The following is a 72,089-nucleotide window of genomic DNA, read 5'->3' as shown; positions in this document are numbered from 1 at the left end:
TATATTGCATAATCAATAAAAAAATAGAGGCCTATTAAAATACCTATTTTTACGTCATATTTGTTACTGCCTAAAAAATAACTGATTTCAAATATATACAAGGACCTTGAGCATTCTCTCTAGTGGCATACTGGGGCGGCAGGTAGCTTAGTGGTTAAGAGCATTGTGCCAGTAACCGAAAGGTTGCTGGTTCTAATCCCTGAGCCGACTAGGTGAAAGATCTGTCGATGTGCCCTTGAGCAAGGCACTTAACCCTAATTGCTCATGTAAGTCGCTCTGGATAAGAGCGTCTGCTAAATGACTAAAAATAAATAAATAAATAAATAATACTGTTATCGGGGGAGGGGTCTAAATTCAAGAAAATTATTTGCTAATCACACCCTTTTATTATTTCATAAATGTTTTAATTCCATTCTTTATTTTGTGTGTCTAAATCCAAAATTTCACTTGATGTTAGTCAAATTAACTGAAGGGAAATAACATTGTGAGCAAAACGATTAATCATATCACTTCAGAAAATTATTTATAAACTATTGATTAACTTAGATTTGAGCATGTGTGACCTCCATTTAAGAAAATCCTCTATAATCTAAAATGTCTCATTGGTGTTACCATCATGCGTGTTACAATTCCTATTGGTGGCACAATGTTACCATAATGGTAAAAAATACGTAATGTCATTAAGCTACCAAGCCTTTAAAACATTAAGTTAAATTTTTTTCAAAATTGAAGAACAAATCAAATACTTAATTGTAAACGTTGAAAAACCCTGAAGAAGGCAAAAAGCCGAAATACATTGTTTCTACTTTTTACAATAATGAAGCTTTTTTTTATTTGTTTCAATTCTCCTCCAAGTTGTTGAATCTGCTCTCTACTTCACTTTCCTCCTTACCTCCTAATCAGTTGTTTTTACTTAGATATTATATTCATTCTTTTTTTATAGTATTATCCATGGTTATGAACAATCAAACAATATATCCAAACATATAAATAAACATATTGTATCTGTATTGAGAGGGCTATCTTGTCCTCCGTTGAATCCCTCGCTCCTCTCCTCTGTCTCAGTGTGCGTGATGCATCTTCTTCTCCCTCTCTTATTATTCTCTGTCTGGACAAGATGCAAACCTGGGACATTGGGGCACACAACAGAAACAAATCAGCAACTTTTTGCAACGGAAAACAAAAATGAGGGTTTGTTATTGGATAAGATCAGGTAGTCCCTCACTCCCTACTTCAATCTGTTTTCGTCCATTTGGTGCCGTCTAAACACAACCCTGTATTAGCCAAACATGGTTAGCTTAAGGTGAGATGTATTTGGTTAGCAGTGTTCCGTAGCCCACCACCCTGTGTGTGTGTGTGTGTGTGTGTGTGTGTGTGTGTGTGTGTGTGTGTGTGTGTGTGTGTGTGTGTGTGTGTGTGTGTGTGTGTGTGTGTGTGTGTGTGTGTGTATGAGGTGCTGCTTCCTAGGTGTATTTGATTATCAGTCATCCATAGAACCTTAACCCCTCCCTGAGGTGAAATAAGTCAACAGTGGTTTATCTAATAACAGCACTTTAACATTGAATGTTTCTTTAGAAGAAAAAAAAACAATTAAATTGAGGCTCAGATATACTGTAGTATTAAAAGTGGGGATGTCTTTATTTCATGCAGATGAAATTCGGTCAAATGCAGAATTTAGACTAACTGTAAAAGATAAAACATAGTGTGAAAATTGACTGTTGGGCACCAAACATTGCAGGTTAAAAACATGTTCAGATTGTCAACATATGAAGTGTAAAACATATTTTTGTATTTGAATAATTAATAAATGCTCTACAAATGTCCTATGGATGAAATTGAAATGCCTTGTGTCTCTATATCACCTACAATACAGTCCTCAAATGTTAATTTTAATCTGGAAACAATTATAAAAAGGATGTATTCCAATCTGCTTTAATTTGCATGCTGAGAAATGCAAATACCACATTTTCTAAATATTCTTGAAATGTTCTGAGGACCTCCAAGACAAGGTAAAAGTTCCTCCAGAAAGTATTCACACCCCTTGACTTTTTCCACATTTTGTTTTGGTACAGCCTGAATTTAAAATGTAAATTGAGAATTTTTGTCACTGGCCTAAACACAATACCTCATAATGTCAAAGTGGAATTATGTTTTCAGAAGTGTTTGCAAATTAATTCAAAATGAGAGCTGAAATATCTTGAATCAATAAGTATTCAATCCCTTGAATTGATTATAACATGTATTGACTCAGGGGGTTGACTACTCATCTAATGAAGATATATTAGTGTTTTATATTTTATAATGTTTTTACAAATGTTAGAATTTTTCTTCCACTTTGACATTACAGAGTATTCTGTGTAGATCATTGACAAAAAAAGTACAATTAAATCCATGTGAATCCCACTTTGTAACACAACAAAATGTGGAAAAAGTGAAGGGGTGTGAATACTTTCTGAAGGCTGTATGTGTTCAAGAGTAGAGAGCATTCCAGAGTAGAGAGACCCACGTTAGCATCTGTAATTGAGTACTCACAGTGTCTGCTGTGGCAGGTGGGAAAGTGTAAGTTCCCTGAAAAATATCTAATCTCTCCATGTTCTAATCTCTCCATGTTAAACAATTATTAGTAGGTTGATTGGTAAACTTAATGTGGCTCATTTCACTGTGTTTTCAGAGTCCTGCAATATGAGCTACGATGCTAATATTTGTTTAAACTCTTCACAGTTGTGTTCTGTGGTTGTCACTGAGTAGACTGATACCCCATTTCATTGATCCACAATCCATAGGTGATGCTGTACAGTGAAATATGAGCATGCCTCAATGCAATTCTGAAGTCTAATCCATTCACAGTGAGATTTGATGTGATTTGATCATATGATGAAAAACACAGCATCATATGATGCAAAATGCATCATAGGGGGATGATTTCTGTATTTTGAAAGTTAAATATCTTGAAAACTTGAGTGCTCAATTCGCAAGCAGAGGAGCGCAGACAGCAGTGTACTTAAGGGTTTCCACGGTCTTCATCTTATTGCGTTTCTACTGCAAAGGAATACGGGTTAGGGAAAGAGGGTCAAAAGGTTAGAGAGATATTTTACTTGTTGATGTGGGCTCTGAGGAGAGATTATGTTCATGGGACAGTTATACTGTAAGAGTTTGTGAGAGAGTGAGTTGAGAATTTATTTGAATTGTGGACACTGTTCCATCCATACCTTGTTATTGGCTTGTGGAGAATTCAGTTGTTCAACAGTGTGCGATGACTCTGGACCTGCGAGGAAGAGAAAGAGGAAACCAAGTAAATTATACTGAACAAAAATATCAACTCAACATGCAACAATTTCAACGATTTTACTGAGTTACAGTTCATATTAGGAAATCAGTCAATTGTAATTAATTCATTAGGCCCTAATCTATGTATTTCAAATGATTTGGGTGGGCATTGGAGGGCATCTTCTTGTGTTTCCAGTAACTTGTAGTGAAACACAACCTCACAAATCACGTTACAATCCTGCAGAGGATACACAGATGATAGGGGTACACACTCGATGGGCCTCGGTGTTTCCAGATGTACAGTCGTGGTCAAAAGTTTTGAGAATGACACAAGTATTGGTCTTCACAAAGATCGCTGCTTCAGTGTTATGAGATATTTTTGTCAGATGTTACTATGGTATACTGAAGTATAATTACAAGCATTCCATAAGTGTCAAAGGCTTTTATTGACAATTACATTAAGTTTATGCAAAGGTCAATATTTGCAGTGTTGAACCTTCTTTTTCAAGACCTCTGCAATCCGCCCTGGCATGCTGTCAATTAACTTCTTGGCCACATCCTGACTGATGGCAGCCCATTCTTGCATAATCAATGCTTGGAGTTTGTCAGAATTTGTGGGTATTTGTTTGTCCACCCGCCTCTTGAGGATCGACCACAAGTTCTCAATGGGATTAAGGTCTGGGGAGTTTCCTGGCCATGGACCCAAAATGTCGATGTTTTGTTCCCCGAGCCACTTAGTTATCACTTTTGCCTTATGGCAAGGTGCTCCATCATGCTGGAAAAGGCATTGGTCGTCACCAAACAGTTCTTGGATGGTTGGGAGAAGTTGCTCTCGGAGGATGTGTTGGTACCATTCTTTATTCATGGCTGTGTTCTTAGGCAAAATTGTGAGTGAGCCCACTCCCTTGGCTGAGAAGCAAACCCACACATGAATGGTCTCAGGATGCTTTACTGTTGGCATGACACAGGACTGATGGTAGCGCTCACCTTGTCTTCTCCGGACAAAGTGTTTTCTGGATGCCCCAAACAATCGGAAAGGGGATGTCCCTGATGTTTTTCCTGGAGAGAAGTGGCTTCTTTGCTGCCCTTCTTGACACCAGGCCATCCTCCAAAAGTCTTCGCCTCACTCTGCGTGCAGATGCACTCACACCTGCCTGCTGCCATTCCTGAGCAAGCTCTGCACTGGTGGTGCCCCGATCCCGCAGCTGAATCAACTTTAGGAGACGGTCCTGGCGCTTGCTGGACTTTCTTGGGCACCCTGACGCCTTCTTCACAACAATTGAACCTCTCTCCTTGAAGTTCTTGATGATCCGATAAATGGTTGATTTAGGTGCAATCTTACTAGCAGCAATATCCTTGCCTGTGAAGCCCTTTTTGTGCAAATCAATGATGACGGTACGTGTTTCCTTGCAGGTAACCATGCTTAACAGAGGAAGAACAATGATTTCAAGCACCACCCTCCTTTTAAAGCTTCCAGTCTGTTATTCTAACTCAATCAGCATGACAGAGTGATCTCCAGACTTGTCCTCGTCAATACTCTCCCGTGTGTTAACGAGAATCACTGACATGATGGCAGCTGGTCCTTTTGTGGCAGGGCTGAAAAGCAGTGGAAATGTTTTTGTTGGGATTAAGTTAATTTTCATGGCAAAGACGGACTTTGCAATTAATTGCAATTCATCTGATTACTCTTCATGACATTCTGGAGTATATGCAAATTGCCATTATCAAAACTGAGGCAGCAGACATTGTGAAAACTAATATTTGTGTCATTCTCAAAACTTTTGACCACGACTGTAGAGATGTAAAGTAAACATGTTTAGTAACCCAGGCAGCCACTGTTCCACTATTACAACATTACAGAGAGAACGAGGCATGTCCCCAGTCCCGGAGCAGGACCTATACCTGGGGTTAAGTACTGAAGGGTCTGTGAAGAAATTGTGTCTATGGTGTGGCGTGATGGACAGAATTAATCTTTACCTGACATTGAAGTCGGCATATCCCTCTCTGGCCAGTAGCTGTGGTAACAAGCTACTAAGCTATATGGAATTGGTTTAAGAAGGTCATACCAAGGATCATTTAGCTATTTGATTTTGAACTTTAAGACCCCATAAAGTATCCCCAAAATATCTACAAAAGATTATTTGATTGAAAATAATGTATGGCCTTACTGCTATTAGCCCATATAAATGCATTGAATAATTGATTCACTACATGGAACAACAGATAATCCCCCCGAAATATCAAAAGGAATTTTATTCTGAAGGGTCTCCTATATCTGAGCCATATAAGAATGATCCGATTTTACATGTATTTAACACCATATTTTTGTCATTAAAATTAGGGACAGACATAAATTAATCGCTTATCACATAAAATAAATTATAATCTTCAGAAAAAACTTGTCAAAGATACAAAATAACTAGGGCTTTACAATGATGGTGAAAACTTGGAGAAATCTTGGGGTTAAATGAGTTAAAATCTTCCTAGAAGTCACAGAGGGACATATCAAAATGCAGAATTTTTGCACTTTAGCAAGTCTTTATTCATATAACAAAACTGGTTTTATTGAAATTTCCATGTGGTTTATATTAAAGGGCACTTCATTTAATATAACAGGCTTTAAAATGTAATATTGGTGCACAATTTCTACTAACAATATCATAGGGAAGCAAAATGCACTCTTTTCATGGACGACCCATAAATTAGGTTACTATATTATAACATATTTGTTAGCTGAACAACATTTGTGAAAATATTCTAGACTTTATTCATATGTTTTTGGGTTGCTTAAACAACAACAGTACTTGTGTGATGTCTGTGTTCCAAACAAAAAACTACAAGTGTGCTTGCTTTAGTTCCTCAACGGCACAGCTAGGAGAGCTCAAACAAGAACCTAATAGTTGAAGGCTCTTTCCTTGAGTCATAAAAGTTTATTGAAATGACTTAGGGACTGTGCACACATATGAGAGGTGTGTGGCCACTAGGAGACACAAGTTATACCTCTCACTCTAACCCTTACATTTCTTTGCTCTTATGTTGCGCCTACTTCAGATTATGCATTAATATTCTTAACATGTTACAGAATGTATCCAGAGTATGTCCAGATTTCATTATCAACAAATGCATCGAAAAGTACAGTAAATGTAAAATGCACAAAGTCAAAAGTGTAAAGTTTGGATTCAGGCTTGTGTCCGGTGATCTGTTGTGTCCTCACTTTTGTTCTGATAATTTCCCCATAATCCCCAAAGCGTTCCCTTTCAGTTGCTACCATGGTGATGCATACAGGACGTCCTGTGGTGGACAATTTGTTAGATCTGTTGATGAGTCATTGATAATAATCTGAACATTATATTTTATTAAAATAAGATATAAAAGGGGAACATAGCTACATTCAATATATTTCACAAGTTGATTTCACACTTTAAACCCTTTCTCATGGTTGCTGTCTTGACAGTTTTGTAAAGAATCGTATAGTTAGACACAGAACTGTGCGCATCGGTCAGATACAGTGGGGAAAAAAAGTATTTAGTCAGCCACCAATTGTGCAAGTTCTCCCACTTAAAAAGATGAGAGAGGCCTGTAATTTTCATCATAGGTACACGTCAACTATGACAGACAAATTGAGAGAAAAAAAATCCTGAAAATCACATTGTAGGATTTTTAATAATTTTTTTTGCAAATTTTTGTGGAAAATAAGTATTTGGTCACCCACAAACAAGCAATATTTCTGGCTCTCACAGACCTGTAACTTCTTCTATAAGAGGCTCCTCTGTCCTCCACTCGTTACCTGTATTAATGGCACCTGTTTGAACTTGTTATCAGTATAAAAGACACCTGTCCACAACCTCAAACAGTCACACTCCAAACTCCACTATGGCCAAGACCAAAGAGCTGTCAAAGGACACCAGAAACAAAATTGTAGACCTGCACCAGGCTGGGAAGACTGAATCTGCAATAGGTAAGCAGCTTGGTTTCAAGAAATCAACTGTGGGAGCAATTATTAGGAAATGGAAGACATACAAGACCAATGATAATCTCCCTTGATCTGGGGCTCCACGCAAGATCTCACCCCGTGGGGTCAAAATGATCACAAGAACGGTGAGCAAAAATCCCAGAACCACACGGGGGGACCTAGTGAATGACCTGCAGAGAGCTGGGACCAAAGTAACAAAGCCTACCATCAGTAACACACTACGCCGCCAGGGACTCAAATCCTGCAGTGCCAGACGTGTCCCCCTGCTTAAGCCAGTACATGTCCAGGCCCGTCTGAAGTTTGCTAGAGTGCATTTGGATGATCCAGAAGAGGATTGGGAGAATGTCATATGGTCAGATGAAACCAAAATAAAACTCAACTCGTCGTGTTTGGAGGACAAAGAATGCTGAGTTGCATCCAAAGAACACCATACCTACTGTGAAGCATGGGGGTGGAAACATCATGCTTTGGGGCTGTTTTTCTGCAAAGGGACCAGGACGACTGATCCGTGTAAAGGAAACAATGAATGGGGCCATGTATCGTGAGATTTTGAGTGAAAACCTCCTTCTATCAGCAAGGGCATTGAAGATGAAACGTGGCTGGGTCTTTCAGCATGACAATAATCCCAAACACACCGCCCGGGCAACGAAGGAGTGGCTTCGTAAGAAGCATTTCAAGGTCCTGGAGTGGCCTAGCCAGTCTCCAGATCTCAACCCCATAGAAAATCTTTGGAGGGAGTTGAAAGTCTGTGTTGCCCAGCGACATCCCCAAAACATCACTGCTATAGAGGAGATCTGCATGGAGGAATGGGCCAAAATACCAGCAACAGTGTGTGAAAACCTTGTGAAGACTTACAGAAAACGTTTGACCTGTGTCATTGCCAACAAAGGGTATATAACAAAGTATTGAGAAAATTTTGTTATTGACCAAATACTTATTTTCCACCATAATTTGCAAATAAATTCATTAAAAATCCTACAATGTGATTTTCTGGATTTTTTTTTCTCATTTTGTCTGTCATAGTTGACGTGTACCTATGGTGAAAATTACAGGCCTCTCTCATCTTTTTAAGTGGGAGAACTAGCACAATTGGTGGCTGACTAAATACTTTTTTTCCCCACTGTAGATACCTGTTTTTCTTCCATGCCAGTTTTGTGTAGTGTGTAGATTCAGGAGTGTGATAAAAGTGAATGCGGATAGATACTGCAGAGAAGAGCAGGATTGCATTTTTTTATTACGCTATCCAGCTATTCAAGTACCCATTAGTAATCTATGCTGAAATGTCTGATTGATATCATATACATTTATAATGAAAATTAAGAGTTTGTTATACTGGTCCCCCGTGGGAAACACTTTAGGCTAGAAACAAGCTGTAAATGAGAAAGATGGGATTTTGATGCATATCATTTTAACATGAAATTGATGAGGCAATCCTTCGATGCACTTTTTTATTTATTTTTATTTCACCTTCATTTAACCAGGTAAGCCAGTTGAGAACAGGTTCTCATTTACAACTGCGACCTGGCCAAGATAAAGCAAAGCAGTGCAATAAAAACAACACAGAGTTACATATGGGGTAAAAAACATAAAGTCAAAAATACAACAGAAAATATATATACAGTGTGTGCAAATGTAGCAAGTTATGGAGGTAAGGCAATAAATAGGCTATAGTGCAGAATAATTACAATAGTATTAACACTGGAATGCTAGATGTGCAAGAGATTATGTGCAAATAGAGATAATGGGGTGCAAAAGAGCAAAATAAATAACAATATAGGGATGAGGTAGTTGGGTGGGCTAATTTCAGATGGGCTGTGTACAGGTGCAGTGATCGGTAAGGTGCTCTGACAACTGATGCTTAAAGTTATTGAGGGAGATAAGAGTCTCCAGCTTCAGAGATTTTTGCAATTCGTTCCAGTCATTGGCAGCAGAGAACTGGAAGGAATGGCGGCCAAATGAGGTGTTGGCTTTGGGATTGACCAGTGAGATATACCTGCTGGAGCGCAGACTACGGGTGGGTGCTGCTATGGTGACCAATGAGCTAAGATAAGGCGGGGATTTGCCTAGCAGTGATTTATAGATGGCCTGGAGCCAGTGTGTTTGACGACGAACATGTAGTGAGGACCAGCCAACAAGAGCGTACAGGTCACAGTGGTGGGTAGTGTATGGGGCTTTGGAGACAAAACGGATGGCACTGTGATAGACTACATCCAATTTGCTGAGTAGAGTGTTGGAGGCTATTTTGTAAATGACATCGCCGAAGTCAAGGATCGGTAGGATAGTCAGTTTTACGAGGGCATGTTTGGCAGCATGAGTGAAGGAGGCTTTGTTGCGAAATAGGAAGCCGATTCTAGATTTAACTTTGGATTGGAGATTCTTTATGTGAGTCTGGAAGTTGAGTTTACAGTGTAACCAGACACCTAGGTATTTGTAGTTGTCCACATACTCTAGGTCAGACCCGTCGAGAGTGGTGATTCTAGTCGGGTGGGCGGGTGCCAGCAGCGTTCGATTGAAAAGCATGCATTTAGTTTTACTAGTGTTTAAGAGCAGTTGGAGGCTACTGAAGGATTGTTGTATGGCATTGAAGCTCGTTTGGAGGTTTGTTAACACAGTGTCCAATGAAGGGCCAGATGTATACAAAATGGTGTCGTCTGCGTAGAGGTGGATCTGAGAGTCACCAGCAGCAAGAGCGACATCATTGATATACACGGAGAAAAGTGTCGGCCCAAGAATTGAACCCTGTGGCACCCCCATAGAGACTGCCATAGGTCCAGACAACAGGCCCTCCGATTTGACACACTGAACTCTATCTGAGAAGTAGTTGGTGAACCAGGCGAGGCAGTCATTTGAGAAACCAAGGCTATTTAGTCTGCCAATAAGAATGCGGTGGTTGACAGAGTCGAAAGCCTTGGCCAGGTCGATGAAGACGGCTGCACAGTACTGTCTATTATCAATCGCGGTTATAATATCGTTTAGGACCTTGAGCGTGGCTGAAGTGCACCCGTGACCAGCTCGGAAACCGGATTGCATAGCGGAGAAGGTACGGTGGTATTCGAAATGGTCGGTGATCTGTTTGTTAACTTGGCTTTCAAATACTTTCGAAAGGCAGGGCAGGATGGATATAGGTCTGTAGCAGTTTGGATCTAGAGTGTCACCCCCTTTGAAGAGGGGGATGACCGCGGCAGCTTTCCAATCTCTGGGGATCTCAGACGTTATGAAAGAGAGGTTGAACAGACTAGTAATAGGGGTTGCGACAATTTCGGCGGCTAGTTTTAGAAAGAAAGGGTCCAGATTGTCTAGCCCAGCTGATTTGTAGGGGTCCAGATTTTGCAGCGCTTTCAAAACATCAGCTGTCTGAATTTGTGTGAAGGAGAAGCGGGGGGGGGGATGGGCAAGTTGCAGCAGAGGGTGCAGAGTTGGTGGCCGGGTTAGTGGTAGCCAGATGGAAAGCATGGCCAGCTGTAGCAAAATGCTTGTTGAAATTCTCGATTATTGTAGATTTATCGGTGGTGATAGTGTTTCCTAGCCTCAGTGCAGTGGGCAGCTGGGAGGAAGTGCTCTTATTCTCCATGGACTTTACAGTGTCCCAAAACTTTTTGGAGTTAGTGCTACAGGATGCAAATTTCTGTTTGAAAAAGTTAGCCTTTGCTTTCCTGACTGCTTGTGTATATTGGTTCCTAACTTCCCTGAAAAGTTGCATATCGCGGGGGCTATTTGATGCTAATGCTGTACGCCACAGGATGTTTTTGTGCTGGTCAAGGGCAGTCAAGTCTGAGGAGAACCAGGGGCTATATCGGTTCTTATTTCTGTATTTTTTGAATGGGGCATGTTTATTTAAGATTGAGAGGAAATTACTTTTAAGGAACAACCAGGCATCCTCTACTGACGGAATGAGATCTATATCCATCCAGGATACCTGGGCCAGGTCAATTAGGAAGGCCTGCTCGCTAAAGTGTTTTAGGGAGCGTTTGACAGTGATGAGGGGTGGTCGTTTGACCGCGGACCCGTTACGGACGCAGGCAATAAGGCAGTGATCGCTGAGATCCTGGTTGAAGACAGCTGAGGTGTATTTAGAGGGTATGTTAGTCAGGATGATATCTATGAGGGTACCCATGTTTACGGATTTAGGGTTGTACCTGGTAGGTTCGTTGATAATTTGCGTGAGGTTGAGGGCATCTAGCTTGGATTGTAGGATGGCTGGGTTATTAAGCATATCTCAATTTAGGTCACCAAGCAGTACAAACTCTGAGGATAAATGGGGGGCAATCAATTCACATATGGTGTCCAGGGCACAGCTGGGGGCTGAGGGGGGTCTGTAGCAAGCGGCAACAGTGAGAGACTTATTTCTGGAAAGGTGGATTTTTAGAAGTAGAAGCTCAAACTGTTTGGGCACAGACCTGGATAGTATGATAGAGCTCTGCAGGCTATCTCTACAGTAGATTGCAACTCCACCCCCTTTGGCAGTTCTATCTAGACGGAAAATGTTATAGTTGGGGATGGAAATTTCAGAATTTTTGGTGGCCTTCCTGAGCCAGGATTCAGACACTGCTAGAACATCAGGGTTGGCAGAGTGTGCTAACGCAGTGAATAACTCAAACTTAGGAAGTAGACTTCTGATATTTATGTGCAAGAAACCAAGACTTTTGCGATTACAGAAGTCATCAAATGATAGCGCCTGGGGAGTAGGAGTGATACTGAGGGCTGCAGGGCCTGGGTTAGCCTCTACATCACCAGAGGAACAGAGGAGGACTAGAATAAGGATACGGCTAAAGGCTTTAAGAACTGGTCTTCTAGTGCGTTGGGTACATAGAATAAAGGGGGCAGATTTCCGGGTGTTATAGAAAAGATTCAGGGCATTATGTACAGACAAGGATATGGAAGGATATGAGTAAAGTGGAGGTAAACCTAAGCGTTGGGTAACAATGAAAGAGATAGCATCGCTGGAGGCATCAATTGAGTCGGTCTCCGCGTGTATAGGGGGAGGGGCAAAGGAGATATCTAAGGCAGGTTTAGCTAGGCTGGGGGGTCTACAGTGATATAGTACAATTAGAAATAACCGAAACAACAATAAACTAACCATGTTTGGGCTGAGGCTAAACATAAACAGGATGTAGTACCGTAAAAAGGAACAGTCCAGCAGACATCAGCTGTATAGCTGAGTTATCATAAGGTCCGGTGGTAAAGCACTAGTGAGTAAGAGGCCACGGCTAGCGTGTACTAGCGGGCCGGGGCTAGCAGATGGATGGAATCTTCGTGGTTAACGTCGTAACCACATCAGACGATTTCGTCGGCAGACCAGTCGTGTAGGATCGGCGGGGCTCCGTGTCAACACTAGGTGGTCCCGTCCGGTTGACAGAGAGGTAGATAGCCGGGAGATGGGCCTAGCTCAGGATGATTAGCCAGACCACAGCGTCCGTTTTGTTGTAGCTAGCTGGTAGCGATGAATCCGGAGTTAAAGGTCCAGTGATTCAGTGATTCCGGCGGAAAAACTGATATGTTCTGGGTCGACAAAGCGCTGTGCAGACTGGCCGAATATCCGGTGATTAATGTCCAGTGATTAAAATTAATCCCGCAGAAAAAAAATCCAATGTTCTGGGTGAAATACCGCTAGCTGTGGCTAATAGCAAGTAGCTAGTTAGCTGGCTAGCTAGTTTCAACTGGAGATTCTAGATTCTAGATAAAGGTAAGTCAATAATATAATCCGTTCCACATTGAGTGAGGCAGGTTGCAGGAAAGTATATTTTGTAGAAGGATGAAAAGTCTGATAGGGAAATATGTACGAAAAATACAGAAAAATAGGGTATTTTCAGGCTATTTACAGACATACAACAAAAACACAACTGCACTACTACGCCATCTTGGAACACCTACCGCTATCTATAATTTAGTTTGTTCAGAAGAATGCAGAAGCTGGTCCCTTCGGGACCAATTACTACTTAGGAAATTATGCCTTTCTTAAGCACTTCTCAGTAGTTGATATTCAGACTTACCTTATGTGGGTGCATAATGGGCTTTGCAGGTGTGGTTCCCTTAAAGGTGCTGATTAAATGTAATTCAACCACTGAAAACGCTACCACTTGCTGGCCAACAGATTCTCTCATGGAGTTTTCATTCAATAGGGTTTTCAGTACATTTATCTTAAGCCATCCCTTTAAATACGGTGTGATTTTAATTAGAACTTTGTCGACAGACTACGATGCATTGAGAGAACGGGTTTGATGAAACCAAGATTGAACTCTTTGGCCTGAATGACAAGCGTCACGTCTGGAGGAAACCTGGCACCATCCCTACAGTGAAGCATGGTGGTGGCAGCATCATGCTGTGGGGATGTTTTTCAGCGGCAGGGACTGGGAGACTAGTCAGAATCGATGAACAGTGCAAAGTACAGAGAGATCCTTGATGAAAACCTGCTCCAGAGTGCTCAGGACCTCAGACTGGGACGAAGTTTCACCTTCCAACTGGACAACGACCCTAAGCACACAGCCAAGACAACGCAGGAGTGGCTTCAGGACAAGTCTCTGAATATCCTTGAGTAGCCCAGCCAGAGCCCAGACTTGAATCCAATTGAGCATCTCTGGAGAGACTAGAAAATAGCTGTGTAGCAATGCTCCCCATCCAACCTGACTGAGCTTGAGAGGATCTGCAGAGAAGAATGGGAGAAACTCCCCAAATACAGGTGTGCCAAGCCTGTAGCGTCATACCCAAGAAGACTTGAGGCTGTGATCGCTTCCAAAGGTGCTTCAACAAAGTACAGAGTAAAGGGTCTAAATACTTCCGTAAATGTGATATTTCCATTTTTTGTTTTTAATACATTTACATTCGCAAACATAAAAAAAAAAAAGTTTTTGCTTTGTCATTATGGGTATTGTTTGTAGATTGATGAGGAGGAAAAACAACGTAATCCATTTTAGAATAAGGCTGTAACGTAACAAAATGTGGAAAAAGTCAAGCGGTCTGAATACCGGACACCCCTTCAAATGAGTGGATTTGGTTATTTCAGCCACACCCATTGCTGACAGGTGTATAAAATCGAGCACAAAGCCGTGCAATCTCCATAGACAAACATTGGCGGTAGAATGGCCTTACTGAAGAGCTCAGTGACTTTCAACGTGGCACCGTCATAGGATGCCACCTTTCCAAAAAGTCAGTTTGTCAAATTTCTGCCGTCCTAGCGCTTCCCCGGTCAACATAAAGTGATGTTATTGTGAAGTGGAAGCATATAGGAGCAACAACGGCTCAACCGCGAAGTGGTAGGCCACACAAGCTCACAGAACGGAAAGCGAGGTCCATACAGAAATGGTTTGTCGAGATTGGTGTGGAAGAACTTGACTGGCCTGCACAGAGCCCTGACCTCAACCCCATTGAACACCTTTGGGAAATTTGGAACGCCGACTGCAAGCCAGGCCAAATCGCCCAACATCATTACCCGACCTCACTAATGCTCTTGTGGCTGAATGGAAGCAAGTCCCCACAGCAATGTTCCAACATCTAGTGGAAAGCCTTCCCAGAAGAGTGGAGGCTGTTATGGCAGCAAAGGGGGGGCCCAACTCCATATTAATGCCCATGATTTTGGAATGAGATGTTCGACGAGCAGTCGAAGTAGTACTTTTGGTCATGTAGTGTATATCTTATTGAAGGTAACTGAGGTTTTTATCTGTATTGGATGCTTGAAATTCTAGCCGATCAATCAAAACAACTGATACGTTAGCAAATATATATTTACATTTTAGTCATTCAGCAGACACTCTTATCCAGAGCGACTTACAGTGAGTGTATACATTTTTTGTACTTTATGCTTTTTTCCAACCCACAAGCTTGTCGTTGCAAGCACCATGCTCTACCAACTGAGCCACACGGGATAGAATTTATATTTATTTTAGCACAATGACAGAATTGCATCATTTCAGTTTAGTCTAATTTAAATCAGGACAAAAGCCACATCTGTAAGTAGGTATTTATTTCAATACATATTCTAATACCTGTGTTGTGAAAATGATGTCACAAATCATTCATTACTGTAAAACGTTTCATTAGGCGGGTACATAAAGCTTTACAAAGTCATATCTTCATATATTTATTTACATCACCAGTATTCCTTACCCTCACTGACTTGTCATTCATAAAATAGCAGAAATGAAATAATGTAATTGTTCTTTGCATCATCGTTTCATTATATATTTTTCTATTGTCATAAAATATTTCCTTTATATATTTTCTTGTCTGTAAATGATCCAGAGCATCTAGGTGACATGGTTGAACATTTATCTTTTCAGAGGAAATTCAATTCCAAACCAACTATCAAATAGTATATATTTGGCAAAGCCTCCAGGCTAAAACATTGGGTTGCTGTTCTGCTGGCTACTAATATTTACATGTGGAAAAATAAGAATGATAAAATAATGATGCTATACTCCTCTTATATTGTGTTTCCTTGTAAACACAACGTTTTAAAACCAACTGTAACTGCCATCATTTATGCCCCTTTCCCCTAAAATGAGCTTAAAATGCCCCCCATTCACCAGTCCAGCTCCTCATTCACCCTCCAGGTCTTTGATTAGCAGTGGCTCCAGCTCCTTCAGGATCTCATAGAAAATATGTTTCGCTCTGCTGCCGCTTGCCCTCAGAGGTCCCATGTAGAGCTCCCTTATCTGGTCCTGGGTGGTTGTTTTGGCCAATATTGTACTGTTGCCCTCGTCAGTGATGACTCTCTTGGCCAGGAGTTTATCCAAGATGGGCTTCACCTGGCTCACTCTCTGGATCAGGTCTGTCCGGTGGAGGTCAACAAAGTGCTGGTCTGAGGTAAAGATTGGTTGCAGGACAATTGCATTTAAACGTGATGAAATTCACATTTGTAATACACAAAAAACGAAATAAAAAACATTGTCTGCAGTCTAAACATGTTATTTTTACCCCCTCAGCCCTTGCGCTAGCCACTTTCCCTCAGGGGAATCTCAGTCGAAACCAGATGCAGTTTGATTGCCATCTTAAGTGGAGGTCCAATTCACTCACTTCAGCCCTCGATTTATCTTGAGGGAGCGAGTGAACAACTTTGGTCACTTGCGGGTTTTATATGACCCACAATGCAAACTATAGTCACATGTCAAACTCTGGTGGCCGCGAAGTGTCCAATTTAATCAACAAGGCTGCATTTTTGGCATGTCAGAAAAAATATGAAGCTAGCCTGCTAAAAAATATAAATAGCCATTGATTTTAGCGTTGGCAAATTGGCTTAGTCTCATAGTGAGGAGCCTATAAAACGTAACTAGATTCATAAACATTTTTGGAATTCTGAAATGTATTGGAATAAGTTACCAAACTATAAAACTAGCTAGCCAGCTATGGGTAACTGTAGCTAGCTACCTGACAGGGGTGCTAGCTAGATACGTTAGCTTACTAGACACATTAATAGCTTTAAGTTGGTTGTTTTTAAGCTCAACTTCAAAATTTCCACCAAGGACGTTGCCTCTCCGATCATCACCCTCCCATGATTGGGTAAGGGACATTTAAGGTATACTAGGATGTGACGATGTAAAACATCATTCAAGGGCTGAGGGTTTAGGGCCGAGGGCTGTCTACTTTGAGTTTTAAACGCAGCCATGATAAATTGTGCTGAAGCTTGGATGCTACGGAAGAGTATTAGAACCAAGTGAAGAGAAAAAAAAGAAACAGCAACAGGTGGTGTTACTTGGATAATTTTTTTTGCATGATGGTACTTAAAAAATGTGGCAATATTTTGAGAATAATGTGGCAATATTTAGAGAATAATGTAGCAATATTTTGAGAATAATGTGACAATATTTCGAGAATAATATGGCAATATTTCGAGAATAATATGGCATATTTTGAGAATAATGTGGCAATATTTTGAGAATACTGTGGCAATATTTCGAGAATAATATGGTAATATTCGGCCATAAATCGAATGATCTAATACGCTCGTTCAAACAGGCGTCACTGCACACTCACACTTATAAATCTAATGATCTAATAAATCACCAAGTGTGTCCAAATATTGCCATTTTATTTTGGAAATATTGCCTTTTTATTCTCTAAATATTACCACTTTATTCACAAAATGTAATTTTGATTATATTCTCTAAATACTGCCACTATATTCTCTAAATATAGCCACTTCTTTTTAAAGTACTATCATGTAAAAAATAATAATCCAAGTAACACCAATCATTGTTTATTTTTTTAATCCATAGGACGGAGATGGGATCCAAGCCGAATGAAAAATCATTTAGTTTTGGATCTTCTAATGTTTACAGGAATATTACAACACTTACTTTGTGAATTCTGAGTGGTTTCGTGTCTGTAGTCAGCTGGGGGAAAAACACACCAAATTGAATTATTATTATTATTATTATTATTATTATTATTATTATCTTTGACTTTAACTGACATGGTGCCTGTTGAGACACTGATATTTTTCGCATAATCTTTTTCTGACCTTTTCGTATTGTATGATCCCAGACGATTACCCCCTCCACGTCACTGATAAGCTTCATCCCAAAGTCAACATCTGCATCTTCTATGAACACCTCAAAGAAGTTTGGTGTAGTGTTGTCATACCTCAGCTTCATTTTCTGTGGAGACAGTAGATGAGAGGGTGTTTCTTTTGGTAGTTTTTTTATAGGATATTAAAATTGCTATTGCTTTTTGGACTAGATTGATATTATGTGGGAGCTCAACCCATACAGGAGGTTTAACTTCAGCAGAGGGAGATGATGTTGTGAGGCTGAACCAATCCTTCATCCGAAGGGACTTCACTGGTTGCGGCTTTCTGATACTCCTGTATCCATAAGACTGCTCCTTTTTCTTCATAGCCTGAAGAAGCATAAGCCAACATTTCCTTATCAAAACCATTCACACATTACATTTTGTTGGATTTTGTGGTGTGACACTGTCAATTAATGAATATATAATATATTCTAAACCGAAAAACCGGCAACCCCAAGAAAAACTGCAGCGAGATGTTTCGACACAGCAAAACCATATCTGACTCTAATTTTATGTGTACTTTTTTACGGCACATCCACTCAGGGGGACAAAAATAAACGTTGTTTTTACAGCTTTTTCTTTAGTTTACATGTACATTTTACATATATGGCCCTTTTTTTATATACAAGTAATAAAAAGTATTTAATCAGCCACCAATTGTGCAAGTTCTCCCACTTAAAAATATGAGAGAGGCCTGTAATTTTCATCATAGGTACACATCAACTATGACAGACAAATTGAGGAAAAAAAATCCAGAAAATCACATTGTAGGATTTTTAATGAATTTATTTGCAAATTATGGTGGAAAATAAGTATTTGGTCACCTATAAACAAGCAAGATTTCTGGCTCTCACAGACCTGTAACTTCTTCTTTAAGAGGCTCCTCTGTCCTCCACTCGTTACCTGTATTAATGGCACCTGTATGAACTTGTTATCAGTATAAAAGACACCTGTCCACAACCTCAAACAGTCACACTCCAAACTCCACTATGGCCAAGACCAAAGAGCTGTCAAAGGACACCAGAAACAAAATTGTAGACCTGCACCAGGCTGGGAAGACTGAATCTGCAATAGGTAAGCAGCTTGGTTTGACGAAATCAACTGTGGGAGCAATTATTAGGAAATGGAAGACATACAAGACCACTGATAATCTCCCTCGATCTGGGGCTCCACGCAAGATCTCACCCCGTGGGGTCAAAATGATCACAAGAACGGTGAGCAAAAATCCCAGAACCACACGGGGGGACCTAGTGAATGACCTGCAGAGAGCTGGGACCAAAGTAACAAAGCCTACCATCAGTAACACACTACGCCGCCAGGGACTCAAATCCTGCAGTGCAGACGTGTCCCCCTGCTTAAGCCAGTACATGTCCAGGCTCGTCTGAAGTTTGCTAGAGTGCATTTGGATGATCCAGAAGAGGATTGGGAGAATGTCATATGGTCAGATGAAACCAAAAATATATATTTTTGGTAAAAACTCAACTCGTCGTGTTTGGAGGACAAAGAATGCTGAGTTGCGTCCAAAGAACACCATACCTACTGTGAAGCATGGGGGTGGAAACATCATGCTTTGGGGGTGTTTTTCTGCAAAGGGACCAGGACGACTGATCCGTGTAAAGGAAAGAATGAATGGGGCCATGTATCGTGAGATTTTGAGTGAAAACCTCCTTCCATCAGCAAGGGCATTGAAGATGAAACGTGGCTGGGTCTTTCAGCATGACAATGATCCCAAACACACCGCCCGGGCAACGAAGGAGTGGCTTCGTAAGAAGCATTTCAAGGTCCTGGAGTGGCCTAGCCAGTCTCCAGATCTCAACCCCATAGAAAATCGTTGGAGGGAGTTGAAAGTCTGTGTTGCCCAGCGACAGCCCCAAAACATCACTGCTCTAGAGGAGAACTGCATGGAGGAATGGGCCAAAATACCAGCAACAGTGTGTGAAAACCTTGTGAAGACTTACAGAAAACGTTTGACCTGTGTCATTGCCAACAAAGGGTATATAACAAAGTATTGAGAAACTTTTTTTATTGACCAAATACTTATTTTCCACCATCATTTGCAAATATATTCATTAAAAATCCTACAATGTGATTTTCTGGAAAAAATATTCTCATTTTGTCTGTCATAGTTGACGTGTACCTATGATGAAAATTACAGGTCTCTCTCATCTTTTTAAGTGGGAGAACTTGCACAATTGGTGGCTGACTAAATACTTTTTTCCCCCACTGTATATAGTACTTATACATGTCAGTTAGTATTTGAATTCAACCATATTATTTGTTGTAATATTTGTTCTGTCTTTTCTGGAGGGTGAAACTGGAATTGCAACCAGCTTTTTGCATGGCTTGTTTTAGAAAGGACGATATTTTGATAAATGTTACATTTTCAATTAACTGAAAGTGAGAGGTTGTAATCTGGATAAAGGGGAAAAAGCCATTTTTTAACAAGGGATGAGCCATTCTTAGTAATCTACTGGAGAACCAGTTCGGGTTTAAGTATAACTTTTGTATGACTGATTATTTTAGTGAGAGGTTTAATGCTTTAATATTTAATCATTTTAGCCCCCGAACTCATATTCATTATATAAATGAGCATGTTTTATTTTGTCTGGCTTGCCATTCCAAATAAAGTGAAATATATTTTGCTAAAATAAGTTGCATTTAAAAAAAAATCCAATATACCTAATATGGTTCACTTATAATAGTTTGGTTGTAATCGAGAGAGGTTAGAAACATTATCCAGATTGCGGATTTAAGAGGAACTTTGAGTCGTCAGAGTACAATGACACCTTTGTTTTTAATCCCCTCTATATTATTGTTAGATCTAATTTGAATAGCAAAAAACTCTGGAGCTCTGTCAGAGTGACCATCGGGTTCTTGGTCACCTTCCTGACAAAGGCCCTTCTCCCTCGATTGCTCAGTTTGGCCGGGAGGCCAGCTCCAGGAAGAGTCTTGGTGGTTCCAAACTTCTTCCATTTAAGAACGATGGAGGCCACTGTATTCTTGAGGACCTTCAATGCTGCAGAAATTATTTGGTACCCTTCCCCAGATCTGTGCCTCAACACAATCCTGTCTTGGAGCTCTACGGACAATTCCTTTGACCTCAAGGCTTGGTTTTTGCTCTGACATGCACTGTCAACTGTGGGGCCTTATATAGACAGGTGTGTGACTTTCCAAATCATGTCCAATCAATTGATCTTAAAACAGGTGGACTCCAATGAAGTTGTAGAAACATCTCAAGGATGATCAATGGAAACAGGATGCACCCGAGCTCAATTTCGAGTCTCATAGCAAAGGGTCTGAATACTTATGTAAATAAGGTATTTCTGTTTTTATTTGTAATAGATTTGGTAAAATTTCTTAAAGTACTTTGCTTCCTCTTTCAGAATATAATTTGGTGAATCATGGATGACTCCGTCATTTGTAACAAGTTTTCTGTAAATTGTTATTGGTAGCATTTCTATGTTGAAGATTGAAAAATAATTTTGAGCATTTTTTACAACTTTCCATCCAATTCGCTTGACTTCTATAATACATTATACTTGATCATTCCCGAATAAGTTCCTCCATTTATTTAATTTTTTCCTCTAAATTATTCTGTGACTCTATGGTACCGTTTTTATTGCTATCCATCTGTACTGTTATTTCTTATATTTCCTTTGTTAATGTGAACTCTTTTGAATGAAATTGTTTTTGTTTTAAAGATGAGAATGGAATTGCATGACCTCTGAAGGCACATTTAAAAGTGTCCCATACAATAAGTGGATCTGCTGTACCTATGTTACGCAGGAAAAAAGTCAGATATGATATCATTTGTCTTGGTTAAAAACAGGTTGTCATCCAATAGGCTTTGATATAATTTCCAATATCCTGGCCCACGTGGAAATTCTGTAAGAGTCATGTGGATGCCAATTATTTGATGGTCCGACTGCATTCTACCCCCATCAACACTTTTCAAAAAACTTTTGGTGCCAGCACGAAGGATACAAGTAAGTAATCAAGACGGCTAGTTTGATTAAGCCTCCTCCATGTATATCTCACTAAATCTAGATGTTTAAGCCTCCATATATCCTCTAGTTCTAATGTGTCCATGATATTTGTAATTTCCCTAAGTGCATGAGGGTGATAGCTTGTAGTGTGATTTCAATTATGATTTACAGTCCATTGAGGTACTTAAAACTGTATTATAATCTCCCACCATAATAATCTGACTCTGACCCCCACGGTTTCCAAACACCATAAGTCCACCAAATTCCCCTGCTTTTGGACAGAAAATAAACAGCTGTTTTTCCGTCTGTAGGAACCGTATTTACTCATTTTGGGTGCCGGTACTGTTTATATTTAGGTGGAGGAGATCCACAATACAATACTTTTGAGCTAATATTCTATAAGAGGAACAAGCAGTAGAACATTTGAGGTGCTGGTAGTCAGCTCCGGTGAGCTCCTGCCCAAGTGAAGCACTGAATAGGAGCTTGGCAATATCTAGACAATTATACACTATATATTAAATGTCTTATTTTTTTTATCCACTGGTATTATCTGCATTCATACCATTAAGAGATTATTTAATCACAGAGGAGAACAATAAGCTGAAATAACCTGTTCTACAGAGGAATCACAGGGGACCAGATATGCATGTAGCGTGAGGAATGCTGTCTTGGCCTGGTAGAGCAGCAAGTCACAGTGAGCTTTCACCCGAAGGCCAGTTCTCACGAGAACTCCTTTTGGAGAGAAGGATGGATGGAGGATCTTGACGTGGAAGCGGGTGACTTCATCCACTTTTACTATGGACACGCCACAGTCTTCTACATGTAGAACTCTCACTTTCTTTTTAAAGGAGGGATCATCGCCTGCAGAGGCAAAAACCGTACATTTGCATAAACATTAGGTTGACATCAACAAGGATTTAAAAAAGTAGTTTGCATCAGTTATGTTTTAGTTATAAACAATAAAACATACCGAAACAGGCAAAATGTGGCAGATGCACTTCTTCCAGTTCTCCTGAAATGATTGTGATGTCCAGTAGGGGGCCTCCTTGCTTGTACCCCAAGCTTTTCATCATTGCCCTGTGAAGCTCCCAGGAGCTGAATTGATACTTCAGATTGACATGGGTTTTACACACCCACCGGAGCCCTGATACTGTGCACTCGTAGCGCCCTGGGGGAGACATGCTAGGGACGGCATGAAAAGAAGACAGAATGGGTAAGTCATTATTTAATTGTTTATCAGCAGTTGGCCAATATAAGAATGGTTGCTTTACTTTGTTAAACTTGTCTGTAGATCCTCACTTACACTGTATTTCTTTTAAACAATTAATTAAACAAATGCAATGAAGTCAGACTGTCTTCTTTAAATAAGTGTTAGCAGGTACAGTTGAAGTCGGATGTTTACATACACCTTAGCCAAATACATTTAAACTAAATTTTTCACAATTCCTGACATTTAATCCTAGTAAAAATTACCTGTCTTAGGTCAGTTAGGTCAGTCAGGTTATTTTAAGAATGTGAAATGTCAGAATAATAGTAGAGAGAATGATTTATTTAAGCTTTTATTTATTTCATCACATTCCCAGTGGGTCAGAAGTTTACATACACTCAATTAGTATTTGGTAGCATTGCCTTTAAATTGTTTAACTTGGGTGAAACATTTTGGGTAGCCTTCCACAAGCTTCCCACAATAAGTTGGGTGAATTTTGGCCCATTCCTCCTGACAGAGCTGGTGTAACTGAGTCAGGTTTGTCGGCCTCCTTGCTCACACACGCCTTTTCAGTTCTGCCAACAAATGTTCTATAGGATTGAGGTCAGGGCTTTGTGATGGCCACTCCAATACCTTGACTTTGTTGTCCTTAAGCCATTTTGCCACAACTTTGGAAGTATGCTTGGGGTCATTGTCCATTTGGAAGACCCATTTGCGACCAAGCTTGAACTTCCTGACTGATGTCTTGAGATGTTGCTTCAATATATCCACATAATATACCTTCCTCATGATGCCATCTATTATGTGAAGTGCACCAGTTCCTCCTGCAGCAAAGCACCTCCACAGCATGATGCTGCCACCCCCGTTTTTCACGGTTGGGATGGTGTTCTTCTGCTTGCAAGATACCGCTTTTTTCCTCCAAACATAACGATGGTCATTATGGCCAAACGGTTCTATTTTTGTTTCATCAGACTAGAGGACATTTCTCCAAAAAGTACGATCTTTGTCCCCATGTGCAGTTGCAAACCGTAGTATTGCTTTTTTATGGCGGCTTTGGAGAAGTGGCTTCTTCCTTGCTGAGCAGCCTTTCAGGTTATGTCGATATAGGACTCGTTTTACTGTGGATATAGATACTTTTGTACCTGTTTCCTCCAGCACCTTCACAAGATCCTTTGCTGTTGTTCTGGGATTGATTTGCACATTTGCACCAAAGTACGTTAATCTCTAGGTGACAGCTGCGGGGTCCCATGGTGTTTATACTTGCGTACTATTGTTTGTACAGATGACCATGGTACCTTCAGGCGTTTGGAAATTGCTCCCAAGGATGAACCAGACTTGTGGAGGTCTACAATTATTTTTCTGAGGTCTTGGCTGATTTCTTTAGATTTTCCCATGATGTCAAGCAAAGAGGCACTGAGTTTGAAGGTAGGCCTTGAAATACTTCCACAGGTACACCTCCAATTGACTCAAATGATGTCAATTAGCCTATCAGAAGCTTCTAAAGCCATGACATTATTTTCTGGAATTTTCCAAGCTGTTTAAAGGCACAGTCAACTTAGTGTATGTAAACTTCAGTGAATTATAAGTGAAATAATCTGTCTGTAAACAATTGTTGTAAAAATGTCCTAACTATAGTTTGTTAACAAGACATTTGTGGAATGGTTGAAAAATGAGTTTTAATGACTCCAACCTAAGTGTATGTAAACTTCTGACTTCAACTGTACATTCCATCTAGTTATTATTATCTTAAGACAGAATTGTTGGATAACAAAACTTAAAGCTTTAATCTACTGTATATGGTGAGGGACTAATACATTCCAGGAGAGTACCTGAACATTGGGCCTTCTTCGGTGATGGCCACAGGCTCAACCTGAACCCAGTTGGTAGACTCCTGAATAAGAGAACATTGATCTCTGATTTTCACAGATACACTGAATTTATTACATAATTCTTAAACATCACAGTGTAAAGGCAGCCTGGTCTCACAGACTACATGTAACATAGTAAATGTAAATCCTGGACACTCAAATTAGTATGATATTTTACGTTTGGTGTGGTTACATGAGACATAAGTTACTTAAGGCAAAAACAAAAGGAAAGTGGCTGGTCAGGGTGGATGGGTAGGTGTTTAATATGAATGTTTAGCAACCTAAATGCATGTTCGAATCTCATCATGGACAACTTTAGAAATTTTGCTAATTAGCCTCATAAGCCAATGCATAAGCATAAGCTCTAATATGCATATGGTGTTTTGAATTAATCATCAGCTTAGAAAGCCTGTCAATTTAGTTGTGTTAGGCTTTGAAACAACATCCACAACAACCATGTTTTACACTGTTTCAACCTGCTGTTGAACTTCTTTCTTCAAATTGATCATCACAGTGAGGTGAGTTTTAAAAGTATGATAGGTGTACTGTTTTGGTGATAAGTGTTTGATGTGATTTTCGATTGCATTATGTATTGATGTCAGAGGGTTAGACCCCTGAGTAGGAGGCCATTAGGACCTGATGGTAGTTAGCAAGTTGGTTAATACCAAAGCATGTCCAGAGTGCATAAAAGGAGATTACTGTGACTCAAGGGTCACGTGGAATTTTACTGCGGTCATGACTCATGACTGTGGGTGTGGAGGTAATATGGTCACCACAACAGCCCTACTCCTAACTTTAACCTAACTCCTAACCCTGACCTTAACCTGAACCGTCACCCCTAACCCTAACCCCTAGTCTAGCTAACGTTAGCCACCTAGCTAATGTTAGCCACAACAAATTGGAATTCCTAACATATCATACGAATTGCAATTCATAACATAGGATACACATTTTTATTCGTAACATATCATATGAAATGGATGATGGACATCCACAAATTAACATACCATACAAAACGTAACATATCATACTACATGGAGGGTCTCAGGTTTATGTACAGAAGTGAAATGCTCTGAGACCAGGTTGGTAAAGGTTTTACTTTGTACTTTGAAGCCTAACTTGCCTTTACAATGTTGTCAAATCTGCTTATTCTATACCTTTATTTGCAATTTACTTAGAATGGTTTCTGATGTGAATTATATACTCTTAGAAAAAAAGGTACTAAGTAGAACCATATAGGGTTCTTTGGTTTGTCCCCATAGGGGAACCCTTTTTGGTACTAGGTAGAACCCTTTGCAGAGTGTTCTACCTAGAACCCTCTATGTAGGGTTCTTCATAGGACCCCCTGTAAATGGTTCTACCTAGAACCCTCTTTGAATGGTTCTGCCTAGAACCCTTTAATCTTTGAAGGGTTCTTCCTAGAACCCTCTATGAATGGTTCCACCGGCCTTATTAGCCTTTAAAAATAAACTCTTTATGACAATAGATTACATACTGTATATCATAAAGCCTTTATTTGAGGGCTTAGTTATACCCTAAAATGGTGGTGTTAAGAAACTCCTGGTTTACCGGCCACATCAGGCCTGCAAGTCACATTATGCTCGCTTGCAAAGTGATGGTTTACCTAGAACCCTCTAGGTAAACCATCTGAATCTAAATTAAACACTCTGAATGTGTAATTCCTATTGGAATCCAGCCAGTGAGGATATCCAACAATTATAATTTGTATCACCCGCAACCTGCATTAAGAATGACTGCCAGTGTAGAGAAGATTGAAAAATGAGACTACCTAAATAATCTAAACTGGAACAGCCATCTCAGTAATGGGTGCAATAAATCCAACTACTAACAGATTGGATTAGTTTAGAAAAATGTATGTTATTTATCTTTGTGTAGCATAAGATTAATCAACCAATCAATGTACATGCAAAAACACAAATATTAAAACAAACAATTCTGAAAATGAACCTGCAATAGAACATACTGGGAAATATGATTATGATGGGCGTGGTTTTGAATGTTATACTCTACAAAGAGTAAAAATGACAGCCACACTCAACTCTGGTTATTTGTTTACACCACTACGTCAGCTACATGTACAATTATTAAGGGAATACCAGATACAGTGCCTTGCAAAAGCATTCATCTCCCTTTGCGTTTTTCCTATTTTGTTGCATTACAACCTGTAATTCAAATGGATTTTTATTTGGATTTCATGTAATGGACATACACAAAATAGTCCAAATTGGTGAAGAAAAAAATAAATAAAAATGTGTTAAAAAAAATTATACCAAATAAATAACGGAAAAGTGGTGCGGGCATATAAATTCACCCCCCTTGCTATGAACCCCCTAAATAAGATCTGGTGCAACCAATTACCTTCAGAAGTCACATAATGAGTTAAATAAAGTCCACCTGTGCGCAATCTAAGTGTCACATGATCTCAGTATATATACACCTGTTCTGAAAGGCCCCAGAGCCTGCAACACCACTAAGCAAGGGGCAACACCAAGCAAGCGGCACCATGAAGACCAAGGAGCTCTCCAAACAGGTCAGGGACAAAGTTGTGGAGCAGTACAGATCAGGGTTGGGTTATAAACAAATATCTGAAACATTGAACATCCCACGGAGCACCATTAAATCCATTATTAAAAAAGAAAGAATATGGCACCACAACAAACCTGCCAAGAGAGGGCCGCCCACCAAAACTCACGGACCAGACAAGGAGGGCATTAATCAGAGAGGCAACAAAGAGACCAAAGATAAACCTGAACGAGCTGCAAAGCTCCATAGCGGAGATTGGAGTATCTGTCCATAGGACCACTTCAAGCCGTACACTCCACACAGATGGACTTTATGGAAGAGTGGCCAGAAAAAAGCCATTGCTTAAAGAAAGAAATAAGCATACACGTTTGGTGTTCGCCAAAAGGCATGTGGGAGACTCCCCAAACATATGGAAGAAGGTACTCTGGTCAGATGAGACTAAAATTGAGCTTTTTGGCCATCAAGAAAAACGCTATGTCTGGTGCAAACCCAACAACTCTCATCACCCCGATAACACCATCCCCACAGTGAAGCATGGTGGTGGCAGCATCATGCTGTGGGGATGTTTTTCATCGGCAGGGACTGGGAAACTGGTCAGACTTGCAGGAATGATGGATGGCACTAAATACAGGGAAACCTGTTTCAGTCTTCCAGAGATTTGAGACTGGGACGGAGGTTCACCTTCCAGCAGGACAATGACCCTAAGCATACTGCTAAAGCAACACTCAAGTGGTTTAAGGGGAAACATTTAAATGCCTTGGAATGGCCTAGTCAAAGCCCAGACCTCAATCCAATTGAGAATCTGTGGTGTGACTTAAATATTGCTGTACGCAAGCGGAACCCATCCAACTTGAAGGAGCTGGAGCAGTTTTGCCTTGAAGAATGGGCAAAAATCCCGGTGGCTAGATGTGCCAAGCTTATAGAAACATACCCCAAGAGACTTGCAGCTGTAATTGCTGCAAAAGGTGGCTCTACAAAGTATTGACTTTGGGGGGATGAATAGTTATGCACGCTCAAGTTCTGTTTTTCAGTCGTATTTCACAAGAAAAAATATTTTGCATCTTCAAAGTGGTAGACATGTTGTGTAAATCAAATGATACAAACCCCCAAAAAATCTATTTAAATTTTAGGTTGTAATGCAACAAAATAGGAAAAATGCCAAGAGGGGTGAATACTTTCGCAAGCCACTGTACAAATATTCCCATATAGGTTTACTCTCACTGATATTTTTTAACTCCTGATGTTAAAGTTTAAACACTGAGGTAAACATAAATGCCCAGGCACTATTTAAAAGAAAGAAATTACAATAAATAAGCTTATTCAGATTCTGAAGGGTGTAGAACCCTTCTTACCTTGCAATGAATCCTTCTTGCCTTCAAAAAACATAATCAAAGAACCCTTTCTTCTAAAAATGTTTCTTAGCATGTTAAAGGTTCTAGGTAGAACCATTTGCCTAACAAAGAACCATTGTCTCCCAAAAATGGTTCTTCAGATAAAAATGGTTGTTGGTAGAACCCTATCCCTCCGCAAAGAACCATTTTATAATCCTTTTTTCCAGTGCTTAACAGGATCCGGCACCTTTCAGTTTTGGACTGTTTCGTTCCGGAACCCATTTGCCAGGATCCGGTACCTCTGGTGGCATGAACAATTATTTTCACTGTTTGCAATGTCAAAATTCTAATTCAGAATACTACACCAGATGTAGGCCTATACTTTTGTCACAGAGGATCAATAGCTTATTTAAAATGAATAGCCTAGCTGTGGATTGTGTGTAGCCAAATCACAAGGCATGCCTACAGTTGGGAAGCTTAGCAAATCTGTCAGTGAACAGCATGTAGCCAAAACAGGCATTTCGCAATATTTCAATAATACTGAACAAAAATCTAAATGCAACATGTAAAGTGTCCATATCATGTTTCATGAGCTGAAATAAAAGATCCCAGAAATGTTCCATACACACAGAAAGCTAATTTCCCTAAAACTTAGTGCACAAATGTGTTTATAACCCTGTTAGTGAGAATTTCTCCAAGACAATCCATCCACCTGACAAGTGTGGCATATCAAGAAGCTGATTAAACAGCATGATCATTACACAGGGGCACTTTGTGCTGGCGACAATAAAAGGCCACTCTAAAATGTTCAGTTTTGAGATCCTGAGGCCTATTGTCGTGCCATTCATCCGCCTCCATAAAACTCATGTTTCAGCATGATATTGCACTACCCCATGTCGCAAGGATCTGTACACAATTCCTGGAAGCTGAAAATGTCCCAGTTCTTCCATGGCCTACATACTCACCAGACATGTCACACATTGAGCATGTTTGGGATGCTCTGGATTGACGTGTTCGATAGCGTATTCCAGTTCCCGCCAATACCCAGCAAATTCACACAGCCATTGAAGAGAAGTGGGACAACATTCCACAGGCCACAATCAACAGCCTGATCAACTCTATGCAAAGGAGATGTGTTGCGCTGCATGAGGCAGATGGTGGTCACACCAGATACTGACTGGTTTTCTGATCCACAACCACACCTTTTTTTAAGGTCTCTGTCACCAACAGATTCATATCTGTATTCAATCATGTGAAATCCATAGATTAGGGCATAATGAATATATTTAAATTGACTGATTTTCTTATACGAACTGTAACTCAGTAAAACCTTTGAAATTGTTGCATGTTGCATTTATATTTTTGTTCAGTATACAATCGCGTGAAAGAACAGTTTGGAAAGCAAATGATTCTACTGAAAAGAGAAGACTAATCTGACTGTAGGCTACAAAATATGTTATCAACTTCCAAATAGGCCTATTGAACAAACAGCATTGTTTTACAAAGTAAAACAACAAAGAGATGGCTTAAAGCATGAGTGCATCGGCCATCGCAGGTGAGTGAACTGTGCATCATTGGGTGAGTGAGTGAAACTGGAAAGCTTTTTTAGGATTATAATTTCCTCCTTATATTGTACAATATGTGTGTCTCCACACACCTAGGCCCAAGCTATTGATGGATTCAAGACAAGGTCGTATTTATTGATCTCAGATTCTCAGTTTGTAATTGTCAAAGCAGCCTGTCATTTCGATCATTTGTGAGGTATTAAAAAATATTTTGCTCAAGTCTCCAGTCATCTAAAATGATGTAAAATTGAATTAAATGCATTTATAAAAGGTCAAATGTTTCCTGAACCCTAGGATTCACATTTTTGGGCACGTGTGTGCAAATTCTATAACCAGCTTTACTACTGTATGCCAGCACGCAAAAATGATAATTTATGCAATCCTTTATTATGAAGGTGACATTAATTTTTTTCATGGGTTCTGGTACCTGAGAGCACCCCAGGTCACCCCCCTCTCGTGCTCACATTTTGTTCAGGCACCTCCCAATTTACAAATTAAGCACTGCTTTTTTCTAAGAGTGCAGCTGTCAGCTGTGAAACTGGAGCGAGATGTAGGATTTCCCCAACAAATTATATTCATGAATACAGAGCACAGACAACATACGGTAGGTGGTGGTAAAGAAGTTGCATTTGTCATACACTTATATACTACTATTGTACACTATGAATACTGTAACAAACATTAACTCACCATCACATTGGCACATGTTGTGCAACTTCTCACAGCCCCTGGGGACAGACACATCAATCAGAAAATCAACCACCCCAAGCACTAACCTCAGTGATAATACAGTGGTCTAAATGTACTGGTACACAAAGTATTTTCAACTCAATTATATCACAAATATCATAACAATGATATTTAGTGCTAATAATGATCTCCATGAGATGAGTCACAAATGCTCCCAGCGTCACTGTTTCCCCTGTGTAAATTGGTGGGTTTGGAAGTCACTGTATTGTGGATAACTTAGCACATGAACATATAATTTACTTAAATGAACATGAGTGATAGAATATAGAGATGAAAATGAGAAAATGAGGATTAGAACTGTCTTACCTTCTTTGATCGATTTGATGTCAGGTACTTTCAACATTTTACGAGGCTCCCCCCCTGTCATCATGTCTGAAGGGAATAAATGTCCGTGATGGGATGGGTACTGTATGCCATAGGCCACAGGACCTCTAATGGTGAAGCCTAGGTAAAAACAGACGTCTCCGGACTTCCAAATTTTGCTTCGTTGGTCGGCACAAACTTTAATCTCCTTGCCGTCAACACACGCAAACACCCTGTGCTGTCTAACCACTCCATTGACTGGAAGAAGAAGATGCTGGACAATGGTTTCTCTCCACACCTCACCACTGCTCCACTTTTGATCTATAGAGTCTGGCAATGCCATTGGATTCTCCCTTGCCAATAGCTTGTCTATTTTTGATCTATGAACCAGTCTGCTCAAACCCTCACCCTTTCCCAGGAAAATAAGGGGGCGAAGGTACCTTGAGCGAAGATGCTTCTTGTATGTGTTTTCGTAGGACTCTTGCATCTCTAGAACACATTTGTTGAGGTCAACATTGAGTCCCATTTTCTTATGCTCCTCGGGCCAAAACAGCAAAAGGACTAAGAAGTAAAACTCTGGGGTTTGGTTACCGAAATTGGTCAATAGATGTCTTTCCAGAATACGTCTTAGGATTGGCAAAGGGGTAAGCACTGGAGATGCTGCTTCCACTTTGCTTAAGATGATGTTGGCAAGGATGAAGTTTTGGGCAGCTTTGTTGTCACCATCTTTCTTTTTTTCCCATTCTTTTTTTATTTCCTCCCACAATATTGTTATTCGGCGCAAGTGAGTTTTATCATAGCCCTTATCAAGACAGGAAAGCAGTCCAGGGAAGGCAATGGCCATTTCTTCTTTGAGTTTCTGGAGGGGTATACCTATTGCAAACTCTGAGTGTATAGGTGTGCATGTCCCCACATATTTGCGGTAGCAGTTCTTGACATCAGTCCAAAAGTAAGGCGGTTCATTTTTCTCTATGCTGGGTTTGGAGTAAGTCAGGTAACCATCAAAAAACTCACATTTCCTCTCCACCTCATCCCTGAGGCTGCTGATGAGTGACTGGTACTTGAAGAGCTTTTTTTGTCCAGTTGATATGAAGAAGGAGTCAGCTGATATTTCCATGGTAAGAACCTTTTGCCAGTGTTTGTCAAGAGAGACAAGCGAGTCAAAAACAATGTTGGCAACCTGTAGATAACCAAATAGTCCTCTGTTGTTAAAGATGCTTGACAGTTTGGTCATACCATCGTCTTGCATGTCTGCTCCCTGCTCATTTTCAGCAGCCCTTTCCTCATCTTTGAAAGCCTCAAAGGCCTTTTTTGACAGTTGCAAAATGTCTTGTGCAGAGATGGAACCCTGCTCTTCAGGATCCTTGAAGGAACCCTGCTCTTTAGGGACCCTGATGGAACCCTGCTCTACTTCGATCCTGCTCTTCAACTGGTTCTTGTAGACTTGCCCCAGTGTGTCAGCAACAAATGAACTCTTAGGATCTCTGTCTTTCGCTATCTTTGCCCACTTCACCGCTTTAAAATAGTCTCTTTTCTCAATGTAAAAAAAACGAGCAAGATTTTGAGGAAAAAATGGGTTTTGCATGAATTTCTCTGAAGCTAAACGTAAAACAGATACACAATTGCTTTTGGATTCTTTGCCTTCAATATCTTGAATCAACCTGGAAAACTTGTCTTTCCTCTCATCTCCCATTTCCCTTTTTGTTAGCATGTCTTGAACTAAAAATTGTTGCACATCTTCTCTACAAAATTCTGACAGAAAGTTCCTTGCTGTATCACTCCTGGTCACACCTGCCGTAGCGAGTACCTTAACACACTGCTGTGCAATCAGTGGGTGAGCCATGCGGACATGTTTGTCTTGTCCCTGTCGTGCAGGGAATGTCACTATCAGATGAGTGAAAGGCTCCATTCGCTGCTCAAAGGAAGGACCTTTGTAAATGGGATCTGGAGGTCCAAGGAATGCCTGACATTGAGATTGCAGAAGGTGGGAGCCAGGGACGTAGGCATTCACCAGTGATAAGAATGCAAGAAGCTGGGAATTTTTAGGTCTTCTATTTTTCCTAACATCTCCTAAAAGGGCACATGTTTTACTAACATAATCTCCACGAAAATTTTCTCGTATTATGTTAAAGCCATGAAACAGTTTGTGTTCATTGCTGTATCTTCGGCTGATCTCAATCTGTTTCTCCTCAAACTGTTGTTTCTCTGCTTCAGAAAGTTCCGTCCTGAGAATAACATGTCTTGAGTTGTTTTGGTCCTCTTGTTTGATAACTGCCTTACGTACACAGTTTAGAATGATGACCACAGGCATGTGGGTCGTGATGTTTCTCTCTGCAATCTCTTTCATGATGGCATCCTGCAGATTCTCCAGAATACGCTCATCTTCCAGCATTAAGAGCACAGTGTTCTGGTTGCGTTGACTGCCTGCAGTGAAAAGGTGAATCACCTGCTTGGCGATAGCGGTGATGTCTGAGGTAGGGCCTGTTAGAACAGCACATCTGAGTGTTTTCCTCATATCCCAGAGCACCTGCTTGGCCAGAGTGGTTCCCCCGCTGCCTGGCTGATGCAGCAGCTTGATGGTAGAAGTGAGGTCTCCCTTACGCCGTTTCTGAATATTTTTTATCAGCTCACTGTAACCGTCTCTTTTGATAAAGGGGGTTGTTTTATCAACTGATGTTGCCCTTTCATCCCAGTAGAAGTTAAGCCATTGAGGTGGGGCTCCTCTGTAAAAATCTGCCTCTGTCTTCTTCGCTACTGCTGAGTCTATGTCCTCTTCTTCAAATTCATTTGCGTACAAAACATCCAGAAGTGAAATGGAATCCCTGATTTCACTTCCAACATACATTTCACGACCCCTGGCATTGGACAGTGATGAACCCTTATTGTTTGCCATGTTTATTGTCTCCCGTCCCAAGCTGAACCAGTTTTCTGAATATTAGTTGTTCTTCATGTGGTGGCATGGACTCTGAGAAAGGAGGCAATAATGTTTCAGTAAGAATGTCGAAGGGCATTAACAGTTATAAACAGAAGGCTGTATACAGTATATCTTTGACTTTGTTGGATTTATCTACTGACAATGCATGCCGCTGATAATTGCAGACTGTGTGTGTTTTGCTTCTTGTTGCTACCCTCTCTGATACAGTTTTTTTTTCAAAAACTTTGTAGCAATTTTCACAAGTACAGTGCCTTCAGAAAGTATTCATACACCTGGACTTATTCCACGTTACTGCCTATTTTCAAAATAGATTAAATAGATTTTTCCGCCTCACCCAACATGTTTTCAGAAATGGTTGCAAATTAATTGAAAATGAATTACAGAAATATCTCATTTACGTAAGTATGCACACCACTAAATCAATACTTTGTAGAAGCACCTTTGGCAGTGATTAGAGCTGTGAGTCTTTCTGGTAAGTCTCTAAGACCTTTCCACACCTGGGTTATGCAATATTTGCCCATTATTCTTTTCAAAATTCTTCAAGCTCTGTCAAATTGGTTGTTGGTCATTGCTAAACAACCATTTTAGGATTTTGCCTGTGCTTAGCTCCATTCCGTTTCTTTTTTATGCTGAAAAACTCCCCAGTCCTTAACGATTACAAGCATAACCATAACATGATGCAGCCACCACTATGCTAGAAAATATGGAGAGTGGTACTCAGTAATGTGTTGTATTGGATTTGCCCCAAACATAGCGCTTTGTATTCAGGACAAAAAAGTTAATTGCTTTACCACATTTGTTGCGATTGCGTCATCTGTGGATCTGTTGGGGCGGTATGCAAATTGGAATTGGTCTAGGTTTTCTGGGATGATGGTGTTGATGTGAGTCATGACTAGGTCCTCTGTAGCTCAGCTGGTAGAGCACGGCGCTTGTAACGCTAAGGTAGTGGGTTCAATCCCCGGGACCACCCATACACAACAAAAAAAAAATTATGCACGCATGACTGTAAGTCGCTTTGGATAAAAGTGTCTGCTAAATGGCATATTATTGTATTACTTTAGTGCCTTGTTGCAAACAGGATGCATGTTTTGGAACATTTGTATTCTGTACAGGCTTCCTTATTTTCACTCTGTCAATTAGGTTGTATTGTGGAGTAACTACAATGTTGTTGATCCATCTTCAGTTTTCTCCTATCACAGCCATTGACCTCTGTAACTGTTTTAAAGTCACCAATCCCTGAGCGGTTTCCTTCCTCTCCGGCAACTAAGTTAGGAAGGATGCCTGTATCTTTGTAGTAACAGGGTGTATTGATACCCCATTCAATGTGTAATTAATAACTTAACCATGCTCAAAGGGATATTCAATGCATGCTTTTTTCTTCTTCTACCCATCTACCAATAGAAGCCCTTGTTTGCGAGGCATAGGAAAACCTCCATGTTTTTTTGTAGTTGAATCTGTGTTTGAAATTCACTGCTCGACCTTACAGATAATTGTATGTGTGGGGTACAGAGATGAGATAGTCATTCAAAAATAATGTTAAACACTATTATTGCACACAGAGTTAGTTCATGCAACTTACAGTGCATTCGGAAAGTATTCAGACCCCTTCACTTTTTCCACATTCTGTTACGTTAAAGCTTTATTCTAAAAGGGATTAAATTGTTTTTTTTCCCCTCATCAATCTACACACAATACCCCATAATGACAAAGCAAGGACAGGTTTTTAGAAATGTTTGCAAATATATATACATATATATATAACAAATGTCACATTTACATAAGTATTCAGACCCTTTACTCAGTACTTTGTTGAAGCACCTTTGGCAGCGATTAGAGCTGTGAGTCTTTCTGGTAAATCTCTAAGACCTTTCCACACCTGGATTATGCAACATTTGCCCATTATTCTTTTCAAAATTCTTCAAGCTCTGACAAAATTGGTTGTTGGTCATTGCTAGACAACCATTTTAGGATTTGGCCTGTGCTTAGCTCCATTCCGTTAATTTTTTATGCTGAAAAACTCCCCAGTCCCTAACGATTACAAGCATACCCATTACATGATGCAGCCACCACTATGCTAGAAAATATGGAGAGTGGTACTCAGTAATGTGTTGTATTGGATTTGCCTTTTGGCAAACTCCAAGCGGGCTGTCATCTGCCTTTAACTGAGGAGTGGCTTCCATCTGGCCACTCTACCATAAAGGCCTGATTGGTGGAGTGCTGCAGAGATGGTTGTCCTTCTGGAAGATTCTCCCATCTCCACAGAGGAACTCTGGAGCTCTGTCAGAGTGTCCATCGGGTTCTTGGTCACCTCCCTGACCAAGGCCCTTCTCCCCCAATTGCTCAGTTTGGCCGGGCGGCCAGTTCTAGGAAGAGTCTTGGAGGTTCCAAACTTCTTCCACTTAAGTATGATGGAGGCCACTTGGGGACCTTCAATGCTGCAGATATTTTTGGGTACCCTTCCCCAAATCTTTTCCTCGACACAATCCTGTCTCGGAGCTCTACTGACAATTCCTTCAACCTCATGGCTTGGTTTTTGCTCTGACATGCACTGTCAACTGTGGGATCTTATATAGACAAGTGTGTGCCTTTCCAAATCATGTCCAATCAATTGAATTTACCACAAGTGGACTCCAATCAAGTTGTAGAAACATCTCAAGGATGATCAATGGAAACGGGATGCAACTGAGCTCAATTTCGAGTCTCATAGCAAAGGGTCTGAATACTTATGTAAATAAGATATTTCAGTTTTGTTTTTTGTTAGCAAACATTTCCAAAAACCTGTCTTCGCTTTGACATTATGGGGTATTGTGTGTAGATTGATGAGGACATTTTTTATTTAATCCATTTTAGAATAAGGCTGTAATGTAACAAAATGTGGAAAAGTAAAGGGTTCTGAATAGAGCAACAATAAAATAACAATAACGAGGCTATATACAGGGGGTACCGGTACCGATTCAATATGTGGGGGTAAAGGTTAGTCGAGGTAATTGTGGTAATATGTACATGTAGGAAGGGGTAAAGTGACTATGCATAGATAATAGATAATAAACAGCGAGGAGCAGCAGGGTAAAAAGTCCATATAGTCATTTGATTAGCTGTTCAGCAGTCTTATGGCTTGGGGGTAGAAGCTGTTAAGAAGCCTTTTGGACCTAGACTTGGCGCTCTAGTAACGGTTGCCGTGAGGTAGCAGAGAGAACAGTCTATGACTAGGTTGGCTGGAGTCTTTGGCAATTTTTAGGGCCTTCCACTGACACAGCCTGGTATAGAGGTTGTGGATGGCAGGAAGCTTGGCCCCAGTGATGTCCTGGGCCGTACGCACTACCCTCTGTAGCGACTTGCGGTCGGAGGCCGAGCAGTTGCCATACCAGGCGGTGATGCAACCAGTCAGGATGCTCTCGATGGTGCAGCTGTATAACTTTTTGAGGATCTGAGGACCCATGCCAAATCTTTTCAGTCTTCTGAGGGGGAATAGGTGTTGTCGTGCCCTCTTCACAACTGTCTTAGTGTGTTTGGACCATGATAGTTTGTTGGTGATGTGGATACCAAAGAACTTGAAGCTCTCAACCTGCTCCACTACAGCCCAATCGATGAGAATAGGGGCGTTTTCGGGCCTTCTTTTCTTTTCTTCTTCCAGGTCTCTGACCCCCTCCCTATAGGCTGTCTCATCATTGTCGGTGATCAGGCCTACCACCGCCTTGTCGTCGGCAAACTTAATGATGGTGTTGGTGTCGTGCTTGGCCACGCAGTCATGGGTGAACAGGGAGTACCAGAAGGGACTAAGCACGCACCCCTGAGGGGCCCCCGTGTTGAGGATCAGTGTGCTAGATGTGTTGTTGCCAGGATCCAGTTGCAGAGGGAAGTGTTTAGTCCCAGGATCCTTAGCTTAGTGATGAGCTTTGAGGGCACTATGGTGTTGAACGCTGAGCTGTAGTCAATGAACAGCATTCTCACGTAGGTGTTCCTTTTGTCCAGGGGGGAAAGGGCAGTGTTGAGTGCAATAGCGATTGCGTCATCTGTGGATCTGTTGGGGCGGTATGCAAATTGGAATTGGTCTAGGTTTTCTGGGATGATGGTGTTGATGTGAGTCATGACTAGGGCTGTGGCGGTCAAGAAATTTCGTCAGTCAGTGAGTGATTGTCAAGCAAATCGGTCTCACGGTAATTGACAATTAACATTAACAAATGTAGCATCTCCTGGCTTCCACACATAGCCTACAAGTCATTTTAAAAAGTATAATAAATCCATGTAATATAGCCCACACATTCACAATAAATCCATTATTTATTTTAGACAGGTCTAAAGAAGCATGATATGAAGAAAATGTAGTCTATTTCAGAAGAAAAGAATAGCATACACTGAGTTGTCCTTATGTTAGGTCCTGATGTGGCTATGCCAAATGGCTGTGGGCTACCCTAGTTCATTTAGCAGACAAGATTTGCTTATAATTCCGTCACATTATTTTATATTATTTCATAGTATGAAGAATACAATTCAACAAAGTTGAATAAAATATAAATATTTTCTCCAAACAATTTGAGGAAGTGCGCACATGCGGCTATTCTGTGTTGAGCGGTTAACAAAGAAATCGGTACTCCTATATGCTTAATTTAGAGTATTGAGTGGCGCAGTGGTCTAAGGCACTGCATCGCAGTGCTAGCTGTGCCACTAGAGATCCTGGTTCGAATCCAGGCTCTGTCGCAGCCGGCCGCAACCGGGAGACTCATGGGCAGCGCACAATTGGCCTAGCGATGTCCAGGGTAGGGGAGGGAATGACCGGCAGGGATGTAGCTCAGTTGATAGAGCATGGCATTTGCAACGCCAGGGTTGTGGGTTCAATTCCCATGGGGGACCAGTATGAAAAAATATATATATGTATTCACTAACTGTAAGTCGCTCTGGATAAGAGCGTCTGCTAAAATATGAATGTAACTTTAGTTGTTCTACAAACGTTGGGCTATATGTTTTGATTTTTAATACATTGTAAGGCTGCATGATGAGACTCTAATGATGATATGAAAAAAGTTGCTTGAAAGGCATGAGCTCTGCTTAGTTTTTTTGCGCAGGCTGTACACACTCCAATAGCCTCTCATTCACAATTTCACAAGCACTTGATAATGCCTCGAATTCCACGGCGGCATCCCCTTTGTGGCCGTAATGCACCCTAAGAAAATCCATGCCTTTTGCATGGAACAGTTGTGGGATGCGACAGATCAGAACATTTAGCTTAAAATGTTGATAAATTATTAGTCTATTTCTTCACATTATAAGCACAGCAATGCACACATGGTAGTAGGCTATAATCGCAAATGTTCCATTAGCGGAAAACACCGTTATCAAAAGTGACCGAAAATGCAATTATGCATGTAATGCTTTTATTATAAAGGTGCTTTTCTATGGTGAAAATGATCTTTCCCAAACTAGAAACTCATGCACTGCTTATATATATGCCAGTAATGCTCTACACCCCTTGTAAAGCGGATGAATGTGCTTCATTTTAAGAAGTTATTTGGCCACTTTAGTTGTGATACAAACCTTATTAAAACATGTAGGCCTATGGGCTAGGCTACATGAGGTGTGCGACTATGATTGGAAAAGGTCGCAGAAAAAAGTATTTGTTTCTTATGCTGGGCATCATTCACAAGTGGTGATATATAATTCACAAGTGAAAGGCTAATATTGTCACCCATCAGACTATTCTTGATTTAATCTTGTCTTTACTTGTCTTTACTAAATATTTGTCTTTACTAAATAATATATGTGTGACATTTGTTTTGATTTAGAATGGACCATTATCATGCACCTGTATCGAAACAGGGGCAGCGGGAAAAAAATACATGACATCAATGCACTTAAATAGCGAATGGAGGACGCTTTTCCCTGTGGTTTATTTTCATGCCAGCCAGGTAGGCTATACTCCTATTGTAAATATAAGCAATGTCCTTAGGCCTAGCCTATAGAAAGCTGATGGGATCCTCCTCTTTTTAGTAGCTGCCATCACTCTATTTTCTCCCGCAATTGCATAGCCTATAGAAATGTTACGCAACATGAGCTCATGGGCTCTCATTAAGAGTTTGATTCGATTTTCGATAACATTTGCATTGATGTCAGTGTGATTAGAGGGACAATTGAGTGCTGAGTACCAGGCAGTTAGCAAGTTTGGTAGGCTACTAATGACCAGCAGTAGCATCAGAGCTTGGAGAAGCCTAGTTACCATGACAAAACGGTCATGTGGAATTTGACTGCCTTCATGACTCGTAACCGCCGGTGTGGCGGTAATACGACACTTCATGGCTACAGACGTACTGTAAGTGCTACGGGTCGGTAGTCATTTAGGCAGGTTACCTTGGTGTTCTTGGGCACAGGGACTATTGTGGTCTGCTTGAAACGTAGGTATTACAGACTCGGCCAGTGACAGGTTGAAAATGTCAGTGAAGACACTTGCCAGTTGGTCAGCGCATGCTCGGAGTACACGTCCTGTTAATCCGTCTGGCCCAGCGGCCTTGTGAATGTTGACCTGTTTAAAGGTCTTGCTCACATCGGCTACAGAGAGCGTGATCACACAGTTGTCCGGAAACAGCTGGTGCTCTCATGCATGCTTCAGTGTTGCTTGCCTCAAAGCGCGCATAGAAGTCATTTAGCTCGTCTGGTAGGCTCATGTCACTGGGCAGCTCGCAGCTGAGCTTCCCTTTTTAGTCCGTAAAAGTTTGCAAGCCCTGCCACATCCGACGAGCGTCGGAGCCGGTGTAGTAGGATTCAATCTTAGTCCTCTATTTACGCTTTGCCTGTTTGATGGTTCGTCTGAGGGCATAGCGGGATTTCTTATAAGCTTCCGGGTTAGAGTCCCGCTCCTTGAAAGCGGCAGCTCTACCCTGTAATCCATAGATTCTGGTTGGGTACGTACGGTCACTGTGGGGACAACGTCATCAATACACTTATTGATGAAGCCGTTGACTGATGTGGTATACTCCTCAATGTCATCCAGTCTGTGCTAGCAAAACAGTCCTGTAGCTTAGCATCTGCGTCATCTGACCACTTCCGTATTAAGCGAGTCACTTCTACTTCCTGCTTTGGTTTTTGCTTGTAAGCAGGAATCAAGAGGATAGAATTATGGTCAGATTTGCCAAATGGAGGGTGAGAGAGAGCTTTGTACACATCTCTGTGTGTGGAGTAAAGGTGGTCTAGAGTTTTTTTCCCCTCTTGTTGCACATGTAACATGCTGGTAGAAATGAGGTAAAACGGATTTAAGTTTCTCTGCATTAAAGTCCCCGGCCACTAGGAGCGCCACCTCTGGATGAGCATTTTCTTAGTGCCAGCATCGGTTTGTGGTGGTAAATAGACACCTACGAAAAATAAATAGTGTAAATAGTGTGGTCTACAGCTTATCATGAGATAATCTACCTCAGGCGAGCAAAACCTTCATATTTGATTTTGTGCACCAGCTGTTATTGACAAATAGACACAGACCGCCACCCCTTGTCTTACCGGAGGCAGCCGTTCTGTCTTGCCGATGCACAGAAAAACCAGCCAACTGTATATTATCTATGTCGTCGTTCAGCCACGACTCAGTGAAACATTACAGTTTTTAATGTCTCGTTGGTAGGATTGTCTTGAACGGAGCTCATCCAGTTTATTCTCCAATGATTGCTTGTTCGCCAATAGGACGGATGGTGGAGGCGGGTTACCCACTCGCCAACGAATTCTCACAAAACACCCCAACCTGCGTCCCCTGTATCGGCATCTTCTCTTCATGCGAATGACGGGGATTTGGGCCTAGTCGGGTAACTCGAGTAAATCCTTCACTTCTGACTCGTTAATGTCTCGTTAAAGAAAAAATCTTTGAGGTGAGTAATCGCTGTTCTGATACCCAGAAGCTCTTTTTGGTCATAAGAGAAGGTGGCAGAAACATTATGTACAAAATAAGTTACAAACATCGTAAAAACACACAAAATAGCACAATTGGTTAGGAGCCCGTAAAACTGCAGCCATCTCCTCCGGCGCCATTCTAATAGCTCATCATGGGTTATTGTGTGTAGGCCAGTGTCACGCCCTGACCTGGAGAGACTGTTATTCTCTAGGTAGTTTGGTCAGGGTGTGAAACTCTATGTTAGAATTTCTATGTTTAGGATCTAGAATTGTATTTCTAGGTTTGGCCGGGTGTGATTCCCAATCAGAGGCAGCTGTCGCTCGTTGTCTCTGATTGGGGATCATACTTAAGTAGCCTGTTTGCCTACCTTAGTTGTGGGATCTTGTTTATGTTCCGTGTTAGGCTTGTATGTGTATAGCCTGAGGCCTTCATGTTACGATGTTTCTTATTTTGCTTATGTTTATCGAGTTAAATAAACATGTACGCTTTTCACGCTGCACCTTGGTCTGGCCTATCTCTCAATGTTCGTGACAGAAGATCCCAACAAAAACGGACCAAGCAGCGTGCCCAGGAGCAGCAGATACCCTGGACACAGGTGGGGAAGTCAATTTGGACTTGGGAGGAAATATTGACAGGTAAAGGACCCTGGGCGAAGGAGGAAGCCCAGGCAGGAGAGGATCAACGGTGACATCAACGGTGCCGGCCGAAGAGGAAGCCCGAGAGGCAGCCCCAATAAGACATTTTTTGGGGGGCTCACAGGGTGGACGACGAGGCAGCAGGAGGCAGGGAAAGGGCTGACTAGAGAGGAGGAGGCCGCTATTCTAGAGGTCCTCCAAGACCTGCGGATCGAGAGTCTGAGAGAGGAGGCCACCACGTTACGGGGGCTGTTAGATCAGAGGGAGCAGGAGGTATCCGTTCAGAGGGAGGCGCTACAGGAGGCTCAAAGGGAGAAGGAAGTAGTGGAGGCAAGGAGAGAGGAGCTGGTCAGGTAACAGAAGGAGCGTGTGTTCATAGAGGAACCTAAGTATGCAGAGATACGCACTGTGTCGCCAGTGCGCATGCACAGCCCAGTGCGTCCTGTGCAAGCGCCCCGCACGTGTCGTGCGAGAGTGGGTCTCCAGCCAGGACGGGTTGTGCCGGCTCAACGCTCCTGGTCTCCAGTGCGCCTTCACGGTCCAGTATATCCTGCGCCAGTCCCACGCACTGTGTCGCCAGTGCGCGTTCACAGCCCAGTGCGTTCTGTGCCAGCGCCCCGCACGTGTCGTGCGAGAGTGGGCATCCAGCCAGGATGGGTTGGGCCAGCTGTACACTCCAGACCTCCAGTACGCCTCCACGGTCCAGTATATCCTGCTCTGGTTCTACGCACTGGGTTACCAGTGCGCCTCACCATCCCGGTAAGCCCCGTACCTGCTCCCCGCACCAAGCCAGGGGTGCGTGTATCCAGTCCGGCACGGCCCGTGCCTGCTCCTCGCACCAAACCAGTGGTACCTGTCGCCAGCACGGTACGCCCCGTACCTGCTCCCCGCACCAAGCCAGTGGTGCGTGTATCCAGTCCAGTACGGCCCGTACCTGCTCCCCACACCAAACCAGTGGTGCGTGTCTCCAGTTCGGCACGGCCCGATTTGGCTCCTCGCACCAGACCTGTGGTGCGTGTCCCCGGCCCGGCAAGTTCTTGCTCCTCGCACCAGACCTGTGGTGCGTGTTCCCAGTCCGGCCCGGCCCGTTCCTGCTCCGCACCAGACCTGTGGTGCGTGTCCCCAGTCCGGCCCGGCCCGTTCCTGCTCCTCGCACCAGACCTGTGGTGCGTGTCCCCAGTCCGGCCCGGCCCGTTCCTGCTCCTCGCACTAGACCTGTGGTGCGTGTCTCCAGTCCGGCCCGGCCCGTTCCTGCTCCAGAGATGGGGATGGATACGGGTCCGGAAGTTTGCTCCACTCCGGAGCCAGAGCAATCCGCTCCACCGGTGCCTGATCCAGCTGCGGTCGGTTGCTTCACTCCGGAGCCAGAGCAATCCGCTCCACTGGTGCCTGATCCAGCTCCGGTCGGTTGCTCCACTCCGGAGCCAGAGCAGTCCGCTCCACCGGGGTCAAGTCCTGCTCCGGTCAGCGTCTCCACTCCGGAGCCAGAGCATTACGCTCCACCGGTGCCCAGTCCAGCTCCAGTCAGCGGCTCCACTTCGGAGTCAGAGCAGTCCGCTCCACCGGGGTCCAGTCCAGCTCCGGTCAGCGGCTCCACTCCGGAGTCAGAGCAGTCCGTTCCACCGGGGTCCAGTTCAGCTCCGGTCAGCGGCTCCACTCCGGAGCCAGAGCAGTCCGCAGCACCGGTGCCCAGTCCAGCTCCGGTCAGCGGTTCCACTCCAGGGGCAGAGAAGTCCACTCCACCAGGGTCCAGTTCAGCTCCGGTCAGCGGTTCCATTCCGGGTCCAGACGTCAGCCCCTCTCCAGGTTCGGGGTCTCCCACACCAGGGTCCAGACAGGGCCTGGGGCATCGTGGGGGGATTGCCGATCCAGGCCCAGACGTCAGCCCCTCTCCAGGTTCGGGGTTTCCCACACCAGGGTCCAGACAGGGCTTGGTGAATCGTGGGAGGAAGGAGAGGGGAAGCATCGCGCCGAGGTCCAGACCAGACCAGGGGCGCAACGGGGAGGCAGAGAGGGAGAGGTCGTCATCCCCGGAGCCGGATCCGCCTCCAAAGCGGAATGCCCACCCAGACCCTCTCCTTATGAGTCAGGTTGGTGCGGCCGGAGTACGCACCTTTGGGTGGGGGGGGTACTGTCACGCCCTGACCTGGAGAGACTGTTATTCTCTAGGTAGTTTGGTCAGGGTGTGAAACTCTATGTTAGAATTTCTATGTTTAGGATCTAGAATTGTATTTCTAGGTTTGGCCGGGTGTGATTCCCAATCAGAGGCAGCTGTCGCTCGTTGTCTCTGATTGGGGATCATACTTAAGTAGCCTGTTTGCCTACCTTAGTTGTGGGATCTTGTTTATGTTCCGTGTTAGGCTTGTATGTGTATAGCCTGAAACCTTCATGTTACGATGTTTCTTATTTTGCTTATGTTTATTGAGTTAAATAAACATGTATGCTTTTCACGCTGCACCTTGGTCTGACCTATCTCTCAATGTTCGTGACAGAAGATCCCACCAAAAACGGACCAAGCAGCGTGCCCAGGAGCAGCAGATACCCTGGACACAGGTGGGGAAGTCATTTTGGACTTGGGAGGAAATATTGACAGGTAAAGGACCCTGGGCGAAGGAGGAAGCCCAGGCAGGAGAGGATCAACGGTGACATCAACGGTGCCGGCCGAAGAGGAAGCCCGAGAGGCAGCCCCAATAAAACATTTTTTGGGGGGCTCACAGGGTGGACGACGAGGCAGCAGGAGGCCGGGAAAGGGCTGACTAGAGAGGAGGAGGCCGCTATTCTAGAGGTCCTCCAAGACCTGCGGATCGAGAGTCTGAGAGAGGAGGCCACCACGTTACGGGGGCTGTTAGATCAGAGGGAGCAGGAGGTATCCGTTCAGAGGGAGGCGCTACAGGAGGCTCAAAGGGAGAAGGAAGTAGTGGAGGCAAGGAGAGAGGAGCTGGTCAGGTAACAGAAGGAGCGTGTGTTCATAGAGGAACCTAAGTATGCAGAGATACGCACTGTGTCGCCAGTGCGCATGCACAGCCCAGTGCGTCCTGTGCAAGCGCCCCGCACGTGTCGTGCGAGAGTGGGTATCCAGCAAGGACAGGTTGTGCCAGCTCAACGCTCCTGGTCTCCAGTGCGCCTTCACGGTCCAGTATATCCTGTGCCAGTCCCACGCACTGTGTCGCCAGTGGGCGTTCACAGCCCAGTGCGTTCTGTGCCAGCGCCCCGCACGTGTCGTGCGAGAGTGGGCATCCAGCCAGGACGGGTTGGGCCAGCTGTACACTCCAGACCTCCAGTATGCCTCCACGGTCCAGTATATCCTGCTCTGGTTCTACGCACTGGGTTACCAGTGCGCCTCACCATCCCGGTAAGCCCCGGACCTGCTCCCCGCACCAAACCAGTGGTGCGTGTATCCAGTCCAGTACGGCCCGTACCTGCTCCCCACACCAAACCAGTGGTGCATGTCTCCAGTTTGGCACGGCCCGATTTGGCTCCTCACACCAGACCTGTGGTGCGTGTCCCCGGCCCGGCCCGTTCTTGCTCCTCGCACCAGACCTGTGGTGCGTGTTCCCAGTCCGGCCCGGCCCGTGCCTGCTCCTCGCACCAAACCAGTGGTACCTGTCGCCAGCACGGTACGCCCCGTACCTGCTCCCCGCACCAAGCCAGTGGTGCGTGTATCCAGTCCAGTACGGCCCGTACCTGCTCCCCACACCAAACCCGTGGTGCGTGTCTCCAGTTCGGCACGGCCCGATTTGGCTCCTCGCACCAGACCTGTGGTGCGTGTCCCCGGCCCGGCCCGTTCTTGCTCCTCGCACCAGACCTGTGGTGCGTGTTCCCAGTCCGGCCCGGCCCGTTCCTTCTCCGCACCAGACCTGTGGTGCGTGTCCCCAGTCCGGCCCGACCCGTTCCTGCTCCTCGCACCAGACCTGTGGTGCGTGTCCCCAGTCCGGCCTGGCCCGTTCCTGCTCCTCGCACTAGACCTGTGGTGTGTGTCTCCAGTCCGGCCCGGCCCGTTCCTGCTCCAGAGATGGGGATGGATACAGGTCCGGAAGTTTGCTCCACTCCGGAGCCAGAGCAATCCGCACCACCGGTGCCTGATCCAGCTCCGGTCGGTTGCTTCACTCCGGAGCCAGAGCAATCCGCTCCACTGGTGCCTGATCCAGCTCCGGTCGGTTGCTCCACTCCGGAGCCAGAGCAGTCCGCTCCACCGGGGTCAAGTCCTGCTCCGGTCAGCGTCTCCACTCCGGAGCCAGAGCATTACGCTCCACCGGTGCCCAGTCCAGCTCCAGTCAGCGGCTCTACTCCGGAGTCAGAGCAGTCTGCTCCACCGGGGTCCAGTCCAGCTCCGGTCAGCGGCTCTACTCCGGAGTCAGAGCAGTCCGTTCCACCGGGGTCTAGTTCAGCTCCGGTCAGCGGCTCCACTCCGGAGCCAGAGCAGTCCGCACCACCGGTGCCCAGTCCAGCTCCGGTCAGCGGTTCCACTCCGGGGGCAGAGAAGTCCACTCCACCAGGGTCCAGTTCAGCTCCGGTCAGCGGTTCCATACCGGGTCCAGTTGTCAGCCCCTCTCCAGGTTCGGGGTCTCCCACACCAGGGTCCAGACAGGGCCTGGGGCATCGTGGGGGGATTGCCGATCCAGGCCCAGACGTCAGCCCCTCTCCAGGTTCGGGGTTTCCCACACCAGGGTCCAGACAGGGCTCGGTGAATCGTGGGAGGAAGGAGAGGGGAAGCATCGCGCCGAGGTCCAGACCAGACCAGGGGCGCAACGGGGTGGCGGAGAGGAAGAGGTCGTCACGCCCGGAGCCGGATCCACCTCCGAGGCGGAATGCCCACCCGGACCCTCTCCTTATGAGTCAGGTTGGTGCGGCCGGAGTACGCACCTTTGGGTGGGGGGGCACTGTCACGCCCTGACCTGGAGAGACTGTTATTCTCTAGGTAGTTTGGTCAGGGTGTGAAACTCTATGTTAGAATTTCTATGTTTAGGATCTAGAATTGTATTTCTAGGTTTGGCCGGGTGTGATTCCCAATCAGAGGCAGCTGTCGCTCGTTGTCTCTGATTGGGGATCATACTTAAGTAGCCTGTTTGCCTACCTTAGTTGTGGGATCTTGTTTATGTTCTGTGTTAGGCTTGTATGTGTATAGCCTGAGGACTTAACGTTACCTTGTTTCTTATTTTGCTTATGTTTATTGAGTTAAATAAACATGTACGCTTTTCACGCTGCACCTTGGTCTGACCCGTCTCTCAACGATCGTGACAGCCAGTGACATAAAATCTCAATTTAATCAATTTTAAATTCAGGCTGTAACACAACAAAATGTGGATAAGGTCAAGAAGTGTGAATACTCTGAAGGCACTGTATATGCTTCATTTTCACAACTCTTAGCACACAAATCAAAACACATCATCAAAATGCTTCAAAATGACATTTTCAATTGACTGAGTACAACAAAGAAATTCAAAAATCACTTGTTCCCTGCACCAAATCACAATTTTTTCCCAATTTGTATACATATTCAATTTAATTATTTGCTTTTCACTATGCAATATTCACTTTGCATTGATATGATTCTTGTCATTTGTTAACAATACAATTAACTTTGACTTAATTAAACTGCTCAAAACCGACAACTACTGAACCAAAATTATATAGTGTCTAGTTTAAGTATATACTGTAGATTGATAAATGCTGAATACTATAAAATTCCACATTTACATCATGAAGATTTCAATTGACATCAATTTACTTAGGAAGGAAAAAATGTACTATACCAAATATAGCTGCGAGCAGCAATGAACGAGGTTCACAGGATGACAGAAAGGACACAAGATCAGTTGGATAAAAAAGGAAGTACTCTACCATGTAGGAACTATCTTCCTTTATGTCCAATCAGTGAATCCATTAACATGTTGATTTACATTTCAGTTGGTACACTCCACATTTGCATTCCAAAATACTTCAATACACTCTCACAGCTGTAATACGCTGACGGAGCAAGCGGCAGGACTTCCGATTTCTCATTTTACTGAATAAAAGATCCAGTTTTCACTACATTCAGACCACATAATATGGCTACAATATGTGATTGTACAGCTATACTAATCACGATATTTCACATGGTTCGTCTGCCTAATTTTTAATCTAACAGTCCACTTGGTCATTAGTTATTGCTCTAGTATATATGGTGCCACTGATGCCAATGACAGTGCCTTGTAAAAGTGTTCATACCCCTTGCATTTCTTCACATTTTAATACATTTTAGAAACACCTTTGGCAGCGATTACAGCTGTGAGTCTTCTTGGGCAAGTCTCTATTCTTTTCATAATTATTCAAACTCTGTCAAGATGATGGGGATCATGGCTAGACAGCAATTTGCAAGTCTTGCCATAGATTTCCAAGCAGATTTAAGTCAAAACTGTAACTTGGCCACTATCGTTGACAAAAAACTGTAAATAGGCATACATCCTTGACTGACACAAGAGCTGAGTTAGCCTGAAATCCAGGCCTGTTTTGTGCTGACATTCCACTCCTTGTACTCCGTGTCATATGCCAAACTTATTTGGCATGACAAGGAGCGACAGAGTGGAATGTTAGCACAAACAGACTGGTACCTGTTGTGTAGCTGTTAGAGGGGAATCCGGTGTGAGGAATATATGAACCCTGGACTCGTTTATCTACATTGTATATCCTGTTTCTCTAGCTGGTTCTCTCTCCCTTAGCCAATAACTATTGTGTACTCTTAAAGGAGCATGCACCTATTTAACATGAACATCACAGTACCCAGCCTAGAAAACGTATACAGTTTACAATTAATAATGTAGGCTTCATGTGTAAACAAAACTACAACAACAACTTTGATACATTTCAATATATTTAACATGATTGATGTTAGCCTACTCACTGCAGGGAACAGAGACATTGTTTTCACAGAATATTACATTATTATTACTCACAGTGTCTTCATCCTACTTCCCTCCATGGTGTCTCCCCATATCCAGATTGTATGGCTAATATTATTTACAAAGTAATCAAGCAAATAATCTAGACTCCATTAAAATACATATTGCCTGTGTCGAGTGTAGACTAGCAAACTTGAAAGTTAGCCAAGGTAAGCAAGCAGCAGGTTAGTTCAGTCTCCTCCCGGAAGGGCACGTCCGTATTGTACCATGGGTGTTTGTGGGAGTTACTCAATCTCATATTTCCTGACTATCTTTGTCATGACTTGCCCTCATGGGCTGAGGATCAAAGATTCCGGCTAGGCAAAGGTTTGAACACCCCCTTTCCTGTGGGCCAGTTTTATGACCGGTCGTAAATTCCTTGCAGAAAGAGTGTGCAAAGCTGTCATCAAGGTAAAGGGTCGCTATTTAAAGAATCTCAAATATAAAATATATTTTGATTTGTTTAACACTTTTTTGGTTACTACGTGATTCCATATGTGTCATTTCATAGTTTTGATGTCTTCACTATTATTCTATAATGTAGAAAATAGTAAAAATAAAGAAAAACCCTTGAATGAGTTGGTGTCTCCAAACTTTTGACTGGTATTGTACTCTTTGGCAGAATTCACCCAGCCTTCACAAGACCATAACATATGCAAATATGTCCCCTTTTGTGTTTTACACCTCCAGCAGAATAATTACATTTCTGTGTGCATGGTATCTGGTATCCATTCATTATCATCAATAGCGTCTCCAAGGTCTTCCTCACATTTTTGTTTTAGATGTTTTGTGTCACCAGGAGAAGCCTCTATCAACCCTTGATACAGTTTGGAAATCAACTTTAGAGGTTTATCAGACTGCCTTAAAATAGTTTCAAGCTTCTTGCTTGTCCAGTGTTTGCTGCACAGAGACAATAGCATTGTATCTGTAAAAATTCACCTCAGCTTCATCACAGACTAATCTTCCCTGGCTGCCTGACCCTGATGAGACCCCATGTCACCATCTTATCCTGCTAAGACATGATGAGCATAGTGTTGTGTACTGACTGTGCACCATGACAGTGTATCCTGTAGAGCTGTTTATACTGTGTCAGTGTGAAAAGTAGGGAACTAGCTAGGGATGAAACATTAGCTAACGTAAAATGTCCGTTACACTACTAGCTCAGCACTGGGAATAAATATGTTTTCTGTCAAACAGCAGTTACCTTTCCAGCTCGATCAGTCAACTAAGGAGTAGACAGTTTCTGCTCTCCTTGCTTTTACAACTCTGCGAAAAAGCGCAACACAGACAACAGCTACCTCTGTTCATCTCTCCCGTGCTGGTCCTATACGCCAGCCTTTTAGAAGCTTTGCCTTCACACAGCCTGTCCGCATGCTCTGTTGTGTATGTGCGGTCCTAAATCCAGCCGGTTGAAACCAGAAAACAGCCTACCCGACTGTTCTGAGGTGTCCACATGGTCCTAAAACACACAGGAGCCTTGTTTTGCATCACAGTGCAATGATACTGGGGAGGACAAAAATGCAATTTCAGACTGTGGGGGGGGGGGGGGGGCATGTCCACCCCCCCCCCCCCCGTCCCCAGTGAAAGTTACGCCCCTGCTGTGCACTTCTTTTGACCAGAGCCCTATGCTCTATATGAGGAAAAGGGTGCCATTTGGGAAACAACTTGATGTTAATGTAGTGGAGCAAAGATCATCTTTGCTCACATCAGTGAAGGCCTACTTGTACCTGTACCCCAGTGTGGTGGTAACAATGGTGGCTGATGGAACAATAGTCAGCCTCCCAAATGGTACCCTATATATAGTGCACTACTTTTGACCAGAGCCCAGGGAATTAGAGTTAAATGATCACATGATACAGCTCTCAGTAGGTTAGAAAATATATTTTCATACATAATATAATATTTATATTCATTTGAGCACAATGACAAAATGCCATCATTTCAGTTTAGTCTCATTTAAATCAGGACAAAAGCCACATCTGTAGGTAGGTATTTATTGAAATACATATTCTAATACATTGTAATTTATTTATTTGTTGCTGTCATTGGTAAATAAATAATTTGAATTTTATTTTGGTCCTGTAAAAGAAAAACCCTAATAAAATCTAACAGCATATAGCCTATGGCATCCAGTGGGAGATATGATAACAATAAAACGTGTTGTAGTGGTTGTAATAGGCCATGATCCAGGCTGACTACGTTGCAGACGCATACCAGATCGCACAATGCCTGGATAGGTGTTTAACATATAAGCTAACCACATCACATGATATAGCAATCTGATGCCCGACTGCACAGTCCATGACGTGGCACGCAACCATTGGTTGATGCAGTGCAATGTCTGCAATGTGGTTAGCCTGGAACATGACCAATCTTTTATCACACGGTTAGAACAGAGCTTCAAGACAAGCCACATAGGAGATGCTATACTGACACGGCTGATGCCCAAATTGATTACGTATGTTGCACAGTGAGAGTCAAGCGGAGACAAACAGATTTGCTTAAGTCAGTTCATTCAGCCAGTCGTCCTGATGAGCCCTTCCCAGCTAGCTTACCGTATAGCCTCTCCCGAGCCACATCCCTCATTCAGATTGATGCAACATCCTGTCATGTTGGTAAGAATGAGACTGTTTCATTGGCTAATCAGAGAAAACTTGACCTTTTACCTGTATTTATCAAATGGTTTGTTACCACGGAGATATGTTGTGATTGCGATATGATTCGATATGATGCAAGCTACGGTTGGCAGGTAGCTTAGTGGTTAAGAGCGTTGTGCCAGTAACCAAAAGGTCGCTGGTTCTAATCCCCGAGCTGACTAGGTGAAAAATCTGTCGATGTGCCCTTGAGCAAGGTTCTCAACCCTAATTGCTCCTGTAAATTGCTCTGGATAAGAGAAAATGACTGGTATAACACATATGGTGTAAACTCCCTCTAGCAAGCCCATTTCTCCACCAATACAATGTTTTTAGATATGTGGGAAGAAGTGAATGAGTGTACACTTCAGGAGGAAGAAGATATTATTGGGACGCAGACCCTAGTCTATCCTACCCAAGCACAGGAATGTTGTGACTTGTGACCTTACGATGACCTATACTCACGTTGATGGGACCACACCACTGCAGTTACAATTATTAAAGATGAACTGAAACATTTTAGTAAGTTAAGGTGATTTTGATAACCAAATGTGATAAATAAGCATGTTCCTACCCTTAAAACCGCTGAAAAACTAATTTATGTTAAAAACGTTAGAAAATTGCCTCATCTGACTACTGAGTGCCTTATCTTAATAACATAATCACTCGAATAGTTCCTCTGATAGGCAGAGAAGGCTATCTTGTTAGAGACTAGCCAGGTAACATGGCATGAACGATAAATTGAGAAAATAAATACATACTGTGCAAAGTGGGTGATCATAGCTAGCGAGCTAGTCCAAAACCACGGCAAGCTCAGCTGACATTGATGGAGATTTTGCTAGCTAGTGACGTTAGCAGAACAGCTTGCTACAGTGCACGATTTTACTATGGATTATGGATTTCACTATGGACATTGGCAACATCATTACGTAAGTCTCACAACTAGCTGCAAATGATTTAATAGGAGTGGACACTGTTAACCACCCTACATGTCTGTAGCTAACTCTTTCAGAAAAGACACCTAGTTAGCTAGCTAGCTTGCATTGATTGACTGAATACTCATTTTTCTAGCCAGCTGTTTCTAGCCCAGCTATCTAGCTAGCCTCTCCTATGTTTGGCACATCTGAAGTCCCTCACTGCAAATCATTTTGATTACCGTTTTATGCTTGTTATACACAATGTTTTTCCATCTCAAATTGGTAGTTTTAGCTTTTAGTTTATTCACTTCTTGATCATTAGTCTTGATCAGTGCCATATATTTAGAGAGTTCAGCCAACTTTTAGAACGGATAGCACATTCGAGCAGTCCATTTATCCATTCATGACAAGTGTTGGATTTTAATTGTAATCCTGGACGTTCAGTTATAGCATTGGTGAAATGTAGAAAATTCAATGCCCTGCTATTTGTCAATATTGCCCATGTAATAATGGGGAGCTAACATGGCTGCCATATGTCAACATTTTCTAAATATACGGCTCTGACACCGACACGAGGGGAGTTCAACAAGGCTTTAACTTGCCACGAACATCTTATTCTACCTAGTAATAATTTCAGTTGAATGATTCAAACAAACATTCCGGCGTTACAGTGGGGCCGCCAAATAGCTAATTTTTTGAAGGTATCCCTGTGGCAGTTTAGAAACAATATTCAAACTGAAAAATATTTTTTTCTATGATTATTTGTAGCGGCAGTTTATGCTATTATGTTTCCTGCACACTGCATGTTGGCTGTTAGCTAGCTAACACCTCTTAACAAGCTAATGTTAGTGAATATTTGTAGCTAACACAAACCAAAATGCAATGTGTTAGCTTCAGTTAGCTAACAATCGCAAATGTTTCACCTTGTTGAACTCACCTCTCACTGAGCACCTCAAAACACGACACAACAAATGCAGCTAGCTTGTGTCTAATGCAAAAGCACACACTTTTAAAATGGTTTCTTAGAGCCACCAAAAACTGTCTTCAACTTCCGTCTAAAATAAAGAGGTTCCGCCCCGATATTCACACTAACGTACTACTCAGGAAGTGGCCTATTTGGAATGCATTCTAGATAGTGTGCTAGTGTGGATTTTTGGAGTGTAGCCTCTGAGAGATTGTTCAGTACACATATGTTTTTTTTTATTCAGTCATGTCAACAGCACATATAAACATCATCATTTTTCAACAGTTTGCAACTTAACTAAAGTTGGCACTTTTTTCTCTGGTGTCAAAGCTTGCTTAATGTAAACATTTATTTTTCAATTTTCACATTTTACATTTTGCTATTTAGTCCTAGAGGGTTGAATAGCCATGGTTTAAAAAAGCATGTGCACAATTTAAAATAATTGTTGCTCTCTCACTCTTTTTCTAACCCAATCTCTCTCTCTTTCTCTTTCTTTTATGGTTAAAAAATGAACATTGACAAATGCAAAATCAAACATGTTTGTCACTGCTGTTTCTGCTTAACAAATCTCTTCCAACTTCAGACATTCAACATCCTCAACTTCACTAACTTCTCTCTAACAACACAGAACTCCACACAAACATACTCAACACAACCTGCCTAGCCTATTGTATACCATCATGTGTGAGTTCTGAACATTCAACACCTTAGAAGTTCTGTATTTCAGTCCTTAATGCCGGATGGTTCCTTCCATAGTAGTCTTTGGAAACAGAAACTGTAATCCATGTTTTGGGTTGGTTTCATGGTAAGGAACAATCTAACATTATGTTGTAAAATATTGAACTTATCCTTTAAGACCTTTGTAATCTATAGTTCACCAGCCACATCAAATCCAACTCAGATCATGGATTCAATCTATTGCAGATAAAGGTAAACCACAATGCGGGTTTGTGCAATATATGAACACTAACCTGCAGAAACACATTATGTAACCACTAACCTGTAGAAACCCATTTAAACCGATAAACCCGATAAACCCAGCAAGTTGTTCCTCTCACAGACATTATTGTCATTGGATATTGAGACAAAACCACACCTGTTCTTAAAAAACGACATAAACATTTAGAATAAACCCATAGTCAGGTTTTCCCAGATATCTGTGATTAATAGAATTTGGGGGTTTCATCTACTAGTTCACTGCACTGACCCCAAATCCCCCGCTCCTCTGTCTCTATCTCTATATCCATGTGGTCACAACCACAGATCAACACTTTATTCTACTGCTAGAAAAAGAAAAGGACAAAAAAGAACATAAGGAATGAACTTCTGAGTGAGAATATGTATTTAGAGTTCTTTTGCTTTTTGCTTTTCTACCCAGTGGCCTGCTTTCTGATCATTACATTTCACGACACAACAAAGAAAAGCATCTCTATCAAAACAAATGACAATAATCCGATAAAAACAACAGCAATGCAGAAAAACGAAACAACAATAATGATGTGAAGGGATCATCACAATGGATCTCCTGTTGTAATTTAGCAACTGTCTGGATAATCTTGTGTGTATTTTGGGTGTGTTGTACCCGCAAAAAATGAAGATGTTTTTATTGTCACATTCCCCAGATAGGTGCAGTGAAATGTGCTGTTTAACAGGGTCAGTCAACCATAGTAGTTTGGAGCCCCTGGAGCAAATTAGGGTTAAGTGCCTTGCTCAAGGGCACATCGACAGGTTTTTCAACCTTTCGGTTACTGGCCCAACGCTCTAACCACTAGCCTACCTGCTGTCCTTAAATACATCAGATGATAAGAATAAAAATAAATGTAAAATAAAATACAATACCAGTATACAATCGGTTTGTTGTTTTTTTAAGAAAAGGTGGTCATATTTCAAAGCAATGCAACCCCTAAATCCATATATAAAGATTAAAACATGGATAGAGAGCTAAATTGAAGTGTGCGCTCTGTAATATCAATTCTTACTTAACATCAGATAAGTGACACGTTTTTATCCCATGATTGTCTCCAGTTAGTTAACATATCAGGATACTTTAAAAAAATACAAAAACAAACAATATATTGGCATTAAATACATTAATCCATTACAAAACAAACACATGGATATAAATTCACAATATATATGTACAACCTAATCAAAAAAAGAAAGAAAATCAAAGAAAACGTCGGAAAATTAACTACTGTAAAATCCCTTCAATCATAATTTAAGTGTATTGAATGCAAACTAAGGGAAAAGGGCAAGGTAAAACTCCTGTAGTTTGAAAAGTTTGAATTTAAATTGTAGTTTGATGAGCTCGTTGTAACGGTAAGCTTTGTTGTACATCTTTAAATTATCATTCTAATTTATGTATGTCTTGGTTATATTCTTAGATATTTGTCATATAGGCTATATTTATTATTATTGTTATTATTATTATCATTATTATAGTTTTTTGTTGCATTTTTTAATATATATTTTTCTCAGCATTTCTTTGTAACTTAATATGTAATTGGTACACAGAATTCCAAATTGACATAATTTGTGAGTGATATGTATTTATTCTATGTGCCAATGGCCACATATAAAGCTAAACGATGTCATACACATAATTTCTAACCAATCAGAAATAAATGAAATCCACATAGAGCCTCATAGGTTTGAGATTTTACCATAGATATAGAACATTAGATAGGCTGATGTCATAAAGCCCCAATGAATCAGAATGGAACAATTTCTCGGCCATCTTAGCTACGACCAGTTCTATCGATGTTACTGTACTTGGCATATGAATGCTTGGATTAAAAAGGAACCATGAACTTAAAACGTCACCTAAGAACCTATGGTGATATCTCACACAGTGTGAGTCCTTTCTTGTTGTCTCTGTATTGTAGCCAATGGGGAAAGGACTATATCAGAGTTGCCATGGGGAGGGAGAAAGGGAGCGAAAGAGGTGGTGTGGAAAAGGGGGAAGCGAGAAAGAGGAAGTGGTGATTACAGTGTTTTTTTCTGAGAACAGGAATGAAAGGGGGATTTGCATTCTTAGTCACGCATATGGCAACTTCCTCAATGCGTGAATTCATTTTCTGGGCTGAAATATACAAATATGCATAGGCTACAGTAGCTACAACAACACGTAAACAATCCCAAATACAAATGTGTTTAGATATGAGGAGAATCTTGAATGTTGTAAAGTGAAGGTTGGTCCTTAGTGGTATAGGGCCATTGATTTGTATTATAATTGAGTTTATCGGTGCGTTGTGTGTGTGTGTGTGAGGTTCACCCATCTCTCTAACTACTGATATCCTACCACACAATCGCTAACATGGCACAGTCCAATAACCATAGTGGAATACTGACATGAAAAAATACCTAAGTAACATGGTCACAAACACAATTTCACAAGTCCCTACTTACTGTTTAAGCATTTTTTTCTTTTAACACACAAAACAAAAACAAGACAAAAAACGAACAACAAAACAACTCCCTTGCGATCCTCAGACGAATCTACACACAAAAAATGATTTTAAAAGATGTATTCTCCCAATGTTTTTGGACATACTTCCTATTACTGTAACGACAATTTCTCTGCTTTTCTCCAGAGCTCTGTTAGTGGTAAGTGAGATAGTAAGCCTAAGAGGATCTAAAATGGTCATCCGACAAAAACTCTTCCTCCAGGTGAGCACATAGCTACCCTGTCTACCAGCACCCACAGATCATAGCGGTAAGTACAACTGCTTGCCCTTGCCTGCAATACGAACTGCTGCTCCCTAGCAACAGTTCTAAGATCAGGTTAACCTAACCACACCAAACAACAGATCTAGGATCCGATTACACATTTTTGCACAGGGTTCATTAACAGCAGCCACCGCTTCACCATAAAGGGGTGCTGGCTTCCTAAGGGGGGCTTGCTTGGCTGTCAACCTAGGAGTGCTGATCTAGGATCAGTTTTGCCTTTCAGATTATAATGCATATGATTATATAGACAGGGGGGACCTGATCCTAGATCAGGACTCCTATTCTAAAGCGCTTCATGAATACAGTCCCTCGTCTACATAATGAGGATAATACATGTGGAGGTGTATATATCAAAGATAAATGCATAGGATCCTAATCAGTTCCAACACTACACGTTTAACAGCGAGCAATACAAAACCAGATCACAGAAACTGCGATGGAATTAAAAGTCTTGGTCATTGGCACTGGGGGTAGGGGTAGGGAAAGAGGGTGGTGGGGAGAGGTGAGCCAATAGTCAGCCTCCCAAATGGTACCCTATATATAGTGCACTACTTTTGACCAGAGCCCAGGGAATTAGAGTTAAATGATCACATGATACAGCTCTCAGTAGGTTAGAAAATATATTTTCATACATAATATAATATTTATATTCATTTGAGCACAATGACAAAATGTCATCATTTCAGTTTAGTCTCATTTAAATCAGGACAAAAGCCACATCTGTAGGTAGGTATTTATTGAAATACATATTCTAATACATTGTAATTTATTTATTTGTTGCTGTCATTGGTAAATAAATAATTTGAATTTTCTTTTGGTCCTGTAAAAGAAAAACCCTAATAAAATCTAACAGCATATAGCCTATGGCATCCAGTGGGAGATATGATAACAATAAAACGTGTTGTAGTGGTTGTAATAGGCCATGATCCAGGCTGACTACGTTGCAGACGCATACCAGATCGCACAATGTCTGGATAGGTGTTTAACATATAAGCTAACCACATCACATGATATAGCAATCTGATGCCCGACTGCACAGTCCATGACGTGGCACGCAACCATTGGTTGATGCAGTGCAATGTCTGCAATGTGGTTAGCCTGGAACATGACCAATCTTTTATCACACGGTTAGAACAGAGCTTCAAGACAAGCCACATAGGAGATGCTATACTGACACGGCTGATGCCCAAATTGATTACGTATGTTGCACAGCGAGAGTCAAGTGGAGACAAACGGATTCGCTTAAGTCAGTTCATTCAGCCAGTCGTCTTGATGAGCCCTTCCCAGCTAGCTTACCGTATAGCCTCTCCCGAGCCACATCCCTCATTCAGATTGATGCAACATCCTGTCATGTTGGTAAGAATGAGACTGTTTCATTGGCTAATCAGAGAAAACTTGACCTTTTACCTGTATTTATCAAATGGTTTGTTACCACGGAGATATGTTGTGGTTGCGATATGATTCGATATGATGCAAGCTACGGTTGGCAGGTAGCTTAGTGGTTAAGAGCGTTGTGCCAGTAACCAAAAGGTCGCTGGTTCTAATCCCCGAGCTGACTAGGTGAAAAAGCTGTCGATGTGCCCTTGAGCAAGGCACTTAACCCTAATTGCTCCTGTAAGTTGCTCTGGATAAGAGAAAATGACTGGTATAACACATATGGTGTAAACTCCCTCTAGCAAGCCCATTTCTCCACCAATACAATGTTTTTAGATATGTGGGAAGAAGTGAATGAGTGTACACTTCAGGAGGAAGAAGATATTATTGGGACGCAGACCCTAGTCTATCCTACCCAAGCACAGGAATGTTGTGACTTGTGACCTTACGATGACCTCTACTCACGTTGATGGGACCACACCACTGCAGTTACAATTATTAAAGATGAACTGAAACATTTTAGTAAGTTAAGGTGATTTTGATAACCAAATGTGATAAATAAGCATGTTCCTACCCTTAAAACCGCTGAAAAACTAATTTATGTTAAAAACGTTAGAAAATTGCCTCATCTGACTACTGAGTGCCGCATCTTAATAACATAATCACTCGAATAGTTCCTCTGATAGGCAGAGAAGGCTATCCTGTTAGAGACTAGCCAGGTAACATGGCATGAACGATAAATTGAGAAAATAAATACATACTGTGCAAAGTGGGTTATCATAGCTAGCGAGCTAGTCCAAAACCACGGCAAGCTCAGCTGACATTGATGGAGATTTTGCTAGCTAGTGACGTTAGCAGAACAGCTTGCTACAGTGCACGATTTTACTATGGATTATGGATTTCACTATGGACATTGGCAACATCATTACGTAAGTCTCACAACTAGCTGCAAATGATTTAATAGGAGTGGACACTGTTAACCACCCTACATGTCTGTAGCTAACTCTTTCAGAAAAGACACCTAGTTAGCTAGCTAGCTTGCATTGATTGACTGAATACTCATTTTTCTAGCCAGCTGTTTCTAGCCCAGCTATCTAGCTAGCCTCTCCTATGTTTGGCACATCTGAAGTCCCTCACTGCAAATCATTTTGATTACCGTTTTATGCTTATTATACACAATGTTTTTCCATCTCAAATTGGTAGTTTTAGCTTTTAGTTTATTCACTTCTTGATCATTAGTCTTGATCAGTGCCATATATTTAGAGAGTTCAGCCAACTTTTAGAACGGATAGCACATTCGAGCAGTCCATTTATCCATTCATGACAAGTGTTGGATTTTAATTGTAATCCTGGACGTTCAGTTATAGCATTGGTGAAATGTAAAAAATTCAATGCCCTGCTATTTGTCAATATTGCCCATGTAATAATGGGGAGCTAACATGGCTGCCATATGTCAACATTTTCTAAATATACGGCTCTGACACAGACACGAGGGGAGTTCAACAAGGCTTTAACTTGCCACGAACATCTTATTCTACCTAGTAATAATTTCAGTTGAATGATTCAAACAAACATTCCAGCATTACAGTGGGGCCGCCAAATAGCTAATTTTTTGAAGGTATCCCTGTGGCAGTTTAGAAACAATATTCAAACTGAAAAATATTTTTTTCTATGATTATTTGTAGCGGCAGTTTATGCTATTATGTTTCCTGCACACTGCATGTTGGCTGTTAGCTAGCTAACACCTCTTAACAAGCTAATGTTAGTGAATATTTGTAGCTAACACAAACCAAAATGCAATGTGTTAGCTTCAGTTAGCTAACAATCGCAAATGTTTCACCTTGTTGAACTCACCTCTCACTGAGCACCTCAAAACACGACACAACAAATGCAGCTAGCTTGTGTCTAATGCAAAAGCACACACTTTTAAAATGGTTTCTTAGAGCCACCAAAAACTGTCTTCAACTTCCGTCTAAAATAAAGAGGTTCCGCCCCGATATTCACACTAACGTACTACTCAGGAAGTGGCCTATTTGGAATGCATTCTAGATAGTGTGCTAGTGTGGATTTTTGGAGTGTAGCCTCTGAGAGATTGTTCAGTACACATATATATTTTTTTGATTCAGTCATGTCAACAGCACATATAAACATCATCATTTTTCAACAGTTTGCAACTTAACTAAAGTTGGCACTTTTTTCTCTGGTGTCAAAGCTTGCTTAATGTAAACATTTATTTTTCAATTTTCACATTTTACATTTTGCTATTTAGTCCTGGAGGGTTGAATAGCCATGGTTTAAAAAAGCATGTGCACAATTTAAAATAATTGTTGCTCTCTCACTCTTTTTCTAACCCAATCTCTCTCTCTTTCTCTTTCTTTTATGGTTAAAAAATGAACATTGACAAATGCAAAATCAAACATGTTTGTCACTGCTGTTTCTGCTTAACAAATCTCTTCCAACTTCAGACATTCAACATCCTCAACTTCACTAACTTCTCTCTAACAACACAGAACTCCACACAAACATACTCAACACAACCTGCCTAGCCTATTGTATACCATCATGTGTGAGTTCTGAACATTCAACACCTTAGAAGTTCTGTATTTCAGTCCTTAATGCCGGATGGTTCCTTCCATAGTAGTCTTTGGAAACAGAAACTGTAATCCATGTTTTGGGTTGGTTTCATGGTAAGGAACAATCTAACATTATGTTGTAAAATATTGAACTTATCCTTTAAGACCTTTGTAATCTATAGTTCACCAGCCACATCAAATCCAACTCAGATCATGGATTCAATCTATTGCAGATAAAGGTAAACCACAATGCGGGTTTGTGCAATATATGAACACTAACCTGCAGAAACACATTATGTAACTACTAACCTGTAGAAACCCATTTAAACCGATAAACCCGATAAACCCAGCAAGTTGTTCCTCTCACAGACATTATTGTCATTGGATATTGAGACAAAACCACACCTGTTCTTAAAAAACGACATAAACATTTAGAATAAACCCATAGTCAGGTTTTCCCAGATATCTGTGATTAATAGAATTTTGGGGTTTCATCTACTAGTTCACTGCACTGACCCCAAATCCCCTGCTCCTCTGTCTCTATCTCTATATCCATGTGGTCACAACCACAGATCAACACTTTATTCTACTGCTAGAAAAAGAAAAGGACAAAAAAGAACATAAGGAATGAACTTCTGAGTGAGAATATGTATTTAGAGTTATTTTGCTTTTTGCTTTTCTACCCAGTGGCCTGCTTTCTGATCATTACATTTCACGACACAACAAAGAAAAGCATCTCTATCAAAACAAATGACAATAATCCGATAAAAACAACAGCAATGCAGAAAAACGAAACAACAATAATGATGTGAAGGGATCATCACAATGAATCTCCTGTTGTAATTTAGCAACTGTCTGGATAATCTTGTGTATATTTTGGGTGTGTTGTACCCGCAAAAAATGAAGATGTTTTTATTGTCACATTCCCCAGATAGGTGCAGTGAAATGTGCTGTTTAACAGGGTCAGTCAACCATAGTAGTTTGGAGCCGCTGGAGCAAATTAGGGTTAAGTGCCTTGCTCAAGGGCACATCGACAGGTTTTTCAACCTTTCGGTTACTGGCCCAACGCTCTAACCACTAGCCTACCTGCTGTCCTTAAATACATCAGATGATAAGAATAAAAATAAATGTAAAATAAAATACAATACCAGTATACAATCGGTTTGTTGTTTTTTTAAGAAAAGGTGGTCATATTTCAAAGCAATCAAACCCCTAAATCCATATATAAAGATTAAAACATGGATAGAGAGCTAAATTGAAGTGTGCGCTCTGTAATATCAATTCTTACTTAACATCAGATAAGTGACACGTTTTTATCCCATGATTTGTCTCCAGTTAGTTAACATATCAGGATACTTAAAAAAAATACAAAAACAAACAATATATTGGCATTAAATACATTAATCCATTACAAAACAAACACATGGATATAAATTCACAATATATATGTACAACCTAATCAAAAAAAGAAAGAAAATCAAAGAAAACGTCGGAAAATTAACTACTGTAAAATCCCTTCAATCATAATTTAAGTGTATTGAATGCAAACTAAGGGAAAAGGGCAAGGTAAAACTCCTGTAGTTTGAAAAGTTTGAATTTAAATTGTAGTTTGATGAGCTCGTTGTAACGGTAAGCTTTGTTGTACATCTTTAAATTATCATTCTAATTTATGTATGTCTTGGTTATATTCTTAGATATTTGTCATATAGGCTATATTTATTATTATTGTTATTATTATTATCATTATTATAGTTTTTTGTTGCATTTTTTAATATATATTTTTCTCAGCATTTCTTTGTAACTTAATATGTAATTGGTACACAGAATTCCAAATTGACATAATTTGTGAGTGATATGTATTTATTCTATGTGCCAATGGCCACATATAAAGCTAAACGATGTCATACACATAATTTCTAACCAATCAGAAATAAATGAAATCCACATAGAGCCTCATAGGTTTGAGATTTTACCATAGATATAGAACATTAGATAGGCTGATGTCATAAAGCCCCAATGAATCAGAATGGAACAATTTCTCGGCCATCTTAGCTACGACCAGTTCTATCGATGTTACTGTACTTGGCATATGTATGCTTGGATTAAAAAGGAACCATGAACTTAAAACGTCACCTAAGAACCTATGGTGATATCTCACACAGTGTGAGTCCTTTCTTGTTGTCTCTGTATTGTAGCCAATGGGGAAAGGACTATATCAGAGTTGCCATGGGGAGGGAGAAAGGGAGCGAAAGAGGTGGTGTGGAAAAGGGGGAAGCGAGAAAGAGGAAGTGGTGATTACAGTGTTTTTTTCTGAGAACAGGAATGAAAGGGGGATTTGCATTCTTAGTCACACATATGGCAACTTCCTCAATGCTTGAATTCATTTTCTGGGCTGAAATATACAAATATGCATAGGCTACAGTAGCTACAACAACACGTAAACAATCCCAAATACAAATGTGTTTAGATATGAGGAGAATCTTGAATGTTGTAAAGTGAAGGTTGGTCCTTAGTGGTATAGGGCCATTGATTTGTATTATAATTGAGTTTATCGGTGCGTTGTGTGTGTGTGTGTGAGGTTCACCCATCTCTCTAACTACTGATATCCTACCACACAATCGCTAACATGGCACAGTCCAATAACCATAGTGGAATACTGACATGAAAAAATACCTAAGTAACATGGTCACAAACACAATTTCACAAGTCCCTACTTACTGTTTAAGCATTTTTTTCTTTTAACACACAAAACAAAAACAAGACAAAAAACGAACAACAAAACAACTCCCTTGCGATCCTCAGACGAATCTACACACAAAAAATGATTTTAAAAGATGTATTCTCCCAATGTTTTTGGACATACTTCCTATTACTGTAACGACAATTTCTCTGCTTTTCTCCAGAGCTCTGTTAGTGGTAAGTGAGATAGTAAGCCTAAGAGGATCTAAAATGGTCATCCGACACAAACTCTTCCTCCAGGTGAGCACATAGCTACCCTGTCTACCAGCACCCACAGATCATAGCGGTAAGTACAACTGCTTGCCCTTGCCTGCAATACGAACTGCTGCTCCCTAGCAACAGTTCTAAGATCAGGTTAACCTAACCACACCAAACAACAGATCTAGGATCCGATTACACATTTTTGCACAGGGTTCATTAACAGCAGCCACCGCTTCACCATAAAGGGGTGCTGGTTTCCTAAGGGGGGCTTGCTTGGCTGTCAACCTAGGAGTGCTGATCTAGGATCAGTTTTGCCTTTCAGATTATAATGCATATGATTATATAGACAGGGGGGACCTGATCCTAGATCAGGACTCCTATTCTAAAGCGCTTCATGAATACAGTCCCTCGTCTACATAATGAGGATAATACATGTGGAGGTGTATATATCAAAGATAAATGCATAGGATCCTAATCAGTTCCAACACTACACGTTTAACAGCGAGCAATACAAAACCAGATCACAGAAACTGCGATGGAATTAAAAGTCTTGGTCATTGGCACTGGGGGTAGGCGTAGGGAAAGAGGGTGGTGGGGAGAGGTGAGCCAATAGTCAGCCTCCCAAATGGTACCCTATATATAGTGCACTACTTTTGACCAGAGCCCAGGGAATTAGAGTTAAATGATCACATGATACAGCTCTCAGTAGGTTAGAAAATATATTTTCATACATAATATAATATTTATATTCATTTGAGCACAATGACAAAATGTCATCATTTCAGTTTAGTCTCATTTAAATCAGGACAAAAGCCACATCTGTAGGTAGGTATTTATTGAAATACATATTCTAATACATTGTAATTTATTTATTTGTTGCTGTCATTGGTAAATAAATAATTTGAATTTTCTTTTGGTCCTGTAAAAGAAAAACCCTAATAAAATCTAACAGCATATAGCCTATGGCATCCAGTGGGAGATATGATAACAATAAAACGTGTTGTAGTGGTTGTAATAGGCCATGATCCAGGCTGACTACGTTGCAGACGCATACCAGATCGCACAATGTCTGGATAGGTGTTTAACATATAAGCTAACCACATCATATGATATAGCAATCTGATGCCCGACTGCACAGTCCATGACGTGGCACGCAACCATTGGTTGATGCAGTGCAATGTCTGCAATGTGGTTAGCCTGGAACATGACCAATCTTTTATCACACGGTTAGAACAGAGCTTCAAGACAAGCCACATAGGAGATGCTATACTGACACGGCTGATGCCCAAATTGATTACGTATGTTGCACAGCGAGAGTCAAGTGGAGACAAACGGATTCGCTTAAGTCAGTTCATTCAGCCAGTCGTCTTGATGAGCCCTTCCCAGCTAGCTTACCGTATAGCCTCTCCCGAGCCACATCCCTCATTCAGATTGATGCAACATCCTGTCATGTTGGTAAGAATGAGACTGTTTCATTGGCTAATCAGAGAAAACTTGACCTTTTACCTGTATTTATCAAATGGTTTGTTACCACGGAGATATGTTGTGGTTGCGATATGATTCGATATGATGCAAGCTACGGTTGGCAGGTAGCTTAGTGGTTAAGAGCGTTGTGCCAGTAACCAAAAGGTCGCTGGTTCTAATCCCCGAGCTGACTAGGTGAAAAATCTGTCGATGTGCCCTTGAGCAAGGCACTTAACCCAAATTGCTCCTGTAAGTTGCTCTGGATAAGAGAACATGACTGGTATAACACATATGGTGTAAACTCCCTCTAGCAAGCCCATTTCTCCACGAATACAATGTTTTTAGATATGTGGGAAGAAGTGAATGAGTGTACACTTCAGGAGGAAGAAGATATTATTGGGACGCAGACCCTAGTCTATCCTACCCAAGCACAGGAATGTTGTGACTTGTGACCTTACGATGACCTCTACTCACGTTGATGGGACCACACCACTGCAGTTACAATTATTAAAGATGAACTGAAACATTTTAGTAAGTTAAGGTGATTTTGATAACCAAATGTGATAAATAAGCATGTTCCTACCCTTAAAACCGATGAAAAACTAATTTATGTTAAAAACGTTAGAAAATTGCCTCATCTGACTACTGAGTGCCGCATCTTAATAACATAATCACTCGAATAGTTCCTCTGATAGGCAGAGAAGGCTATCCTGTTAGAGACTAGCCAGGTAACATGGCATGAACGATAAATTGAGAAAATAAATACATACTGTGCAAAGTGGGTTATCATAGCTAGCGAGCTAGTCCAAAACCACGGCAAGCTCAGCTGACATTGATGGAGATTTTGCTAGCTAGTGACGTTAGCAGAACAGCTTGCTACAGTGCACGATTTTACTATGGATTATGGATTTCACTATGGACATTGGCAACATCATTACGTAAGTCTCACAACTAGCTGCAAATGATTTAATAGGAGTGGACACTGTTAACCACCCTACATGTCTGTAGCTAACTCTTTCAGAAAAGACACCTAGTTAGCTAGCTAGCTTGCATTGATTGACTGAATACTCATTTTTCTAGCCAGCTGTTTCTAGCCCAGCTATCTAGCTAGCCTCTCCTATGTTTGGCACATCTGAAGTCCCTCACTGCAAATCATTTTGATTACCGTTTTATGCTTATTATACACAATGTTTTTCCATCTCAAATTGGTAGTTTTAGCTTTTAGTTTATTCACTTCTTGATCATTAGTCTTGATCAGTGCCATATATTTAGAGAGTTCAGCCAACTTTTAGAACGGATAGCACATTCGAGCAGTCCATTTATCCATTCATGACAAGTGTTGGATTTTAATTGTAATCCTGGACGTTCAGTTATAGCATTGGTGAAATGTAGAAAATTCAATGCCCTGCTATTTGTCAATATTGCCCATGTAATAATGGGGAGCTAACATGGCTGCCATATGTCAACATTTTCTAAATATACGGCTCTGACACCGACACGAGGGGAGTTCAACAAGGCTTTAACTTGCCACGAACATCTTATTCTACCTAGTAATAATTTCAGTTGAATGATTCAAACAAACATTCCAGCGTTACAGTGGGGCCGCCAAATAGCTAATTTTTTGAAGGTATCCCTGTGGCAGTTTAGAAACAATATTCAAACTGAAAAATATTTTTTTCTATGATTATTTGTAGCGGCAGTTTATGCTATTATGTTTCCTGCACACTGCATGTTGGCTGTTAGCTAGCTAACACCTCTTAACAAGCTAATGTTAGTGAATATTTGTAGCTAACACAAACCAAAATGCAATGTGTTAGCTTCAGTTAGCTAACAATCGCAAACGTTTCACCTTGTTGAACTCACCTCTCACTGAGCACCTCAAAACACGACACAACAAATGCAGCTAGCTTGTGTCTAATGCAAAAGCACACACTTTTAAAATGGTTTCTTAGAGCCACCAAAAACTGTCTTCAACTTCCGTCTAAAATAAAGAGGTTCCGCCCCGATATTCACACTAACGTACTACTCAGGAAGTCGCCTATTTGGAATGCATTCTAGATAGTGTGCTAGTGTGGATTTTTGGAGTGTAGCCTCTGAGAGATTGTTCAGTACACATATGTTTTTTTTGATTCAGTCATGTCAACAGCACATATAAACATCATCATTTTTCAACAGTTTGCAACTTAACTAAAGTTGGCACTTTTTTCTCTGGTGTCAAAGCTTGCTTAATGTAAACATTTATTTTTCAATTTTCACATTTTACATTTTGCTATTTAGTCCTAGAGGGTTGAATAGCCATGGTTTAAAAAAGCATGTGCACAATTTAAAATAATTGTTGCTCTCTCACTCTTTTTCTAACCCAATCTCTCTCTCTTTCTCTTTCTTTTATGGTTAAAAAATGAACATTGACAAATGCAAAATCAAACATGTTTGTCACTGCTGTTTCTGCTTAACAAATCTCTTCCAACTTCAGACATTCAACATCCTCAACTTCACTAACTTCTCTCTAACAACACAGAACTCCACACAAACATACTCAACACAACCTGCCTAGCCTATTGTATACCGTCATGTGTGAGTTCTGAACATTCAACACCTTAGAAGTTCTGTATTTCAGTCCTTAATGCCGGATGGTTCCTTCCATAGTAGTCTTTGGAAACAGAAACTGTAATCCATGTTTTGGGTTGGTTTCATGGTAAGGAACAATCTAACATTATGTTGTAAAATATTGAACTTATCCTTTAAGACCTTTGTAATCTATAGTTCACCAGCCACATCAAATCCAACTCAGATCATGGATTCAATCTATTGCAGATTAAGGTAAACCACAATATGCGGGTTTGTGCAATATATGAACACTAACCTGCAGAAACACATTATGTAACCACTAACCTGTAGAAACCCATTTAAACCGATAAACCCGATAAACCCAGCAAGTTGTTCCTCTCACAGACATTATTGTCATTGGATATTGAGACAAAACCACACCTGTTCTTAAAAAACGACATAAACATTTAGAATAAACCCATAGTCAGGTTTTCCCAGATATCTGTGATTAATAGAATTTTGGGGTTTCATCTACTAGTTCACTGCACTGACCCCAAATCCCCCGCTCCTCTGTCTCTATCTCTATATCCATGTGGTCACAACCACAGATCAACACTTTATTCTACTGCTAGAAAAAGAAAAGGCCAAAAAATAACATAAGGAATGAACTTCTGAGTGAGAATATGTATTTAGAGTTCTTTTGCTTTTTGCTTTTCTACCCAGTGGCCTGCTTTCTGATCATTACATTTCACGACACAACAAAGAAAAGCATCTCTATCAAAACAAATGACAATAATCCGATAAAAACAACAGCAATGCAGAAAAACGAAACAACAATAATGATGTGAAGGGATCATCACAATGGATCTCCTGTTGTAATTTAGCAACTGTCTGGATAATCTTGTGTGTATTTTGGGTGTGTTGTACCCGCAAAAAATGAAGATGTTTTTATTGTCACATTCCCCAGATAGGTGCAGTGAAATGTGCTGTTTAACAGGGTCAGTCAACCATAGTAGTTTGGAGCCCCTGGAGCAAATTAGGGTTAAGTGCCTTGCTCAAGGGCACATCGACAGGTTTTTCAACCTTTCGGTTACTGGCCCAACGCTCTAACCACTAGCCTACCTGCTGTCCTTAAATACATCAGATGATAAGAATAAAAATAAATGTAAAATAAAATACAATGCCAGTATACAATCGGTTTTTTTTTTTTTTAAGAAAAGGTGGTCATATTTCAAAGCAATGCAACCCCTAAATCCATATATAAAGATTAAAACATGGATAGAGAGCTAAATTGAAGTGTGCGCTCTGTAATATCAATTCTTACTTAACATCAGATAAGTGACACGTTTTTATCCCATGATTTGTCTCCAGTTAGTTAACATATCAGGATACTTAAAAAAAATACAGAAACAAACAATATATTGGCATTAAATACATTAATCCATTACAAAACAAACACATGGATATAAATTCACAATATATATGTACAACCTAATCAAAAAAAGAAAGAAAATCAAAGAAAACGTCGGAAAATTAACTACTGTAAAATCCCTTCAATCATAATTTAAGTGTATTGAATGCAAACTAAGGGAAAAGGGCAAGGTAAAACTCCTGTAGTTTGAAAAGTTGGAATTTAAATTGTAGTTTGATGAGCTCGTTGTAACGGTAAGCTTTGTTGTACATCTTTAAATTATCATTCTAATTTATGTATGTCTTGGTTATATTCTTAGATATTTGTCATATAGGCTATATTTATTATTATTGTTATTATTATTATCATTATTATAGTTTTTTGTTGCATTTTTTAATATATATTTTTCTCAGCATTTCTTTGTAACTTAATATGTAATTGGTACACAGAATTCCAAATTGACATAATTTGTGAGTGATATGTATTTATTCTATGTGCCAATGGCCACATATAAAGCTAAACGATGTCATACACATAATTTCTAACCAATCAGAAATAAATGAAATCCACATAGAGCCTCATAGGTTTGAGATTTTACCATAGATATAGAACATTAGATAGGTTGATGTCATAAAGCCCCAATGAATCAGAATGGAACAATTTCTCGGCCATCTTAGCTACGACCAGTTCTATCGATGTTACTGTACTTGGCATATGTATGCTTGGATTAAAAAGGAACCATGAACTTAAAACGTCACCTAAGAACCTATGGTGATATCTCACACAGTGTGAGTCCTTTCTTGTTGTCTCTGTATTGTAGCCAATGGGGAAAGGACTATATCAGAGTTGCCATGGGGAGGGAGAAAGGGAGCGAAAGAGGTGGTGTGGAAAAGGGGGAAGCGAGAAAGAGGAAGTGGTGATTACAGTGTTTTTTTCTGAGAACAGGAATGAAAGGGGGATTTGCATTCTTAGTCACACATATGGCAACTTCCTCAATGCGTGAATTCATTTTCTGGGCTGAAATATACAAATATGCATAGGCTACAGTAGCTACAACAACACGTAAACAATCCCAAATACAAATGTGTTTAGATATGAGGAGAATCTTGAATGTTGTAAAGTGAAGGTTGGTCCTTAGTGGTATAGGGCCATTGATTTGTATTATAATTGAGTTTATCGGTGCGTTGTGTGTGTGTGTGTGAGGTTCACCCATCTCTCTAACTACTGATATCCTACCACACAATCGCTAACATGGCACAGTCCAATAACCATAGTGGAATACTGACATGAAAAAATACCTAAGTAACATGGTCACAAACACAATTTCACAAGTCCCTACTTACTGTTTAAGCATTTTTTTCTTTTAACACACAAAACAAAAACAAGACAAAAAACGAACAACAAAACAACTCCCTTGCGATCCTCAGACGAATCTACACACAAAAAATGATTTTAAAAGATGTATTCTCCCAATGTTTTTGGACATACTTCCTATTACTGTAACGACAATTTCTCTGCTTTTCTCCAGAGCTCTGTTAGTGGTAAGTGAGATAGTAAGCCTAAGAGGATCTAAAATGGTCATCCGACACAAACTCTTCCTCCAGGTGAGCACATAGCTACCCTGTCTACCAGCACCCACAGATCATAGCGGTAAGTACAACTGCTTGCCCTTGCCTGCAATACGAACTGCTGCTCCCTAGCAACAGTTCTAAGATCAGGTTAACCTAACCACACCAAACAACAGATCTAGGATCCGATTACACATTTTTGCACAGGGTTCATTAACAGCAGCCACCGCTTCACCATAAAAGGGTGCTGGCTTCCTAAGGGGGGCTTGCTTGGCTGTCAACCTAGGAGTGCTGATCTAGGATCAGTTTTGCCTTTCA

At 41.3% G+C, this 72,089-nt stretch overlaps 1 protein-coding gene across 1 annotated transcript; it reads right to left on the bottom strand.

Moving 5' to 3' along the window:
- Window positions 1-15,458: 15,458 nt before the first annotated feature.
- Window positions 15,459-49,791, bottom strand: LOC311113023 (sterile alpha motif domain-containing protein 9-like). The gene is made up of 10 exons (XM_084156146.1): window positions 49,667-49,791; window positions 31,301-34,262; window positions 30,935-30,972; window positions 24,766-24,827; window positions 22,700-22,911; window positions 22,340-22,590; window positions 17,942-18,070; window positions 17,694-17,829; window positions 17,530-17,565; window positions 15,459-16,034 (listed from the first exon to the last, which is right to left on the bottom strand). The coding sequence occupies exons 2-10, from the start codon at window positions 34,188-34,190 to the stop codon at window positions 15,772-15,774; spliced, it is 4,017 nt and encodes a 1,338-aa protein (XP_084012272.1). The 5' UTR covers window positions 34,191-34,262; window positions 49,667-49,791; the 3' UTR covers window positions 15,459-15,771.
- Window positions 49,792-72,089: the final 22,298 nt, after the last annotated feature.

This window comes from Coregonus lavaretus (assembly GCF_964263955.1).
Source record: "Coregonus lavaretus genome assembly, chromosome: 39".
In the NCBI taxonomy this organism is placed as follows: Eukaryota; Metazoa; Chordata; class Actinopteri; order Salmoniformes; family Salmonidae; genus Coregonus; species Coregonus lavaretus.
The sequence above is the reverse complement of the archived record's forward strand: the minus strand, read 5'-3'. Positions and strand labels throughout refer to the sequence as shown.

Bases quoted from the DNA above. Each gene is read 5' to 3' on its own strand.
- LOC311113023 (XM_084156146.1), bottom strand. From the start codon at position 34,190: ATGGCAAACAATAAGGGTTCATCACTGTCCAATGCCAGGGGTCGTGAA. The intron at 22,912-24,765 runs GTACTCTCCTGG...TGCCGTCCCTAG, and splicing joins GAAGAAGGCCCAATGTTCAG to CATGTCTCCCCCAGGGCGCT. The intron at 22,591-22,699 runs GTATGTTTTATT...TTGCCTCTGCAG, and splicing joins GCCACATTTTGCCTGTTTCG to GCGATGATCCCTCCTTTAAA.